The sequence below is a fragment of the Myotis yumanensis genome, unplaced genomic scaffold (assembly GCF_028538775.1).
Source record: "Myotis yumanensis isolate MYYU_CA2020_CCGP unplaced genomic scaffold, mMyoYum1.0.hap1 SCAF_1, whole genome shotgun sequence".
NCBI classification, from domain to species: domain Eukaryota; kingdom Metazoa; phylum Chordata; class Mammalia; order Chiroptera; family Vespertilionidae; genus Myotis; species Myotis yumanensis.
This window is the reverse complement of record NW_027223752.1, coordinates 62,496,068-62,548,457: the sequence shown is the minus strand read 5'-3', so window position 1 is coordinate 62,548,457 and position 52,390 is coordinate 62,496,068. Positions and strand designations below refer to the sequence as shown.

The 52,390-nt window shown below is 44.4% G+C and overlaps 2 protein-coding genes and 1 pseudogene across 2 annotated transcripts; all 3 read right to left on the bottom strand.

Annotated features, from left to right (window-relative positions):
* Positions 1-1,099: 1,099 nt before the first annotated feature.
* On the bottom strand, positions 1,100-18,681 carry LOC139003091 (RNA polymerase-associated protein LEO1-like). The gene is made up of 9 exons (XM_070404547.1): positions 17,947-18,681; positions 17,203-17,348; positions 15,881-15,965; positions 14,119-14,213; positions 13,197-13,331; positions 4,717-4,852; positions 3,719-3,842; positions 2,706-2,803; positions 1,100-1,497 (listed from the first exon to the last, which is right to left on the bottom strand). The coding sequence occupies exons 1-9, from the start codon at positions 18,046-18,048 to the stop codon at positions 1,441-1,443; spliced, it is 978 nt and encodes a 325-aa protein (XP_070260648.1). The 5' UTR covers positions 18,049-18,681; the 3' UTR covers positions 1,100-1,440.
* Positions 18,682-23,960: 5,279 nt separating this feature from the next.
* Positions 23,961-24,220, bottom strand: LOC139003088 (large ribosomal subunit protein eL39-like; annotated as a pseudogene).
* A 980-nt stretch (positions 24,221-25,200) lies between these two features.
* LEO1 (LEO1 homolog, Paf1/RNA polymerase II complex component) lies at positions 25,201-50,082 on the bottom strand. The gene is made up of 12 exons (XM_070422755.1): positions 49,975-50,082; positions 45,649-46,401; positions 43,416-43,520; positions 41,562-41,656; positions 40,243-40,388; positions 39,401-39,485; positions 36,511-36,605; positions 35,541-35,675; positions 34,015-34,150; positions 31,852-32,038; positions 29,449-29,546; positions 25,201-25,446 (listed from the first exon to the last, which is right to left on the bottom strand). Exons 1-12 carry the CDS (start codon positions 50,030-50,032, stop codon positions 25,342-25,344), a joined length of 1,998 nt encoding a protein of 665 aa, XP_070278856.1. The 5' UTR covers positions 50,033-50,082; the 3' UTR covers positions 25,201-25,341.
* Between the last annotated feature and the right edge of the window lie 2,308 nt (positions 50,083-52,390).

Below are 52,390 nucleotides of genomic sequence, written 5' to 3'. Positions count from 1 at the left end.
CCAAGATGCACACACTGGAACATGTGGAGGCAGGCATAATGGAAGGAGTAGGGGAGGTGGGACGGGGGAGGACAGGGACAGTGGCCACAGACACAGCTCAGTGTCCATCTAAAAGTGTAAAAGGGAGGGAAATATATGAATCCAGGTTTTCTGCATGATGAGATAATGGGCCATTTTTCTTGGACCTTTTCTATTTAACAAACATTTTTAAAAATGTTTCTAATTAGTACTCAATTCTCAAAGGCAGAGAAATATACACATTAAAACATTAACTATTTACATGGTCAAGTCCAAGTACCCCTGAGTTGAGGAAACTGACTTCAGAGAAGTAACTTGCCCAAGATATTACCGATGGTTTGTTCATTCAGTAAATACTTATTAGGTACCTACTACCTTCCAGCTACACCAACCACAAAGTTAGAAGTTGAATCTGGTGTTTTGTTTCCCATGCTCTTCTATCTATAATAATAAAAGCGTAATATGTTCATTAGACTGGACATCCTTCCAGTTGCAGCTGTGAGGGTCAAGGCAAACCGCCGCAGCTGCACGGGCCCAGCCCTTTGCATGAATTTCATGCATCAGGCCTCTAGTTTCTCCATAAAATCACTAATACATCTGCTCAGTATTGTGGTTGTGCATAGAAAATCCTGACTCTTGTCTCAAAAATGCTGATTTTCCTTTACTTGGGAAGAAAAAGCTTTGGACAGCAGTCTTAAGTTCTTTAAGCCTCAGCTTCCACATCTGTAAAATGGGAATAACAGCCCTGTCCTTCAACTTGTTCTGAGGCTTAGAATTGTAGGGCCCATATAGCACCCAGTGTCCCTCCATGCTGTACCTACTCTTCCAAGGTCTCGGGGCTATGTGGTCAATGGAAAGTTAACACAGGACACAGAAGGGCCTGACCCAGCTGGCAGAACAGAGGACATCCGGGGAGTGGGGGGGGGGGGGGGGGGGGGCAGTACTGGAGCTAAACCCAAGCTTACGTCTGGGCCCCACCAGGGATGGGGTGAGGCAGAAGGGCAGGAAGACAAGAAAACCTAAGATCCAGAGCAAACACAAACTGGATTTTCTAAAGTCACAGACTTGCTTCTGAACATTTTATTCACAACTAGGATTATATAAAAATAACTCAGTTCATCAAACAAAACATTTCATCATTGTTTTAAAACAAACTGTTGAGCCCTAGCAGGTTTGGCTCAGTGGATAGAGTGTTGGCCTGCGGACTGAAGAGTCCCGGGTTCGATTCCGGTCAAGGGCACATGCCTGGGTTGTGGACTCGATCCCCAGTAGGGAGCGTGCAGGAGGCAGCCAATCAAGGATTCTCTCTTATCATTGATGTTTTCTATCTCTCCCTCTCCCTTCCTCTCTGAAATCAATAAAAAAAAAATGTAAAAAAAACACAACAACTGTTGAAAACAATACAGACAACGAGAGCAGGTTTTATGCATCTGTCATCTTCTTTCTCTTCCCCTGCTTTCCTACTTCTGTAGGGTTCACCTAGAAAATATGAGAGACAAGAGGTAAAATTCAGTACCAAACACGTTCCTGGCAATTTTGTCGAAAGTAGTCCGGAGCTGACTGAGGAGCCAGCCTTCACATGAGAACTCAACCCCCCACTGGTGACCTGTCTGGCAGGTCAGGCAATGGAAACCGCGCTTCCCCTGAATGGGGGTCAGAGCCAGAGGGGCACTCCTCGCTTCACCGACCAGGATTTCTACAATATTATACTTGAGATGCATTTGTCCGCTTCCTTATACTTTACTCTCTAAAATTCAGCACTTTAAAGCTCGCTGATTTTTTTTTAATATATTGATATTTTACAGAGAGGAAGGGAGAGGAATAGAGAGTTAGAAACATCGATGAGAGAGAAACATCTATCAGCTGCCTCCTGCACACCCCCTACTGGGGATGTGCCCGCAACCAAGGTACATGCCCTTGACCGGAATCGGACCTGGGACCCCTCAGTCCGCAGGCCGAAGCTTCATCCACTGAGCCAAACCAGTTTCGGCCCGCTGATTTTTTAAAGGACTACTGGTGTTTTCTGTGCTTTTAAAATTTGAAATATATATTTATATATGAATGAGTGAAAATGAATGCTTCACTTAGACAAGTGACCCACGTTCAGTTGAACATCCCTGTTACTGCGACATTTACTCCCATCTCGATCTCCAGAACACAGAGTGGAGCATGTTAAGTGTTCGGCAAACACTGAAGGAATGAACATGGCTTATGGGCACTAACATAGCGATTCACTTGTATAGTTGAGACGTAAAATATCTTTGCACTTAGGATCCTATACATGGAAAAGGAAATAATTAAAGGAAAAACATTTTAATAACATGGAAATGAAATAATGCTCCACTCCCATTATACCCAAATAAGAAAGACACCCAGTGACCACAGGGGACATGGTAGACCCCTTGCTCTCCCACACTGAACTGTTCTGAGCTCTCCAGACAAGACTTGGTGCCCAAGGGCCTGCGCCTTCCTCACGGGCCTCTGCGTCTCCGTGGCAGGCCCGCCCTGGCCGGCGTCCCCTCCAAGCCAACACTCTCCCTCACCAGGGCAACTCCCTCCCAGTCCTGGTACTGAGGCCCAGCCACGTGTGTGGGCACCTGTTGTGTGCCTAGGCTACAAGCTCCTCTTTAGAAGCTGGCTCCTGGGTACAGGGCAAACCCTTTCGAATGGAATGTGTTTGCTTTTACCTCATCACTGGTGAGTTGCTTTGCTCTCGGTAATCCTTGAGGCTTTTCTTCTTCTGATCCTTCATCACTGTCTGACGAATAGGTTCTGGCCTGTTCCTCTGAAAGCAAAGGAACTGGAGACATGAGACTGACCCTCCCAGATGAGATCCATTTACTCCTGAATTTTTCTTCTGAAAACTGTCACTGCCCACTGTGCGTTTTCCCTTGAGGAGCCAACAGTTTTTTTAAAGTTGTGATGAGAGGTATAAACAGGTGGGCAAAGGTAGGAAAGAACTCCGCGCCAACATGTGCTTGAGTTTCGCAAGGAGACCACAGCGTGTAAATAACGAGGGCCGGCAGTGGGAGCACCTGTGAGATGGGCCGAAGGGCCCGTGCCGCTGTGCTGCGGTAACGAAGCCACTGTGATAGCCATAACCTGCAGGTCCTCCTCCATCCAAATCCCTGTCAGCCTACTTTTGCCCACCCCTGTATGACTGTCAGAAATAACTTAGATTTGAGAAGGTCTGTTCTCAGAAAAATTGTCTAATCACTTTTAAATACCCACGAGGCTTACAGCACACATTTTTTAAAAACTGCCAAGTTTAAGTATTGGGTCCTTAATTATACAAGCAAGCAAACTGCCTATCACACATTTTCCTCCATAGGACAGAATTATTTAATTGATTTACTTTATTTTGCGTTAGCTGCCCAGCTTAGCTTTTCTATGGGAAAGTGGTCCTAATAACAACAAAAATAACCCACAGACACAGACAATAGGGTACTGAAGGCCTGGGATGGGGGCCAGGGGCGGGCTGGACGGGGTCAATGGGGGAAAAGGTGGACGTATGAAATATTTTCAATAATAAAGAATTATTAAAATAATAATAAGAGACCTCTGTACCGCTCTCTAAGTAACAGCAGGCTAGGGAATAAGAGCCCACCAGAGCAAAAGCAGGCACCGTGGCTCAGATGAAATGTTACCTCCACACCGACTCACCTCCGAGTTCCCCTGGGACTGGTTTTGAATTACTCACCTTCCTCCTCCTCGCTGTCACTGCTGGACTCTTGGCAGGGGGCACTCGGGCCCTGCCGGTTCTGCTTCCCCCGAAGACGGACTGTCCCTCGGCGAGTAGAAGCCCTCAAGCGTTGTTTCTCTTTCTGTAAAGAAGCCAATAAACCAGTGAACTTAAAAATGAACAACTTTTGTGCTCATTGGAACCTACTTTATGTGTTCCCCGTGACTTCAGAGTACAGATCTCTCCAAACCACACCTGTTACCACACACAGCGATCTCCTGTTCAGTTCTAAGGCGTGAAGGCCACACCAGGGTGAAGAGGCAGACGGCCCCTCACACCGTCCGTCCGATCAGAACCGGCACAGGCACAGCCTTGGGAGCCGCCACGTCCCCTGTGCTGCCAGTCAGAGCCCAGAGAGCAGCGACCAGCTGAGCCATGTCATCATGCCCAGCGATGCCTGAGGGAGGCCATTTCTGTTCCCAAGAGACAGACACCTGACTGGCCCAGCCTCCACCAAAGCACCACAGAGCCCAGATATTCCTGTCTGGGCCCCTCAGCTCCCGACGACAGGGTGAGAACGTGCAGGCAGGGGCCGGTCCCTGAGCCCCAAAGTAGAGCCTTCATCCCCTTCATCTGCCTGACATCCCACATGTTGGGGTTCACAAAGCAGGGCCAGTATCGAATGAGTCAGGAATGTCCTTTGACCTTCCTATATCACTTCTTATCTGGCTAACACAATTTTGTGATATCTCTCAAAGGCTACATTTTTTTTAAAAATTACGTTTTCATCTGAAACCTCACAGATTGGAGGGAGAGCACCCGAGTGTCTGGTTTGCTCTATCTCACCCATGGCTGTTGACATTACTGTGGTTAACCACACGTTTAGGAGGTTAAGCTGGCTCCCTGATAACCACAGGAGGTAAACTGCCTGTGGCAATAAGAAGTGGCGAATTAATATTCTGAAAAGCACAACTCTTAACACCCTCAAGTCCCAGGATAAAGTGCAGCCAACACACCTTAATCATCTCGGTGCGCTTGCACTCGGGATCACAGCCAGCTATTGGTAAGATCCTAATCTTCTGCGTCTTTGAGCATCTGTCAGCAAGTGGCAGGGTCATCTTCTTATGGGTGGCATAGTCCATAGAGTGAGGTCTGCAGGAAAGGAACAAAAATGCCTGTTTACTAAGAACATTGGAGGCAATCATAGTGCACAAACTGCTGTGGACAATGACCACCGGCCTTGAGCAGAGCAGGAGCAGGGCCCCGGCCCTGGTGCTCCTGCCCCCCCTCATTCTCTGGCTCCTGAGGACTGCCTCCCTCCACCCCAACCCCTGAAGAGCCGGATGGGGTGAAGTGGGAGTGGAGTGGAGGAGGAGAGGCCGTGGCAGGGTGAGGGCTTTTATAAAGAAAACCCCAACCACAATCCTAGAAGAGAAGGGAAGGGAAGCTCAGTTCTTCGAGGGAGGCACAAAGACCAGAAGGCACAGTTTCAGAACTAAAGATGAGTCCCTCCATCTGAGTAAAATCGGAAGGAAGGTCAAAACAAGGAGAAGGGTCACAGTGGTCTGGGGCCTCATGACTGCTCAGGGGGCCACGTGGGACAGGAGGCCCTGCACCCTGGCTAAAGGAGAGTGGGTTTAAGTGCATTAGGAGGGAGCCTGGAAGGAGAGCGTGGCTGTGAGAGAAGGGATGGGAGGAATGAAACTGTGATGGACAGTGAAGTACTGTCCCAGCGTGCAGCGTGGGCACGGTGGAAAACACACACAGAACCCTGTCCTTCAGGGTGCCACTCCAGAGGAGACCATTAGGGGGTTGGATCTGAGCCACAGTTAGTGTGCCAGGTCTGCACGACATGATTTTATGTATTATTTGACTTAACTGATACAATATCCCTGTGAGGTAGATGTTTCCATTTTATAGATGAGGAAACCAAACATTTGTGAGATCTAGACTCCTCTTCAAACTCACATGGTCAGACGCGAAACGCATGATCTAAGAGCCAGCCATCACAGTCTTTAAAACAGCACAGGGGGGAAACCAAGATGGCGGCATAGGTAAACACCGGAAATTGCTGCCTCGCACAACCACTTCAAAAATACAACTAAAAGACAAAACGGACATCATCCAGAACCACAGGAAGGCTGGCTGAGTGGAAATTCTACAACTAGAAGGAAAGAGAAAAGCACACGGAGACTCAGAGGAGGTGCGGAAGTAAAGTACAGAGGTACGGAGGCGCACGTGGAAAGGGCTGGCAACTGAGGACACGGTTGTCTTTTTCAATCGGGAGGGAATCATAAGCTCCCGACTGCTCTGAACTCCAGTTCCGGGCGAGTCTCTGGGGACCCAGACTCATACAGGGAGAAACTGGACTGTCTGGCAGCGGGCAGAACTCGAAGGCGGCTTTCTCTCAGAGGTGCTTGCATCGATTACCAGGGGACACTGAGAGGCGGGGCCTCTTAGGGAAGGACTGAGGATCAGCCATAGCTGTTTGCTCCACCCTGTTGATTCCCTGAGACCCCACCCCACCCAAGCTGTGCACAGCCTTTTGCATATGAATGGCCTGGCCCTTTGCAATCTAAAATTACTTAACAAACTGCAGCTGGGTCAGAGAGACCCAGAACATCCAAAAGAAGGCCCAAGGCCCCACAGCAGCTTGCATTGCTTCACAGCTGGGCCTCATCTGGGCACCTCCAAACCCCAAACAAAGAAGAGGAATCTGCAGATCTCTCCATAGCTCCTCCTGGGTAGCCTCAGGCAGAGGCTAAATTAGCACCTCCTTAGAGATCCAAGAGCCAGTGTACCCAGTGGTCAGAGTGGGACCATTCCAGATTACAACTCCTCAGATCCATAAGGGACACACTCAAGGGGCAGACTCAGTGAGCACCAAAGCCCCACTGAAGCAAGTCTTGCCCCAGAAGGGTGTCTCCAGCACAGAAGTTCTCCCACTGTAGACACAGCTGATTCTCACAGCCAATTGGCCTGGAGGTCAATTCCTCCCAGTGATACCTACAATAATCAAGGCTTAACTACAACAAGACTGTACACAAAGCCCACAAAGGGGTGCACCAAGAGTGTCCACCTCAGGTAATTGGGGAGGCTGAGCCACTGGGCCTTATAGGATACTTAGCACAGAAAGCCACTCTTTCAACACAGGGAAGCATAAAAAATGTGGAGACAAAGAAACAGGTCACAAATGACAGAAATGGAGGAAAGCAAACTACTGGATATAGAGTTCAAAACCACAGTTATAAGATTTTTCAAAAATTTTCTAGAAACTGCCGATAAATTTAGAGAGACCCTCAAGAAATCTAGTGAGACCCTCGAGGTTATGAAAAAGGACCAACTAGAAATTAAGCATACACTGACTGAATTAAAGAATATTATACAGAGTTCCAACAGCAGACTAGAGGATCGCAAGAATCAAGTCAAAGATTTGAAATACTAAGAAGCAAAAAACACCCAACCGGAAAAACAAAAAGAAAAAAGAACCCCAAAATATGAAGATAGTGTAAGGAGCCTCTGGGACAACTTCAAGTGTACCAACATCCGAATTATAGGGGTGCCAGAAGAAGAGAGAGAGCAAGATATTGAAAACCTATTTGAAGAAATAATGACAGAAAACTTCCCCTACCTGGTGAAAGAAATAGACTTACAAGTCCAGAAAGCTCAGAGAACCCCAAACAAAAAGAATCCAAAGAGACACATCATAATTAAAATGCCAAGAGCAAAAGACAAAGAGATAATCCTAAAAGCAGCAAGAGAAAAACAGTCAGTTAACCTACAAGGGAGTAACCCTATGACTGTCAGCTGATTTCTCAACAGAAACTATGCAGGCCAGAAGGGAGTGGCAAGAAATATTCAAAGTGATGAATAGCAAGAACATACAACCAAGATTACTTTACCCAGCAAAGCTATCATTCAGAATTGAAGGTCAGATAAAGAGCTTCACAGATAAGAAAAAGCTAAAGAAGTTCATCACCACCAAACCAGTATTATATGAAATGCTGAAAGGTATCCTTTAAGAAGAGGAAGGAGAAGAAAAAGGTAAAGATACAAATTATGAACAACAAATACACATCTATCAACAAGTGAATCTAAAAATCAAGTGAATAAATACTCTGGTAAACAGAATAAACTGGTGAATATAATAGAATCAGGGGCATAGAAAGGGAGTGGACTGATTATTCTCAGGGGGGAAAGGGGTGAGGGGGGTGCAGGAAGAGGCTGGATAAAAATCGTACACCTATGGATGAGGACAGTGGGGAGGGGTAAGAGCAGAGGGTCGGATGGGAACCGGGTGGAGGGGAGCTATGGGGGGGAAAAGAGGAACAACTGTAATAATCTGAACAATAAAGATTTAATTTAAAAAATAATAATAAAAAAAATAAAACAGAGCACAGGGTAAACTGATGAACAAAATAGGTCTGGAGGTATGACTCATGGAACAGACTGACATATTAACCAAAGAACTTATATGCATACTAGAGGCCCAGTGCACGAATTCGTGCACAGGTGGGGTCTGGCCAGCCCAGCCCCAATCGGCGGATTAGGGCCGGACCTGTCAGGAGGAGGAGATGGCAAGAGGTTGGCCGGCCAGCCTGCCCCCAAATGGGGCCAGGGGAGGGGCCATGGGAGGTTGGGCAGCCAGCCCCACCCCTGATTGGTGTGGGGGGGCTGATCAGGGTAGAGCTGGCTAGGGGGAGGGGCCGTGAGCTGATCAGGGTGGTGGGGGCTGATCGTGGGTGGGGCCAGCTGTGGGGAGGGGCTATGGGTGGTGGGCCGGCCGACCTCACCCCAGAATGGGGTAGGAGGGCCAATCGGGGGCCAGTGGCCTGGAGGAGGGGCTATGGGCAGTTGGCCAGCTGGCCCTGCCCCTGATCAGAGTGGGGGGACTGATCAGGGGTAGAGCTGGCTGGGGGGAGGGGCCATAGGTTGATCAGGGTGGTAGGGGCCCATCAGGAATGGGGTCGGCCAGGGGGAGGGGCTGCAGGAGGTTGATTGGCCAGCCCCACCCCCTATTGGTATGGGGGGGGGGGGGTAGGGGCACGGTCGGCCGGGGGAGGGGCTGCAGGCTAATTGAAGTGGTGGGAACCCAGTGGGGGTGGGGAGGTGGTCCAGGCGGGGCCAGCCAGGGTGAGGGGCCACAGGAGGTTGGCCTCCAGCCCCACCCCCCGATCGGGTCGATTTGCTGTCCATAGTGGGCGTCATAGCGACTGGTCATTCTGGTTGTTACGGTGTTATGGCCACTGGCTTTTTATATATATAGACTAGAGGCCCCGTGCACAAAAATTTGTGCACTCGGGGGTCCCTCAGCTCAGCCTGTGCCCTCTCGCAGTCTGGGACCCCTCTGGGGATGTCCACCTGCTGGCTTAGGCCTGCTCCCCAGGGGATTGTGCCTAAGCTGGCAGTGATACATCCCTTGGGGGATGTCCACTTGCCAGCAGGCCAAAACTGCAGTTGAACATCCACAGAGCTGCTGAGGAGGCAGGAGAGGCTCCCACCATCGCCAATGTGATGCCTTCAGCCTGGCTTGTGGCTGAGCAGAGCTCCCCCTGTGGGAGTGCACTGACTACCAGGGGGCAGCTCCTGCATTGAGCATCTGCCCCCTGGTGGTCAGTGTGTGTCATAGTGACCAGTCATTCCCAGTCGTTCTGCTGTTAGGGTCAATTTGCACATTACCGCCCTAACGGGTTTGGCTCAGTGGATAGAGCATCGGCCTGCGGACTGAAGGGTCCCAGGTTCAATTCTCGTCAAGGGCATGTACTCTGGTTGCGTACACATCCCCAGTAGGGGGTGTGCAGGAGGCAGCTGATCGAAGTTTCGCTCTCATCGATGTTTCTAACTCTCTATCCCTCTCCCTTCCTCTCTGTAAAAAATCAATAAGATATATTTGGGGAAAAAAATTGCATGTGCACATTACCCTTTTATTATATAGGATAGAAGCCTGGTGCACGGGTGGGAGCCAGCTGGTTTGCCCTGAAGGGTGTCCCAGATCAGGGTGGGCAGGGGACCCCCAGCTCCCTACGATCGCCCATGCCGCCCCTGCTCACGATCGCTGGCTCTGCCCATGCTCACGCCTAACACCTCTGGCCAAGGCATTAGGCCTGGGCAAGAGACCCCCAGCTCCCCACCATCGTCAACTCGGCCCCTGCTCCCTGCAATTGACCGCTCCGCCCTAATGCCTCTCGCCCAGGCATTAGGCCTGGGCAGGGGACCCACAGCTCTCCAAGGGACCTCCTGCTCCACCCCTTCCCAGGCCTAACGCCTGTGGTCAAGGCATTAGGCCTGGAGAGGGGACCCCAAGCTCCCACCATCAGCGACTGTGCCCCTGCTCCCCATGATCCTGGCACTGCTCCTGCCCAGGCCTAATGCCTCTGGCCAAGGCATTAGGCCCGGGCAGGGGACCCCCGCAGCTGCAGCCTCCCAAGATCATGGGCTCCACCCCTGCCCGGGCCTTACGCCTCTGGCCGAGGTGTTGGGCCCGGGCAGCGGGGACCCCCAGCTGCAGCTGCCCCTGTCCCGGCCTAACACCTCCTCTGGCCGAGGCGTTAGGCCTGGGCAGGGGACCCCCCCAGTTGCAGCTGCCTGCGATCGTGGGCTCCACCCCTGCCTGGGCCTTACTCCTCTGGCTGAGGCGTGAGGCCCGGGCAGTGGGGACTCCCAGCTGCAGCCACCCCTGCCCAGCCTAACGCCTCTGGCCGAGGCATTAGACCCAGGCAGGGGACCCCCCCAGCTGCATCCGCCCCCGATCGTGAGCTCCGCCCCTTCCCGGGCCTAACGCCTTTGGCCGAAGCATTAGGCCGGGGCAGCAGGGAGCCCAAGCTGCAGCCGCCACCCTATCGTGGGCTCCGCCCCTGCCCGGGCCTTATGCCTCTGGCCAAGGCGTTAGGCTGGGCAGGGGACCCCCCCAGCTGCAGCCGCCCCCCGATCGTGGGCTCCGCCCCTGCCCAGGCCTTACGCCTCTGGCTGAGGCGTGAGGCCCGGGCAGCGGGGACCCCAGCTGCAGCCGCCCCTCCCGGGCCTTTTGCCTCTGGCGGAGGCGTTAGGCCCAGGCAGAGGATCCCCCAAGCTGCAGCCGCCCCCCCACCCAGCTGCAACTGCTCCCTGATCGTGGGCTCCCGGCAGCAGCTGCAGCCACCCCAAGATCCCGGGCACCACCCCTGCCCAGCTCCCATTGCTGGCTCCACCCCTACTTCCTGCTATCACTGGCCAGTGCGGCAAAGGCCAGGATTCTCCGATCATGGCTGGAGGGCAGGGCAAAGGTGGCCCTGGGGGCCGCCTTTGCCCTGCCCCCCCCCTTGACTCCCCCCTGGGAGTGCCAGGGGGCTTCTTCTGTGCTTTCCATTTTGCCTCCCTGCATTGTGCTTACATATGCAAATTAACCGCCATCTTTGTTGACAGTTAACTGCCATCTTGACTGGTGATTAATTTGCATATCTCGCTAATTAGCCAATGGGAAGGGTAGCAGTTGTACACTAATTACTATGTTTCTCTTTTATTAGTGTAGACTAGAGGCCCGGTGCACAAAATTTGTGCACTCGGTGGGGGTGGGGGGGTGCGTCCCTCAGCCCGGCCTGTGCCCATTTGCAGTCCAGGACCCCTTGGTGGATATCTACCTGTTGACTTAGGCCCACTCCCTGGGGGATCAGGCTTAAGCTTGCAGTCAGACATCCTTCTGGTAGCCAGGGAGCCCTCGGGGGATGTCTGACTAAAGGCTTAGGCCCCCAAGGGATCGGGCCTAAACTGTTAGTTAGACATTCTTAGTGCTGCCATGGAGGTGGGAGAGGCTCCTGCCACCACCTCCGCATTGGCCAGCCATGAGCCAGCTTCTGGCTGAGTGGCACTACTCCTTGGTCTGACCTAAACCCTAGAGATTAGTACTTCATTTTACAACTTTTTCTCGGTTTATAGGCAGCAGCAAACTCAGACCACACAGTTGGGTGTGCGCCTGGGCCCTCCCGCCCTCTGATGCCATGGCGATCCTGGGCGCAGGCCAGCTGGCAACCCCGGCCCCAGTGGGGTCCGGGGTTGCCACCTGGCCTGCGCCCGGGCCCTCCCACCCTCCATCGCCATGGGGATCGCTCCTCGCAGGCCAGGCAGCAACCCTGGCCCCTGGGGTCAGGTTTGCTGCCTGGCTTTCCAATGGCAATCACCGGCTGGGGGGTGGGGAAAGGCGGCCTTTGCCCACCCCCTAGCTCTTGCCTGCTGCCTGGGTTGCCGATCACCATTCTTCAGTCCTTCCCCTTTTGCCTCCCATCATTGGGCATATGCAAATTAGCCGCCATCTTTGTTGGTTAACCGCCATCTTAGTTGGCAGTTGATTTGCATAAGGATATGCTGATTAGCCAATGGGAAGGGTAGCGGTCGTACGCTAATTACCATGTTTCTCTTTTATTAGTGTAGATGTGCATAGCCCATGGACACAGACAGCAGTGTGGTGAAGGCCTGGGGCAAGGTGGGAGCTGGTAGAGGGGGTAATAGGGGTGGGGTGGAATGGGGGACATCTGTAATACTGTCAATAATAATAAAATAAAACAAATTTTTAAAAAACCCAGAGCAGCCCTAGCCAGTTTGACTCAGTTGATAGAACGTCAGCTGGTGGACTAAAGGGTCTCAGATTCCATTCCATTTAAGGGCACGTACCTCAGTTGCAGGCCCGATCCCTGGCCTAGTCAGGGCATGTGCGAGAAGCAACCAATCAATGTGTTTCTCTCACATCGATGTTTCTCTCACTTTGTCTCTCCCCCTCACTTTCACTCTCTCTAAAAATAAATAAACAAACAAATAAAATAAACAGAGCAACAGATTTATCAAGTCTCTGCGCGACATGATTCTTACCATAAAATTCACCCATTTAAATATACAATTAAATAATTTTTTAATTTATGAAGTGGTGCAACAACCATCTGATTTACACTAAGCAATCTGATTTGAGAGCTTTTCCATGACCCCTAAGAAAAGCCTTGTGCATGCTGCTACAGTCTTTAAAGTGTCCTTCAGAGGGGAGCGGTGAGAAGGAGCCACCGTGCCGCGCCCAGGAAAGGGCCAAAGCACAAATGTGCAGCATTGAGCCTGCTTGGGGTCAGGCAGCAGCCTGTCACACCATCTAGCTCTTCCCTTCCCTCGACTGCATGCACACACCAACATACTCATGACCAGTTAGCTTCCCGGGTGAATTCCAGTAAAGGGAAAGGACACGCTGACCAGCAGAGCAGCACAGACAGGTCTTCAGGCCTCTGTAGGTGCACTGGTCAAGGTGAGTTCATACACTGGTCTTCTGGTTTACACACTGTCTCCTGGTGGTCTGAGAGCATGAGCTGGCTCCCCAAGAAACTGCACCTTGCAGCAAAGGTGAAAAATAGAACAGGAACCAGACCATGGTCCTTGGTGAACTGTACCTCGAAATTAGGGCTGAGTTGGGCTTTTTGCACAACCTCTCTCTTCCTTGTTGCTCTTTAATTGCAAATAATAACAATGCATCAGTCTGAATAGTTACCTGAAGGTGAGCTTGGATTTAAAGATGGCTTGTCCCTGCAGACCGGTATCCTCTCTCACAAACAGGTGGCTGTGGTTGCCCTGCAGTGGGGCTTTGTAGACATCAAACACTTCGCTGCCTAAGTGCAGGGACATGCTGCAAACCAGAAGCAGGCGATGTTAGGGCGGCTGGTCAACCAGTCCTCCAGCTCCCGTGCTACCCTGACCGCTTCACTTAAAACACAGTGGAACTGCAGGGCCCTGTCCTCATCCTGATTCCTCAGAACATACTGTAAATAACTAACCTACTTCCTTCCAAAGCAAACGGTGGTAAAACCCATCTCCTTTCAGCTCGAAATATAGTTGTTTTGTCATCTTCCCAATCTCTACCACTTCATTAGTAAATCAGTTTTTCAAAACACAGCAATGTATAATGTCTCATAGCTCACATATGGAGCTAACAGTAGGTAGACACCATGAATTCGATCACATCTGGGACCATTGCTAAAGTCTCCCATCAGCCCCAGCCAGTTTTGCTCAGTGGATAGAGGATCAGCCTGTGGACTGAAGGGTCCCGGGTTCGATTCCGGTCAAGAGCACATGCCTGGGTTGTAGGCTCAATTCCCAGTAGGAGGGGGCATGCAGGAGGCAACCGATCAATGATTCTCTCTCATCATTGATGTTTCTATCTCTCTCTCCCTTTCCCTTCCTGTCTGAAATCAATAAAAATATATTTTAAAAAATATATAATAATAATAAAGTCTCCCACCAGTGCAGCACCATGATCGCAACCAAACTTATTTTTCTCAGCTTTCCCAGAGGCCTAGAGTTTGTTCATGGTTTAATGAGAGATGACCCCAAAATAAGGTCCTACCCAGAAAACTTCACACTCATTGCAGGCTGCCCTCTGGGTGCTTTATCACTCTTCAGGCATTTGCGCTCACCTTCCATCTGACCACTTCACCATCCGAGTGTTGCTTTCTTTAATCTCATTTCCTTCTGTGTCTCGGCGTACCCTCCATCGCATAGTATTTTCTACCTGGCTCGGAACACAAAGGCATTAGGCACCCGGTGTGACAAGCTGCATGTTCTTTTCTTTTCTTTTTTTTGTTAATCTTTACCTGAGGATATTTTTCCATTGATTTTTAGAGAGAGTGGAAAGGAGGGGGAGAGACAGAGAGAAACATAGATGCGAGAGAGACACATCGATTGGCTGCCTCCTGCACGTGCCATGACCAGCGCTGTGATGGAGCCTGTAACTGAGATAGATACATGCCCTTGACCAGGAATCAATTGAGCCCACAACCCAGGCATGTGCCTTTGACCAGAATTGAACTTGGGATCCTTCAGTCTGCAGGCCAATGCTCTATCCACTGAGCCAAGCTGGCTAGGGCACTGCATATTTTTTATTCCTTGAGTGACTTATGATCATGTGCCAAGAATCCATAGGTAGTGATAGAATAGGCTTCCAAAAAAATAGCTGATTGGGCCACACTGCAACCCTCCTGCTACAAGTACCTAGAGATATTGGTTAAACTAACCACACATTTTGTTTAAATCTTTTCTGAGCCCCAGCTCATAGCAGTGGAAGCAGAAGCTAAATGCGATGCAGGAAGGAGTTCTTATCAGTGCATCAAGAGCTTCAAGGGAGACAGGGTGAGGCTTCGGGTCCACCTGAGTAGGCAGTTAGAACCGGCATATCTGCCTATTGCAGGGCCACCTGAAGGGCCTCGAATCCAATGAAAGAAGGACTAAAAAAGTGCCCCCTAGTCTAATAAGACAACAAAGCTCTGGCCCTGGCTGGTTTGGCTCAGTGGATAGAGCGTCAGCTTGCAGACTGAAGGGTCTTGATTTCGATTCTGGTCAAGAGCACATGCCTGCGTTGCGGGTTCGATCTCCAGTAGGGGGTATGCAGGAGGCAACCAATCAATGATTCTCATCATTGATGTTTCTATCTCCCTCTCCCTTCTTCTCTGAAATCAATAAAAATATATTTAAAAAGCAAACAAACAAACAAAAGCTCTGGACATTCCATTAAATAACATTTTAAAATAATAAACCATTAAATAATTAACAAATTAAAACTTGAGACTTGTGCTTTGTCCTATTTTTTAATTCAAGTTTACCCTCCCCTTATGGTAGGAAACTCCAAGTCACAAAAGTAGCAAAAAAGTGGATCCTGCTCACAGCCACTACTGGAGCCCCTGGCAGAAGCGCATGGGAAACCCCTGTGAGAGCAATGGTAGTGCCTGGCCATCCCGAGAGGAACTGCCTAATGACGAGGTCCCTTTTTGTGCACAGCCTGCATTCCCATAAAGGGCCTGAGATAGTTCCATTGTGGGAAGTTGCTATGATCTGTCCACTGTGAAATGTGCAGGCAGTTCCATGGCTCTCGCTACATTATCTTTATCCCAAAAGAGGTAGCCAACAATTTTCAAGAATTTTTGTCTTTTGTCAAAAAATTACAACTACAAATAAAAGATTAGAAAAGTGACAATTCTACAGGGATTAAAAAACGATGATGTACCTTCTCCCCTAAAAATATTCTGAAAAGGCATTTAATTCCTTGTTCTAAACTGTTATTTATTGATTGAATAATAAATATGGAAGATCATTTCATAAGCTTAAGTCTCAAGTTATTATCCCTGTATTTTACTTTATAAAAAGGAAAAACTTACCAAAAGAAAGGATTAAAGTGAACTTTACCTTTATTTTTAACCTGGTTCTCTCTTCCTCATCAAGCACTTTCTCGGCTGCAAATTCATCTTCATAATACTGAGGATCAAAAGGTCTAAAAATTGTTTTTAATGTCGATTAGCCATATTTAGTAATGAATATGATTAATACTGCAAATTATAGTCTTAACAACATGCACCAATGTGTTTTTAAAAATCCAGTAGGCGAATCACTTCATGTAAAAACTTCAAGGAAATATAAAAATTACTGTACTCTCTTGAAATTTGATTTAAAAATATATTACATGAAATAAAATCCAAACGCGACTAAATAATTCAGGCTTCTTCGCTTGATAAAATGTCTTCTAATTACAGGTGACACATGATCTATCTCTCGATATTTTCAAAGAAAAGTGTGATGTTGCCTGGCCAGCGTGGCTCAGTGGGTGATCTCCTAGGAACCAGAAGATCAAGGTTCGATTCCCAGTCGGGGTACATGCCTGGGTTGTGGGCTCAATCCCCAGTGTGGGGCATGCAAGAGGCAGCCGATCAGTGATTCTCTCTCATCATTGCTGTTTCTATCTTTCTTCCCTCTCCCTTCCTCCTTGAAATCAATAAAAATGTTTTTTAAAAAAGAAATGTCATGTTCAACTGCTTGCACTTGTGCGCCTTTGTGATTAATACCAATTAATACTCTTTTGTTGTCCCAAATCATTCTTTTCTAGATTCATGATGGCTTTCATATTGTACATTTGCAATTTCTCTAGCAAACTTCCTCACTCTCATTTTCTGATTTTTAAGCTTTACAGACTAATAAAAAATTCCTTTGTTGGCTGGGGCATCTGTTTATTTATAAGAAAAGTGCCTAACTATTGTAAGAATTATTAGCATTAAATCTCACTCACATCAGCCCTAACCAGTTTAGCTCAGTGGATAGAGCGTCAGCCTATGGACTGAAGGGTCCTGGGTTCGATTCTGGTCAAGGACACATGCCCGGGGTTGTGGGCTCGATCGCCAGTAGGGGGTGTGCAGGAGGCAGCCAATCGACGATTCTCTGTCATCATTGATGTTTCTATCTCCCTCTCCCTTCCTCTCTGAAATCAAGAAAAATATATATTTTTAAAAGGTTAAAAAAAACTCACTTACATTAGAAACTCCATGTTAACATAAAACTCACACACCATTAATCTATCATTTTTCTACCACAGAACATATAAACTTATTTTTTCATTAGATGAGAAATCTACCATCTTTGTGATTCGCCAACTTATGATAAATAAGAAAACACATTTACATTCTACATGTTTTCATTCAATATCTTGAGAAAAAGAAAACTTGAATCAGTTCTCTTACTTGGGTTCTATGCTGAGAAATTTGGGTAGCTTAACGAAGTGCAATTCCTTTCCTAAATCAGATCTGAAGAAGGGAGTTTCTACTTCTATCCTGGTGTCAGAAATCGGCTCTTCCTCCTGCAGGTCCCAAGGCAATCCCCGTGCATGCTAGAGAAGAACCAGGATGTGAGAGCTTGAAGTGACACTGGAAATAACCAGCTCGCCTCTCGCACCAGGCAGACGCAGGTTTGACCAGAAGTACAATTAGACACCAGTTTAGGGCTAAAGCAGTCAGCAACCCCTCCAGACCTTTCCCTAAAGTTTCATCCTCTCTTCTCCTACCCCCACCACAAAATTCACAAGAGTTAGTAGCCTGCGTTACCAGAAAAAAAAAAGTCTATTTTGCTGACATATCGAGTTTGCATAAGATATTTAACAACAGAAGTGTGAAATTACGCAATCCCTCAAAGCTAAGTAACTATTACAATTGGCACAGGTTTGAATAACTTTTAAATCAAAGGTTTTTAAATTTTGAGTCCTGACAGTCTAGCTTCTAAAGCTTGACATCAACCTCATTCTAAGCAGTTCCTTTTATGCCCCATAATATCCAGAAATTCTCATCATAGCTAAGAAAGTCACCCATTCATCAGATGTTTCAGGCTGCTGTTCTTCTCCCTGTGCTCTCTCCACATGAAAGTCAGGGCCTCTGGAAATTCTCCCTTCGCTTTGAGCAGTGGGACCAGTTGAGATTAGTGACCGTACTTACAACAGGCTGTCCTAGAACAGGTGGTTGACTGTCATCATCACTCTCGGAAGAAATATCATCTATGTTTCCAAACAGATCCATGGTTCCGCTAGAAGCTTCCATGTTGGAGAGAAATGCACAGTTGAAATTTCCCTGAAAAATTCCTCAGATGGTTCTTAGCCTATCACTTCAACATATTCCCAAGATTCATAAACCAAATCTCGACAAACCTAACCTCAAACGGGCTCCCTGAGCCTGGCCCTCAGAAGCCCGAGGAGAGTATCTATGGAGAAGGAAGGTGATAAATTTGGTGGAAAGCAAAGTTGTTGTGACGGTCAGCTTTCAAGATACTTCTCAATTCCTGCCTCTGATATCCTTGCCCTTGTGTGGTCCCCTCCAACATTGTGTCCTGGTTGGTCTGTGTGATCAATAGAATAAAACCTCACTTCCAAGGCTAAGCCATGAACTTATGGCTTTCATTTTTTTTTTTTTACTTTTTTTGGGGGTTAATCCTCACCTGAGGATATTTTTTTCCATTGATTTTTAGAGAAAGTAGAGGGATGATGGGAGGGGGAGAAAGAGAAACATCGACTGCTTTGCCTTCTGCACATGCCCCATCTGGGGCCAGGATCGAACCTGCAACCCAGGTATGTACCCCTGACCAGGAATCCTTGGGTTTGCAAGCTGATGCTCTAACTACTGAGCACGCCAGCCAGGGCAAACTTGTGGCTTTTCTGCCTCGATTTCTCTTTTGGGTCACTGACTTTAGAGAAAGCTAGCTGCCATGATGCAAAGGCACTCAAGCTGCTATGGAGAGGCTGTGGTGAGAAACTGAGACCTCCTGCCAAGAGCCGGGGGAGCTGGCTTAGAAACAGATCCTTCAGCCCCAGGTAAGCCATCAGATAATGCAGTCTCAGCATTATCCAATGTCTTTTTACAAATATATATTTTATTGATTTTTCATAGAGAGGAAGGGAAAGGGAGAGGAATAGAGTGTTTGAAACATCGATGAGAGGAACATCAATCAGCTGCCTCCTGCACATCCCCCACTGGGGATGTGCCCGCAACCAAGGTACATACCCTTGACCGGAATCGAACCTGGGACCCTTCAGTCCGCAGGCCGACGCTCTATCCACTGAGCCAAACCGGTCAGGGCTCCAATGTCTTGATTGCAGCCTCTTGAGAGACCCCAAGCCAGCACCACCCTACTTAGCCCGCCCTGACCCTCAGAAACTGTGAGGTATGTTAAATGCTTGTTATTTTTAGCTGGCCTCTCAAGGGAGGTAGCTGGAGAAGGTAAGGGGTGGTATGCAGGTCACATGAGATGTGTACCCCAACAATCCTATCTCCCTAAGTCTTTGGGTTCCCTTCACATAATTCCAGGGAAGCTTGGACATTTCAGCTTCATTAAATGGAGGTTACCATTGAGTTTGCTTTCCTTAACCAACCAAGCAGAGAGCCATGTCCTGTTGTATGTGCTAATACATCAAACTCAGAATATACAAGTGCACCCAGATCAGTAAATTTGGCCCAAACTAGTGTTCCAGTCTGTCCTTCATCTCATTATTAGACCCACTTCCACACATATTCCCCAGGCTCTGCCTGTATTTATTAGCAAAATATTGTAGTTCTTTTGGTGCATAAGCTATTTCTAGTCAGTTTGTGCTTTCTTTGCTAAGTGATGAGATCCTAGTGGTGGGTCACTGGTAAAAAGTGGGTCAGCTGGATGAGTCGAAAATGGAAACTGGCCCGGGTCATGTTATCACAGTGTTTGCAAACAGAATAGGACAGTTTCCTCAGGACAGGGAGGCTGTGACTGGAAATCGAGGTTTTGAGCTTCATCTGAGTCCAGATTTCCTCATGAATAGTTTCCTTCTCCACCAAATGCCCTGATACACAAAGACCTGACGAGGCTGTGAATTCAGTTGATGTGGTAATTCTGCAGTCACATGATTAAATGCTGTTCGATTTTCAGTGACCTTAGCCCTCCGACTGTAAATATGAGATTCCTTCAGGGCAGTCACGAAAGCGCACTGGTTGTCTGACCATGACTGGAGCTAAACATTTAAAAGACCTAAGGTGGTGCCTGGCCCATGTGGCTCCGTTGGTCGAGTGTCATCCTGCACACCGAAAGGTTGCCAGTTCAATTCCCTGCCAGGGCTTGTAGGAAGGCAACCAGTAGATGTTTCTCAAGTCTCTCTCTCTCTCTCTCTCTCTCTCTCTCTCTCTCTCTCTCCCCTCTCTCTAAGCATATCCTCAGGTGAGCATTAAAAAATAAATCAATTAATTAAAAAGACCTAAGCTTGTGATTTTGTTTCTGTACGTGCCCTGGGGCACTTAGAAGTATCCACCCCACCCTAGCTAGTGTGGCTCAGTTGGTTGAGAGTTGTCCCATGCACTGAGAAGTTGCGGGTTCGATTCCCAGGTCAGGACACATACCAGGGTGGCTGGCTTGATCCCCAGGGGGGCGACATGCAGGAGGCAGCCAATTGAGGTTTCTCTTTCATCATAGGTCTCCCCCCCTGCCCCCCGCACCCCCCTCTCCCTCCGTCTCTAAGCATGTCCTCTGGTGAGGATTAAAAATAAATAATAACTAAAAAAAAATAAAGAAGATCTAAGCTTGTGATCATTTCTGGGACACTTATAAGTTTCCTCCCACACAGCAGACTTACAGCCCTCACTGCCACACAAGGGGAGCAGCCGCCTGAGCCCCAACCAAGGGGGTAACCCGATGAGCAGCATCTGCTCCCCAGTGCTGAGGAGCCCAGTCCTGCGTGCAAACCCACACCAACCTCCAAAAAGCATCTCTGAGGATTTGTTTCCTCAGGCCCTAGCTGGGCAACAGGAAACATACCAGTTGCCTACCGAAGTTAACTTAAAAAATTATAATTAGGTTTCAAGTTGTTAATAACGTTACAAAAAGTATAAAAGGAGACGCTAAGGGCTCACAGAAGTAGCAAATTCAGAGAGCACCTTCCACCCGTCCCGGGAGGAGTGAAGAGGTGGGACTGCGAAACTGAGCTTGCGGGACGGAACCTTACCTCAGCAAGTGTCCAGCTGCCGCTGGGTCTCTGGGGGAGCGGGGCAGAGCTGGCCTCCAGGTGTCGCAACACTGCAGGCTGCAGAGAGCTGCTGTGGAAGGAACTGCCCTGTGGGGCCAAGGAGTGCTGCCCCCCAGAGACCTGCAAGGCAACAGGAAGCCCCCAGAAGGTCCCACCAACAAACAGGAAGAAGCAATCTTTTCTTTCCTGTCTAGGCTTCCAGCCAGTCTTTCTGTGGCGCCCCCTAACAGGGGGCTGCAGGCAAAGCTGGAATGTGATTGGCCCCAGCATCGCTAAGCGTGGAGAGAAAGAAAAAAGAAAACTGTTCCATGTTGCTTCTTGGAAAGATAGTCTACAGCAAAGGCAGTCAGTGCCTCAGCTCACAAAACCACCAGAACTATGAGACGCTCATAAAAATAGCCGTCTCCTAACAGTGGGGTGTCAAGAACAGGGCCGATCAGCCCTGGCCAGTTGCTCAGTGGTTAGAGCGTCAGCCCACAGACTGAAGGGTTGCGGGTTCGATTCCCAGTTAAGGGCACATACCTGGGTTGCAGTTTGATCCCTGGCCCTGGTTGGGGTACATGCAGGAGGCAACCAATCGATGTGTCTCTTTCACAACGATGTTTCTCTCTCTCTCTCTCTCTCTCTCTCTCTCTCTCTCTCTGTCTCTCTCCCCTTCCCCTCCCCCTTCCATTCTCTCTAAGAAGTCAAAGGAAAAAAATATCCTTGGGTGAGGATTGACAAAAAACAAAGGGCAGATGGGGGAGGCCTACCTTGGGATCATTCAATAAAGGTAGCCAGCAATTCCATATACCATCAATGATAAAATGTTCTTTCCCAAAACAAAACTTCTGTTGCTTTAACTTTTTACACTTGCTGCAATTACAGTTGAATGTTGTTTTAATAATATATGTGTAATATTCAAATTAGCACATACGATTTATCTTTAAATAAAAATTGCAAACACATTGAAGTTACTTTGGGAACTCTGGTGATACAATCAACCTCCCAACACCCAGGGATTCAGTCACATGTGTTTACTTAAAGAGTAGTTTCACAACAGTTCAGAATAATTCAAGCTCATTTTGGGTGCAGTTTCATGAAGGACTATGCATTTCTGGGTTTAAACAGTAAACAGCACAACGATAAAAGTGAAGAAATAGAACTTGACTTCAATTCTGCCATTCTATGTGATTAGTTTTTAATTGTGTTTAATTTTTTTTTCCCATTGCAGACACTGAAAACTTCTAGAATTAATCTGGGAGGAAAGGAAGAGTTGAAATTTCTGGCATTTATTGTGAAATGAGATTTTATGAATTGCTATCAGTGTATCCTTATATATAACTTTTCCTAATAATGAGTATCTGGTGCTTTATAAGACTTTTTTGAAATTAAAATTAATGAAGTATTCTTTGATAAATTATAAGTGAAAATTGACAAATCTACCTATATTGAAAATGAATATGCATTTAAAAATTTAATTGTGCCCAGCTGATGTGGCTCAGTGGTTGAGCGTCAACCTATGAACCAGTAGGTCACGGGTTTGATTCCTGGTCAGGGCACATGCCTGGGTTGCAGGCTCAATCCCCCTGGGTGGCGTGCAGGAGGCAGCCAATCAATGATTCTCTCTCCCTCTCCTTTCCTCTCTGAAATCAATAAAAATATATTTTAAAAAATTCAATTGTCACAAAATCACTGACAAATTTGTAACAGATAAGTCTTGAAACAGAAACTGTAATTTTATTATTCACTACTGTGACAGGCTATTGTGTAGGTACACATTTTCCCCATTTTAAAAAATCGTATTATAACTAAACAATATTAAAACATTAATTTTTTTCCTTAAAAACAAACAAAAAAAACTATGTTGCCTTGGAAGAGAGAGTCAGAATGAAGGCTCTTTAAAGCCACGAGAGGAGTTTCAACTTGATAGCCAAAAAACAGCAAAGGGACTGAAGGTTCCTGAGTTAGGAACGTGACCCGATAGTGACTCAGAACCTTTTTCTGATGTCACTTTTCTTCCTCTGTAACCAGGTAGGCTTCCCACAAGCACCACACCCAGACAGCACTAAACAGCAGTAGGAAGGAAGTGGGGTGCAGTCCAATCACAGGGGAAAGATTAGTGCATGTAGGAGAGCACTACAGAAAAGACACGTGTGGGGTGGATTTAAAACCTCTCTGCAAATTCTTTGCTATTCCTACCATCAAGAGGTGTCAAACTCCCACCCTGTGAATATGGGCTTGCATCACTGACTTACTTCAAATGACCAGAATGTGGTGGATTTTGATGGGGCTTTTTTTAAAAAAATATATTTTATTGATTTTAGAGAGGAAGGGAGAGGGAGAGAGAGATAGAAACATCAATGATGAGAATCATTGATTGGCTGCCTCCTGCACGCCCCCTCCTGAGGATCAAGCCCGCAACCCAGGCATGTGCCCTTGGCCAGAATTGAACCTGGGACCCTTCAGTTCTCAGGCCGACACTCTATCCATTGAGCCAAACCAGCTAGGGCTTTGATGGGACTTTGGATGTTAGTCATAAAAGCAGAAAGCAAGAAACGGTAATACAGCTTCCACCTGGCTCACCCCCTGGGGTACTCACCTTTGGAACTCAGCCACCATGTACTGCGACAGTAGGGCCAGGACCAGGATGCGACAAGTGAGATACTCACTTTGTGTGAGAAATCTAAGAGGTGCCAAAATCTCAGCGTTCAAGATAAGTAATATTGTAGTATTTCTCAAGTTCCATGCAAAACAAGACAAAAACAAAACACCATGAACAAAATACAGAATTTTAAAGAGAATCTAACCAGCTCTGCCCCTCTCACTTGCCTTACCCTAACCCCAGTCCTGTCACATCTGTCTTTTTTAAAGGCCTCACATATTTATTACTGAACCAACCTACTAGTGCAGAAACGTATTAACAAAGAGGAAAATCATTCTTCAATAATTTCCCAATAAAACACGCCCAACTGTACAGATAGTAATGATCTTTTCAGTGATGTGGTAAATTGTAAGCAATCCGGACACATAATAAACAGGTGAGCTACATCATGTGCAATCCCTTATAGACCCAGCTTGGTTCTTCCCCAATGACTCCTCTTGGAGTTGTACCTGATTTTATTGCCAGTTTCCATCGGAATCCATTGCGGAATAGGCCATTCTGCTTCTGTGTCTTGGCCAGGAACCGCTCAATCCTGAAAGTCCTGTCAGAAGACTTGGCAAGAGTCAACTGCACACACCACCATGGCATAGAAAGAACAGATCCTGTTTTTATGTAAAATGTTGATATTTTGTTCATCATGGGGTTTTTGACATTCGTTTCAATTTTTTAAAATGTTGCATTACATTATTAATCTTGATTACTGCAGTAGGTAGGGATCCCTCAAAATTCATATCCACCCAGAACCTCAGAATGTGACTCTGGCAATAGGGTCTTAGAGATGTAATTGGTTAAGATGAGGTCACACTAGATTAGGGTTGGCCCTAAACCCACTGACTGTTGTGCATCTGGGAGAGGGAGATCTGGAGATACAGAAACACAGAGCAGACACACAGGGAAATGTCATGTGAAGAAAGAGGCAGAGACTGGAACCAAGGGTAACTGGGAGTCCCCAGAAGCCAGGACAGGGCAAGGAACCTGATTTGGGACTTCTAGACTCCAGAACTGTGGGAGAATTCATTTCAGTGGTTTCAAGCTACCCAGCTGGTGGTACTATGTATTAGTTAGCCCTAGTAAACGAGTACAATTATAGACATTTTTGTGCCCCTTTAAACTCTGTACCCTAGAAGGATGCCTAACTAGCCCCATCTGGCCCTGCCCAAGAGGCTTCCTAGTGGGGGATGGGAGGGGGTGCATCAGAGCAGCAGGAATTCACTATAACCTAAGACTCAGAAATTAGATAAATAAATATAAATATGAAAAAGAAAACCGCCGAAACCGGTTTGGCTCGGTGGATGGAGCGTCGGCCTGCGGACTGAAAGGTCCCGGGTTCGATTCTGGTCAAGGGCATGTACCTGGGTTGCGGGCACATCCCCAGTGGGAGGTGTGCAGGAGGCAGCTGATCGATGTTTCTCTCTCATCGATGTTTCTAACTCTCTATCTCTCTACCTTCCTCTCTGTAAAAAATCAATAAAATATATTTAAAAAAAAAAAAAAAAAAAAAGAAAACCTAAGACTCAACGTTAATAAAATCAACTCACTTTGGGAAAAGTCAATTTCTTAAATAGAGACTTGTCTTTAAAAAACATTTTATTACAATTAAAATTACAGAAAAGCAAATCAATTCATTTCAATCAAAATAACTCATGTTTACATCATATTTATAAGACAAACTGTACAATAAAATATATAAATGTTTTCACATTTTGCACTTCAGTCATCATCTTCTTCCTCTTCATCACTGATCACGTACTTCTTATGCTTCTTATTTGCTTTATCATCATCATCTGCTTTTCTCTTTCCAGAAGGTTCACCTTCCTAAACAGACAAAAACATTTTCAATCTAAACGTCAATAGAGACTATTTCTACAAAGGTTTATCAAAGTAGCTCTGAGATGAATGACTCTATGAAAACTTAAAATCAAACAACTATTTTAAAAAGAACATTCACCAGATGAATAAAAACGGTGGTCAGGGTCGTAACCGGTTTCCAAATCTACAAGTGCTAGAAGGCATTCAAAACAACTACACCAAGTAATTACACGTAAACTGTGAAAACACAGACAGCTGAGGACTGGCCATGCCCCCTGCCTTTCCATTGCTTTCGTGTTTCCTCGTGGCTCTTTCCCTTTCCCAGTTTCTCCTTCTACCCATGTTTCTACCTTTGAAGTAATTTGGGTTTTCTAAAGTTTTTGCTGCTTATAAAAATAAGGGAGGGTAAGGAGCTGTATTCTTCTCCTCTTCTATAACTCACACCCTGTTGGGGAAGGGAAGGGAGCACCTTTTGTTCTGTGTTATCCACTCTACCTGCTATTTACTATAATACAGTGATGGCGAACCTATGACAACTCATTTTTTTGGTTGATTTTTCTTTGTTAAATGGCATTTTAATATATAAAATAAATATCAAAAATCTAAATCTTTGTTTTACTATGGTTGCAAATATCAAAAAATTTCTATATGTGACACGGCACCAGAGTTAAGTTAGGGTTTTTCAAAATGCTGACATGCCGAGCTCAAAAGGTTCGCCATCACTGCTATAAATACAACTTTACAAGGCAGCAAGCATGAGTCCCACCCAACAGATGAGGAAACTGACCCCAAAATGTGAAATGACTTGCTCCAGGCCTTATAAGTGGTAAAGGGTAGCCCGAAGATTCAGTAATCCAGTTCATTCTAATCTAGACTCAGGCCCTTTGCCCCACGTATCAAGGAATGCTCTGAGAGGTGGTAACGGTAGTTCTCTGGTATGGGACATTAAGACTGTAAACTCCCCTGTATCTCACAGGCATACCCAGGCTCATGGTATTAAGGAGGAGTTTCACCTACAAATGTTGGAGAGGGACCTAGATCAGGTATGACCCCTTCCTGACGCTCTCCCATTATAACCCACGGCCAGGACTTAAACTGGAGTAATACGAGGAGACAGTGGCAGGAGTTTGAGAGGTTCAGGCAGAAGTAAAATCTTTGTTGTCAGGAAAGAGGAAGGAAAGGGTAGAGGACGACCTAACAGAGAGTACTTGGGTGAGGAAGGTGGAGAGTAGTTCCTAAACCAGTGATGGTGAACCTATGCTACACGTGTCAGAGGTGACACGCGAACTCATTTTTTTTGGTTGATTTTTCTTTGTTAAATGGCATTTAAATATATAAAATAAATATAAAAAATATAAATCTGTTTTACTATGGTTGCACATATCAAAAAATTTCTATATGTGACATGGCACCAGAGTTAAGTTAGGGTTTTTCAAAATGCTGACACGCCGTGCTCAAAAGGTTCGCCATCACTGTCCTAAACAGACAGCTAAGAGGCACTCACAGAGTTATAGATTTATAATTGCCCAGCCTCGAAGAAGGCTACTTGATGGATCACAAGTTAAAATATCCTTTCTGAGAATACGAGGAATAAAGAGAAATCCCACAGCACTTCTCAATTTTTACTCACAGTCTCTGCTTGCCAAGAAATAAAATAGCATCTGCTCAAATAAGGATCCTCATTTGCCAACAATTCAACACACTGTAAACACATCATTAGGATGTTTCCTACATAATTTATTTGTTTTATATATGCTGCAGAGTGATTTAACAATTTCTGTCCAATTATCTTCCATAGCATGTCACTTCCAACAATGATTGAGAAATATTAAATGTTGTGATTAACAAATAATGCCAAGAATGAAATTCTGCTTCACATAAGAGCTTATAGAAGCTCAGTTCACAGAAGGCCCAAATGATCAAAATACATTAAAATCATTGATAACAGGAACATATGGTATTTCCTGGGTGACAGAACAATCTTTTGAATAACCTTCCCACTGGAAATAACAATGATGGAAAAGTATAAACAAATCAATGAGATGGCAAGAAAATAAAGCGTAATCAGAGGCCAAAAATGAAGTGAAAGCAGGAACCCACAGAGGTAAGTAGAGCGCTAACGCTGTCCTCCTTGAAGACATTTACCAAGCTCTGTGAACCTGAGTTGCTCTGCCTCGCAGGGTGCTGAGGACTAGAGACAAAGGCCAAGTGGAGCAGACTACCAGCAGGCCCCAAAGCACTACATCTTTAGTGTAATGTGAACCAGAAACAAGCCCAGGCCCATTTCTTTGGGGCAGGGGGCAGCAAACTTTTTTGGAAGAGGCCAAATAATAAATGTCCTGGCCTTTGTACAACGTACGGTTTCTGCTGCAACTACTCAACTCTGCCACGGTAACAGGAAAACATCTACAAATGACACACAAATAAGCATGGGTAGGTTCCAATCAACCAGCCATATTAGGTAAGTGGGACGTAATTTCCCAGCCCCTGACTTAATGAATGAAAGAAAGTTTTCTAATCTCAAGCATCAAAATGAATTAGCATGGTATTAAAAAGAATTCTAGGAAAATTCAGAAATCATTCTTTCAGGTCATCTAAAAAGACCTTATTCCCAGAATATAATTTAAAGTGGGCCCAGGTAGCTGCTATCCAAGGCACGTGGCAGAGGAAAATATAAATCAATTCTGGAGGAATCCATCAATCTAGGCCTTTAAAATTTCTTAGTTCCTATACCTTTTAATGTTTTTTTTTTATTGATTTTTTTTTTTTAAGAGAGAAGGGAAGGGAGAGAGATAGAGAGATAGAAACATCAATGAGAGCATCAATCAGCTACCTCCTGCACGCCCCGCACTGGGGATCGAGCCCACAATCCAGACATGTGCCCTGACCAGGAAACAAACCAGCGACCTCCTGATTCCTGCCTGGATGCTCAACCACTGAGTAACACCAGCTGGGCAGTACCTGTACCCTTATAATTTGAAAAGGATACTGTTAAGAATATAAGTTAAGCCCTAACTGGTTTGGCTCAGTGGATAGAGGGTTGGCCTGCAGATTCAAGGATCCCAGGTTCAATTCCAGTCAAGGGCATGTACCTTGGTTGCAGGCACATACCCAGTGGGGAGTGTGCAGAAGGCAGCTGATCGATGTTTCTCTCTCATCAATGTTTCTAACTCTCTATCTCTATCCCTTCCTCTCTGTAAAAAATCAATAAAATATGTTAAAAAAAAAAAAAAAAAAGAATATAAGTTAAGTCCTGGCCAGTGTGGCTCAGTTGGTGGGAGCATCATGCCATACCCTGAAAGGTCATGGGTTCAATTCTTGGTCAGGGCGTGTGCAGGAGAGAGCCAATCGATGTTTCTCTCTCTCTGCCCTCCCACCACCTTCCTCTCTCTCTAAGAATCAATGAACATGTCCTTGGTGAGGATTAAAAAAAAATAAACAAATAAAGGTTATATTAAAAAAAAGAATATAAAAGTTACTTTGAAATGATTTTTTTTCAATAAATGTAAATGTATTGAATTACTCAATATTATTCCAAGCAGTATTTCATTTAAACAAAAAGAAATCAGTTTTTTCTACCATCAGAATTATTTCCGTAACTTAAAAAAATATATTGAAAAGAAAAAGGGAAAAATAAATACACCCTCTGATCTCCCCACACTAAATGATTTCTAGTTCTCTAGTTGAGCCCTAGTATCTCAGGGCCATGTGTCTTCTCCTAGGCCTTTCCATCCACCAGGTATGCCACCCTGACCGGTATGCCCTACAAGCGAACACTTTCCTTAACACCCAGTGAAAGGTCTCCTCTGAGCAGCCTTCCAACACCCATCCAAACAGGTGTCAGGCCCTCCCCTGGGACATCCTTGTCCTGTGACTGCACTGGTCTCACGGAGCTTCAGTGAAGTGTGGGGACATCTGCGTGCTCCTGGGCTGTGAGCTTGTCTTCATTCCAGGAGCTGACTTGTAGGCACAGAGGAAACCCCTAAAATTGAATAAATTTGGTTTTACCTCATCACTGTTGAGTTTCTTTGCTTTGAGTAATCTTTGGGCCTTATCTTCTTCCGATCCTTCATCGCTGTCTGACGAATAGATTCTGGCTCGTTCCTCTGAAAGCAAAGGAATAAGGTGCATGAGTGATTTTCAAAGACAGCTGTCTATTCATTCCTGGATTTTTCTTCTGATGAGTATCTTTAATTCCTTCTGCACATTTTCTCAGAGGAAGCAAATAATTTAAAATGTTCTGATTTGAAGATAGATGTAAGTTTAGATATGTTGTAATGAAGCACTTACCCTTTCAAAATACAAGAATGGTTCACATGACCACTTTCAATATTAAAGAGGCTGTGTGCTAGGTGACTAACGAAATAGACACCACTACTCTTCCAAATAAGCTATAAAGCCCAAGTCATTCTTTCATGGAGGGTAATTAAATAATTCCAAAATGTGCTTTGAAGATAGAAGAGGTGGTTTCCTGTTCCTGTAAAGATCTTTTGTAGCCAGGTAGACATTTTGAAAGGAGGTGTAGATGAGAGGTAATCTCTGATGTCCCGGCACAGGTGGACCTCGGGTGGGGTAACAGCAGCCTACTTCAGACCAATCCTCTCACCTCAGAACCCAAAGCCTTCTTCCCCTTCTCCCCACTTCCTACTTATCTGACTATTGGATAGAACTGCACGCTAATGAGCTGGTCTGATAGGCTTTAAATCTCTGGAACGGCGGAACAACCAGAACAACCAGTGGCTATGACACACACCGTGGCAGCCAACCAGCCTGATCCGGCCCCGATCGGCCTCCAACACCTCAATCGGGGGCGGGGCCGACCAGCCAACCTCCCGCATCCCTTTCCCCCTGCAGGGCCAGCTGGACCCCACCCGTGCACGAATTCGTGCACAGGGCCTCTAGTATTATATAATTCTCTCTCTAAAAGCAACCTCAATTTTTTGTGTTTATTTTGGTTTTATGTGGTTATTTCCACAACTGATCTTTTCTGTGGGAAATTAGCATTAACAAAAAAATAAAAGGTCCCTGTACTACAGTTCAGAACTAAATCACAGATAGGAAGGAAGGAGCAAAGCGCACCAGAACAAACACAATCACTGCAAGGAAAGGAGGGGTTTTATAGGACAGTCATAGAAGGGGAGATCTAGCTGTTCTTAAAATGTATCACTCAACAGGGACAGATGAGGATGCGTGGTCACCCACGGTACCTCTTACATTGCACAGTCACTCCCGAAGCTCTAACAGCTAATTTGGAGAATTAATGCCTCATTTTACAGATGTGGTACCCACTATTCAGACGTGAAGTCACTTGCTCAAAGCTGAGTAGTAAAAACAAGAACAGCCATTTTAGGCAATATTTATTTAGTACTTGTGATGTGCCAGGCACTGGGAGAAGTACTTTATATGTAGCATATCCTTCAATTCTCAAAACAACCTCGTGGTGTAAGTACTACTATTAATAGGTTGTGTTTTCATAATTAGGTAACAGAAGGGAGGTATTATAACTTCCCAGAAGTCATCCAACTAAAAAGTGGCAGAACGAGATTAGAGCAAGCAGGATCCGGAGTCCAGGCCAAGTCTCTGACCTTCAGGTTCAGTCTGCTCTTCAGCAGGTCATCTTCCTTCGGCTGTGGGGACACCTGAGTGCAGTGTTGTGACGGAGGCACATGCCTCCGGAGTCACATGACCCGGTTCAAGAGCTCTTCACTTACCAACTACGTTCTGAGGATCAAACAGGGTGCATGTAAAGTGGCTGGGTGTTTGCCTGGGATTCAGCAGGTGCAGAATAGATGTTGACCATTTAAAATTATTGGTATTTGTGAAAGAAGAAAATATGCAAAAAGAGAACTTTGAAAGGAATCACTATGAATTTCCTGAAAAATTTAACTTCTTGATTCCCAATTAGTAATTTAAAGAAAGGGCCGGTGTGGCTCAGTGGTTGAGTGTCAACCTATGAACCAGGAGGTCAGGGTTCAATTCCCAGTCAGGGCACATGCCTGGGTGGTGGGCTCGAACCCCAGTGGGGGATGTGCAGGAGGCAGCCGATCAATGATTCTCTCTCATTGATGTTTGTATCTCTCTCTCCCTCTCCCTTTCTCTCTGAAATCAATGAAAATATATTAAAAAAATAAAAAGTTGAGAAAAGTTCCAAATAGAATTGGCAAACTTTCAAACCAGGCAAACTTTCAAACCAGAAAAGCAGAAGCTGAGGGAACAAAAGTCTGCAAGTGGGAGCCACAGCAGTTTCTACTCTGTCAGGCTCGCCTGAAAGAATTCTGCACTGAGTATTTCATTAAACCTTGATGTATATCAACCCTCCAAAAGAAAATGTCCAGTGAGTGGATATTCAGAGCATGCCCAATGCAAAGATAAATTTCTGAACCCTGAAATGAAGTTTCTGCACAAACTCACCTCGAATGCCCCCTTTGTATCGGTTCTTAATGGCAGCCAAGCTGATGGACTCCTCGCCTTCCTCTTCCTCATCATATCGATCAGGTTCTAGGTAACTAGCACTCAGGCCCCGCTGGTGCTGCTTCTCTCGCATTCGGCGCTGCTGAGACTCCCTACGAATAGAAGCCCTTAAACGTTCTTCTTCTTTCTGTAAAGAAGCAAATAAACCACTGAACTTAAAAAAATGAGCTACTTTAGTGCCCACTTGAAACTACCTTTACGATAAAGAACGTGAAATGCCTAGCTCAGGATAACACCTGTTCCCTATGTCTTCACAGTACAGATCTCTCCAAGCCACGCCTGTTACCTCACACAGCGATCTCCTGTTCAGTTCTAAGGCGTGAAGGCCACACCAGGGTGAAGAGGCAGACAGCCCCTCACACAGTCCGTCCAATCAGAACTGGCACAGGCACAGCCTTGGGAGCCGCCACGTCCCCTGTGCTGCCAGTCAGAGCCCAGAGAGCAGCGACCAGCTGAGCCATGTCATCATGCTCAGCGATGCCAGAGGGAGGCCGTTTCTGTTCCCAAGAGACAGACACCTGACTGGCCCAGCCTCCACCAAAGCACCACAGAGCCCAGATATTCCTGTCTGGGCCCCTCAGCTCCCGACGACAGGGTGAGAATGTGCAGGCAGGGGAGGGTCCCTGAGCCCCAAAGTAGAGCCTTCATCCCCTTCATCTGCCGGGCATCCCACATGTTGGGGTTCATAAGACAGAGGCAGGTATGAGAGGTCAGGGATGGTCTGGCATTTCTCTGAATTCCTCATTTAACTGTCATGTATTATTGCATACAACTCTAATTCTGTTGCTATACTTTCTATGTAGCAAACTGTTTCATTAAGTAGAACGTGGTTGTACTGTCAGCAGGCCCTGGCCCATGCTCAATGGTTAGAGCGTTGGCCTGCAGACAGAAGTGTCCTGGATTCAATTTCCTACCAAGGGCTTATACTTTGGTTGCGAGTTCAATCCCTGGCCCCAGTCAGCCATTGTTTGGCAAATGCTCAGGACATGAATCCAGGGGGCACATGTGGGAGGCAACCAGTTGATGTGTCTCTCTCACATTGATGTTTCTCTGTCCCTCTCTTCCTCTCTCCCCCCACTCCTTCCCTTTCACTCTCTCAAAAAAATCAATGGAAAAAATATCCTCAGGTGACGATTAACAACAAAACAAATCCAAAAAAACAACAATCACTGTCAGCAAGACAGGGATTAAGAACAAGCTAGCTGAGTGCCTTGTGCATGTCCAGGGAAGCTGGGGACATAGATGAGGGCTTGGGGGACTGATTTCTCAAAGCGATCCAGAAGGGTCCCTGCAGGTCCCTCCAGCTCCCTTGATGAGAAAAGGTGGGGAAATGGAGCAAGAAGTCAGACTTCAAAGCCAATGCCCCTGCATTCCACTGGGTTAGGCACTGTTACTGAATCTGGTTTAGTTAACTACCTCCATGAACAAAATACAAGGAGTAAAAAGCTGAGACTCAGGGCCACACCTTCAGCAGAGCCTGACAGTGAGATACTAAGACAGACACCGAGGCAACCAGAGCCTCAGTGTGCCCTGCTGCAGAGGAATGAAATCCCATGAAGCAGGCAGGGCAATGGCTGGGACCTAGCAGGGGTCAGGGGAGACTGTATCGCGGCCTCCAGCTTCTCAAAGCAAGTGCTGCGCAAAGGCCCATGGTGTCAATACAAACACACACCACCCACCGTTGAATCTGTGCCTAAGTGACAGCTATGTTAGCTTTGAAAACCTATCAGGTGGAATGTTACAAATGGCCCTTAAAAACCACATCTACTCTGCCCGATTCTCCTTTAGGCACTTTCTGTCCTACTTTTATTCTGTTTTAGACTAAATCTCTAACACTTCCACGGATTTTTGTCATGGACCAGGCACAGATGATTTAAACATGCTTGAAAGTGTCTGCAGAAGTTCAGATCCTTTCAGACACCGGGTGTGTTTTATGACTGCCATTCACTCATTGTTTGGCAAATGCCTAAGCCACGAATCCAGCTCCCTGCTCATGCCAGCTGGAAGGAACAGAGGTGGGTCAACAAGAGGTGATTAATAAACATTTTGGGAAATGCTATTTTCAATATATCAAAAATCCCAGAATAAGCTTAGCAAACATACCTTAATCATCTCTGTGCGCTGGCACTCAGGATCTCGACCAGCCATCGGTAAGATTCTGATCTTCTGTGTCTTTGAACATCTATCCGCAAGTGACAGGGTCATCTTTCTGTGCGTGGCACTGTCTGTAGAGTGAGGTCTGCAGGAAATAAGCAAAAATGTCTCAATAGTTACCATATACATTTGTGAGCCAGTCATACCAACATCACAAAAACAAAAGGCCAGCGACCATTTCTCAGTCCCTAGAAAAAAACAGGCAGGGACCCTAAACTGGATACAGTGGGTGGCAGATTTTTATCTTTCTTCATTCAACAGCTCACTGAAATACTCTTATCTCACGAGCAAAGTCAAAAATGAAGAGCTGGGATAAAAAGTCTTTACAAAGATCGACCCCCCACCCCCACCCCACAGCAGTGTGTGCACAGGCTCAGGGAGCACTGAATACTAAGTGCCAGGCACGGTGGTTGTGTTTTACATGTTGTATGAATTCACCATCGCAGCTGCTCTATGAGAAATTATTGCATTTTATATATTAGAAAACTGAAGCTAAGCAAGGTTGAGAAAGTTGTATAAGGTCACACAAGTGGAAACAGGACTCAAATACAAGTTTATCTAATTCCAACGCTTATACTCTTGACCATTACAATTCTCAAAAAGCTAAGTCATAACCAAGATTATTGTGCCTCACCCTAGCCAGTTTGGCTCAGTGGATTGAGTGTCGGCCTGCGGACTGAAGGGTCCCAGGTTTGATTCCAGAAAAGGGCACATACCAGGGTTGTGGGCTCGATCCCCAGTCGGGGGCGTGCAGGAGGCAGCCGAACAATGATTCTCTCTCATCACTGATGTTTCTCTCTCTCTCTCTCTCTCTCTCTCTCTCCCTCTCCCTTCCTCTCTGAAATCAATAAAAAAATATTTTTTTTAAAAAAGATTATTGTGCCCTTTAAACATAAGCATTACCCAAGGAGGATGATCTGCTTAAAATCAAGGAAACAAAAAGGAAATATTTCGTTGTAGTGTCTACAGTCTAGAGAAGGGGAAAGCCCTCAGCAGCTGACCTCAGTGTTCTGGGCTGCTCGGGGGAAACATCCCTGAAGTGGCACTGGGTGCATCAGCTAAAGGAACAGGATGTCCCAGCCTTCACACCCACCAACGCATCGCCTTTCCTGACTGCATGCACAGTAACAACCTCTACTCATCAGTCTCCCAGATCTTTACTAAAAAGAAGAGACACAATGACTAGTAAGCATTGTAGGCCTCTTGGCAGTTATAGTAACCACTTGAACTAAAAAGCTGGCATTCTGGTTTACATAACAGTCTCTTGTAAGTTTGGTTAGCATGACCGGGTTCCCTGTGAAACAGCGACTGTTGGTGCACTAGACAAAACAGCCTTAGAACCCAGAGAGCTGACAACCAGATCTTGCTCTCTGAAAAACTCCACTGTGAGATTATGTCAATTAGAACAACATTTGAACAACATCTATATTTCACTGCTTTACTGTAACAAATAGTCCATTGATAAGAATAGTTACCTGAACGTGAGTTTGGTTTTAAAGACGGCTTGTCCCTGCAGACCAGTACCTTGTCTTATAAAAAGATGGTTGTGATCGCCTTGCAGTGGAGCTTTGTAAACATCAAACACCTCATTGCCCAGGTGCAGAGACATGCTGAAAAGAAGGAACCCTTCACATATTAAAAGCCATACAGCTTTCATCCTACCATTTTACTTCCCTTAAAATGTGATTCAACTACTGCTTTCTCTCCTTACACAGAACCCAGAAGAAAAGAGTAAAGCCAGGACATGAAAACAACCTACCTCAAAGTAAAACAGGCTGTGACATTTACTCAGCCTCTACTACCTTCCCAGTGAAAGGTCGTTTTTCCAAACTTCCCACTTACAGCAAGCAGGTGCAATGGGGGGTGGGGGTGGGGGGAAGAGCTGGTGTACCTTTTCCAAACTACTTTGCTGTACCCAAAGAGGAGGATCACATTTTCGGCCACCAGCTTGTATGACCCTCAACTACCTACCTCTATTCAATGCCAGGGACTAAGCAATGGAAATCCTATATAATAAAAGGCTAATATGCAAATCGACTGAACGGCAGAACAACTGGGTCACTATGATGTGCACTGACCACCAGGAGGCAGAAGCTCAATGCAGGAGCTGCCCCCTGGTGGTCAGTGCGCTCCTACAGGGGGAGCGCCGCTCAGCCAGAAGCCGGGCTCATGGCTGGCGAGTGCAGCAGTGGTGGCGGGAGCCTCTCCCACCTCTGCAGCAGCACTAGATGTCGACTGCCGGCTTAGGCCCGCTCCTCTGAGGACTCCCGGACTGCGAGAGGGCGCAGCCCAGGCTGAGGGACCCCACCCCAAGTGCACGAATTTCGTGCACCGGGCCTCTAGTTCTTTAATAAGAGGTGGCCCACAAATAGGTCTTATTCCAAAACTTGGTTTCTCCTGGCCACACTCTGGGTATTTCAACACTCTTCAGGCATTTGCGCTCACCTTCCATCTGTCCACTTGACTATCCGAGCATTGCTTTCTTTAATTTCATTTCCTTCTTCATCCCGTCGTATCCTCCATCGTATAGTATTTTCTACCTGTTTTAAAATACAAGTGCCTTAGAACACTGTCGTTTGTGCTTTTTTCCTCAAGAAACACATAACTGTAGAATAAGCATGCATAGCTAGTGACATAAAACATTAAAGCCCTCTTCTTTTTTTTTTTTAATAACCTACAGATGTTGAATAAATTAACAACAACAAAATATGCTTAAGTGGATTTCTGAGTTCCTAGTGCTGGAGTCACAGTGGGAACCGAGTGCCTGAGCGTCTGAGCAGACGCTAAAGCTGTGGTAGCCCTGGGAGGTGTGAAGACACAGTAAGAGCTACCAGGACAGGAGATAAGGCTTGAAGCCATGTGAGGCAGCAATTTAGAATTGCAAATCCCTACATAAAGCAGGATCTCTTACAGGCTAAAACCCTGTAAATGTGGGACCAAAGCATTACACCTACTGGCCTAGGGAGATAAGGAGGCTTCCTGCTTATGGGTAAGAAAAAGGAAGCACCCTATGAAAATTAAAACCCCAGCATTGAGCAGATTTAGAGTCTAACTTTATCTTAACTACCTGGAGGGGGAATACCAGGCAGTTCTGAAAAACATTCAAGAGTTTCCTAAAATGAAAACCACTGTTAGTGCAATTAAAAACCCAGCAGGACACCTGGGAAAATGCAATACACGAAATGCATGTCGTTTGTCACTGCTGCACCCTGGGAACCCACTACAGTGATGGTGAAGACTAAGAAAAGGGTACACTCCAGGATAAAGAGAATGTGAGATAAGACGGCAGCAAGGAGAAGCCAACACTGAAAACTGACAGCTGTACGCCCACACATGCTTGCCTAGGCCTATTCCCCTCCATCAACCCTAAAAGCAGCTGCTCCCATTTCCACTTAGAATTCCTGGGTCTCCATTCTGTTAGGTGTGACTATCTTTGCAACTGGCTTCTAGCCGTTCCCTTCTAGATTTCCCCCTTTCCTTCTGTGAAAATAATAACAATAAGTGCCTCCAAGAATGGTCAGCCTAGTCTCAAGAATATCACTCAGAAAACAAAGGGTCCAGGGTTATTTTCCACCACACGCCGAAGTTTTAAAAGACAGTAGTCTGTTATACACCAACATTTTGTACTCTAAGCTTTGGTGCTTATACTAGGGTCTGGTATACATGACCTGAAAATATAATAGATATATTGATGCATTCGCTGATGCATCATGATATAAAGACAAAAATGCAAAAATCAATAAAAAGCAAACAAGGAACTACCACATTAATTTATATAAATGATGAGAAAAATGAAAAGCAGAATAATGCCAGAGGCACTAAAACAGGCATGAAAAACAGATATACATGTTCCAAGGAAAAATATTAACAGATGGGAGTTGGGAAGAGGCAAGGAAAAGGACAGCAAAGAACAAAAAACACTCTAAGCACTACAGTTAAGCACTATAACTATTAATTATGTGACCTAGAACAAGTTATTAGTCCCTGTTTACCTCCATTTTCTTATTTAATTTGCATTTCCATTAAGAGGGAGGAGTGGTGAAATTTCACTGAAAAGCTTTGGAAGCCCATGTATGTTGGATAGAAACTATTCTACATCCAAGTTCCTTAGATACTTGTGAATCTATCAGTCTTGAAGGGATGGAATTGTTCTAAAAATTCAGCCCCTTATTCTAAGGGGTTTCTTTACATTCTAACACCATGCACAATACCCACTGAAAAAGAGTATTTACAGGAAACCCTTCAGATTTAAGAATTTAAAATGCATAGCTCCTGTTTTAGTATGAGTGCAACTGCTTCTTGTTCTTTGGTACAACTCAGCTCTGCAGCATCTGCTTTATCTACATCCCCCTGATTAAAGGAAGATTACAGGCCCTCCTTGGATAGAGGTAACAAGACAGTACAAGGTATCAAAGAGAAGCATTACCAGGAACTTAGTACAATAAAAATCTCTCCTAAGAGCAATCAGAAGAATACAAAGAAAGTCATAAGGGGAAGTGTTAGGTATGAGTAACAAATTCTCCTTTAGTATATGATTTGTTTATCCACAGATCAAAGAGCCTGAAGAATTTCCTCTTTATTTTTAAATTAATTTCAGAGAGAGGAAGGGAGAGGGAGAGAAAGAAATATCAATGATGAGAATCATCGATTGGCTGCCTCCTGTCCGCCTCCTACTAGAGATCAAGCCTACAACCAGGACATGTGCCCTGACCGGGAATCAAACTGTAACCTCCTGGTTCAGGGGTTGATGCTCAACCATTGAGCCACACCAGCAGGGCTGAAGAATAATTTCCTCTTGCAGGAAGTTGCTGCAATTTAACCCACAGTACATATAGAAAGAGTTGTTTTAAAACACCAAACTATAGTACTATGTATTATGAAGGAAGTAGCTAATAATTATTTAAAAGCATCAAAAAAGTGTAACAGCGAGAAAAGTGACACATTTATAGAGAAAAAGCTATATATTTTCTTCCTAAAAAATAATTTGAGCCCTAGCTGGTTTGGCTCAATGGATAGAACATCTGCCTACGGACTGAAGGGTCCCGGGTTCGATTCCAGTCAAGGGCACATGCCTCGATCCCCAGTAGGGGGTGTGCAGGAGGCAGCCAATCAATGATTCTCTCTCATCATTGATGTTTCTATCTCTTTCTCCCTCTCCCTTCCTCTCTGAAATCAATAAAAATATATTTTTTTAAATCTGAAAAAGGAATACAACTCATTTATTGATAAAACAGGAAATATAAAAATCATTTTCAAAAGCTCAAGTCTCAAGTTAGTGTCTCCAGGTTTTACTTTAATTAAAGAAAAAAAAAAAGGAGTAAGCATAGAATGGTACCTTTAGTTTTAACCTGGTTCGACCTTCTTCATCCAGCATTTCCTCATCTTCAAATTCATCTTCATAATATTGAGGATCAAAAGGCCTATAAATTGTTTTTTAAATAAACTATTAATCATACTTTGTAAAGAATATTATCACTGTTTTATAATAACATACCTAACATACCACTATACTAAAAAATCCTAATATAATTAAAATTCATAATGATCAAATATCTTCATGTTCAACTTCTAGGAAGTACTCAAATTATTTCACTTTCTTGAAATTTGGTGTGGATACACGTTGCTGGAAATAAAGTGCAAGCAAGGCTAAATATTCAAAATATTCTTCATTCTTATATAAGTCTTCAAGGAATATGTTGTACCTGCTCTAGTTTTCCATATCATTTTGCTTGGGGCGAAAAGCTTAAATTGCATAAGAACTTGCATGTCATTAATAAATAATACCCATGAACACTAATTAACTGTCAAAAACCATTAGGTTTTCTACATCTGCAATGGCTGCTACAGTGGACATTTGCCATTTCTCTAGCAAATTTCACTACTTTCAATTTCAGCATTTATAGAGCAATACCAGCCAAAAACACCCAAAGCTTATGTTATCTATTAATTACTAAGTATCAAACTGCTCAAAACAATTATGAGCATTAAAAGTCTCCTTTATTGATATTATAGTCTATACATTTTTCTGTCACAGAATATGCTTGATTTATTTCTTCAGAGATCTATATAACCAGTTTTCCATTTTGTGATTAGTCAACTCATGTAAAATAAGAAAAATATCAACATTCCACATATTTCTATCCAACATCTAGAAATACTTTTAACTGATCCCCTTACCTGGGCTCTACACTGAGAAAGTTGGGCAGCTTAACAAAATACAAGTCGTTTCCTAAATCAGTGTTTACTTTGGGTATTTCTACTTCTATTCTGGTCTCAGGAATTGGTTCCTCCTCCTGTTGATCCTGAGGCAATCCATTTTCATCCTAGTTAAAAGAAAAAAAAAAAAAAGCATAGAATTTTAGAGTTTTACGGGATCCTAGAAAGGGTCTAGCTCAATTTCCACATTTTAATTATTTAGTAGGCAAGAAGCCTACTGAGACATCAATGTTAGGGCTAAAGCAACCCTCAATCCCCATTCCTACCCACTCAGCCCCCCAAAAACCTCATGGGAAACAAGATCAGTTTAGAAGCATCAATGTAAGAAAATATGTTTTGTAATTAATCTTCTACATACTCACCAACAGAAGTGTGAAATTAATCAACACTTCAATATGAAGTCACTCTATTAATTAAGATCAGAGATTATCAACACAGCACACATACACTTCTTGGCATGGACAAGAAAAACATTTAAATCAATGGTTCTCAAATCGCAGGTCCTTGCAGTATAGTCTCTCACAACGTGGCACCAACCTCATGCTGGGCAGTTCTTTCTTTCTTTTCTTTTACCCAGTTTCCCCTAATGGTAACATCTGGCAAATCTACAGCACAATATCACAACCAGGAGAATGACCCTGATAGAGTCAGATCACTTCCATACCACCAAGACCCACATTGCCCTTTTATAGACACACCCGCTTCGTTCTTGCCCTCATCCCTCCTTAATCTCAAACAACCATTAATTTCTTCTCCATTTCTATAACTTTTGTTATTTCAAGAATGTTACATAAGTGGAATCACACAGTATGTAACCTTTTTTCTTTTCATTCAGCATATTTCCCTGGAACTTCATCCAACCTTTTGCAAGTATTAACAATTCAATCTTTTTTATTGCCGAGTAGTATCCCAGTGTATGGATGTGCCAGGACAGTTACTTCTACTCACACTTAAAACCAAGAGTTCCCTAGCTGGCTGGCATGGTTCAGTGATTGAGCGTCGACCTATGAACCAGGAAGTCAGGGTTCAATTCCTAGTCAGAATACATGCCCGGGTTTTGGGCTCGATCCCCAGTGTGGGGCGTGCAGGAGGCAGGCAATCAATGATTCTCTCTCATCACTGATGTTTCTATCTTTCAAGAAAGTCATCTGTTCATTGTATTTTCATACCATAATTCAGTTATCAACTTCGTCTTCTTGGTGTAAGAGAGACCCTTAGCCTCAGAAACTTTTTACTTCGCCTTAAATAAAGGCCCAGTGCACACTGGTAATTTTACTTACAATAGGCTGTCCTGGAGTAGGTGGTTTATCTTCTCCATCACTCCCTGAAGATATATCATCTGCACCTCCAAAGAGATCCATCGTTCCACTGTTATCTTCAATAAAGGAGGGAAATGTGCAGTATTAATATCCATAACAAAGATTCCTCAAAGCTATCACTTCAACATATTCCCAAGGTGTCTGACCACACCAGGAACCCCCCCCCCCCCCCCACCGCCCCTCCCCAGCACTACTCTGAGCCTGGCTTTCAAAGATCTGACCAAAGTGTCTGTGGAGAGGGAAGGAGGCAACTCCAGTGAAAGGCACTTCTTTGACCCTTCATTTATGGCATCCTGTTCTACTTCCTTTAAACCCAGGAGCCCAGATATCCTCCTACAGTCTATATCAGCCGTGGGCAAACTACGGCCCGCAGGCCGGATCCGGCCCGTTTGAAATGAATAAAACTAAAAAAAAAAAAAAGACCGTACCCTTTTATGTAATGATGTTTACTTTGAATTTATATTAGTTCACACAAACACTCCATCCATGCTTTTGTTCCGGCCCTCTGGTCCAGTTTAAGAACCCATTGTGGCCCTTGAGTCAAAAAGTTTGCCCACCCCTGGATATACTCAAATTTGGGGCTTAAACAGCCCATTCCAGCCTATTCTCTCCATAGTCTCTCAAATTTTAAAATTATAGGTCCATGTCTACCCTTCTCACAAGCAGAACTCCACCTAGATATAGGGAAAACAACAGTAATAATCTATATAATAAAAATCACCAAAACTACAACCTAACCACCAACACTCTCATGTCTCTTCTTGATTCATTTTCTCCTTAGTTCTTATCACTATCCAACACACTATATATTTAATTACTCAGTCTCCCTACCCTACCATGACCCCACCAGATTGTGAGCTCTACAAGAGAGAGGTCTTTATCTGTTTTGATCATTGCTATATTCCCAATGCCCAGAACAGTACTGAAACACAGGAGATTCTCAATAAATGTGAACAAAATGAAAGAATGAATATCTAATTCTACCAACAACCCTATAAGATGGTTTCCCTTTTACAGATCAGAAAACTGAAGTGTACTAATTAATTTGAACAAAATCATGTATTTGGAAAGTAGAGCTATGAAGACTCTAACTTGGATCATCTAATTTCAAAATTTATGCATATGACCAGTAGTTAGTTATAGATCCAAAGAGCACGCTGTTCTTGTTCTGTCCACCTCTCCTTTTCTCTCTAATTGACGCTCTAAATATTTGCTTTAGTTATGTTACTTATAATCATTTATATAAGCTATTTAACATTAATGCATAATTACCATTCAGCAGAATAATAGTTGTGTGTACTCAAAATTGTTTGCTATAGCTTTTATACTAACATCTTTACTGCATAATAATTTGCCATTTGAAACACAGTCACCCATAGAGATGAATGGGTAGATCTTTTATCCTTACAACAATTCTACCTTATCTAATACTGGGTTTTCATGAACTCTTCATCTAATCCATAGCTCAAAGAACCAGGTTCTTCATTTGATATTAACCTGTTAAGAACTTAAGAACAAGCTGTCCTGGAACTGTCATTCAAACTTTAGAATGAACACTGCTGCCTCCACCTGAACCAGAGCCTCAGCCCCTAACAACAGATTCACTCTAATTAGAAATCAAGAAATAGGTTCTTCAAGTGATACAGCATAAACAGTTTCTCATATCTGTACAATTTCCCTGTGTACACTAAGTGTATGTACATTCTTTCTGTGGGTCTTGCAGTCTGGGGTAAACACCCAGGGTTGGGCGTGTACTATAGTTAAATGCAAAAAGAGGAATGGAAATCAACATATTAAAAAAAGTAATTGAAGTACCTTTTGGTACCTCTGTGTCACTATCCGCTTCTGAATCAGATGCAATTGCATTCTTGCGTTTCATTCGCAAAACTTCATCTTCACTATCACTGCCTCGTGCAGATTCTGTAAGAGTAAAATTAGAGGTTCTGCATAAGCACAGTCATATTTCATAGATTTGAATTTTGTGTTTTAAAAGCAACATTGAGGATAAACATTGTACGGGTGCATCCATACAACAGAAAGCTACTCAGTATTGACTAAGAAGGTGCTTTTGATGCATGAAACAATTTGGATGAATCTCAAATGCACTATGCTAATTGCAAGAAGCCTAAGTCAAAGAAAGAAGTCTATATACCATATGATTCCATTTAAATGATAGCATTCTCAAAAAGACAAAACTTCAGTGACAAAACAGACCAGTAGCTGTCAGGGATCAGAGGTGAGGGAAGAATGTGTTTACAAAAGGGATAATATGAAGAAGTCTTTTAGGGTGACAAAACTGTACTGTATCTTGACTCTGGTGGTGGTAGTTATACAAATCTATACATGCATTAACATTGAAAGAACTGTATATACATACACAAAAATCAACTTACTGTAGTTAATTAAAAAATAAAGGTGATAAACATTGGTTTCTGTAAGTAGAAAAACTTGGTAGCATGAGAAAAGCAGTACTGAAACTTAAGATTAAATTTATCTGTAACTCATTACAGAAAAAAAAAGGTAAAAATACTGCAATGGAAGAGACGAACACATAACTTATCTGGATGGTATAATTGTTTACCTAATTTTAAACTTTGAGAAAATCAACTGAACCACTGTAGAAGCTAGTTAATTAAGCAGAATGACCAGCCAGCTACAAGATTCCCTACTATGACTCTAGTCTTAGGTTAGTCTACTATTATTTGAGAAGTAGAACATGAGTCTCAATGATTCTGATAATAATAAAAATAACTCTGCCTAGAACTAGTTACTACAGTCTATATAAGCCTATATCCATCTCTGGAAATCTTCTGGCCTCTTTTTCTAAACAATGCCAAAATGTGTTCTTGAAAACTATCCTGTGAGGTATGTATTACAGGAGACAAAAACCGCCTCCCCTGATATTTAAGCTAAGGAAATAGGACTAATATGTAGTTATAATCAATCACCTACATAAATGACGCAATCCAGATAAGACTTCTGGAAGACTTTTAACCTAATCAAGGTGAATTTTTAGTAATACAAAAAATAAATAAGATCGCTACATTTAAAAAATATTCTATATGAAGAATGTGTTAACCTGAGCAGAATAGTGTAAACAACTATTATAAAAGGGGGTCCAGAGCCAAAGGCCATCTGTATGTTTCCAGTATTCTTTAGGGAATGAGTGTTTGACATAAGCACATCTCCCTAGGGTCAGAATGCCTGCTTCAAGCTATCATAATTCAAGGAGATCATCTAGCTGTTTTTCCATTTTCTGGATGTTATGTTCCCCAGGCAACCTGCTGATTATTATAGACTGGCATCCAATGTAGATTTTCCCCAAGGGAAGAATACAATAAGAGAAATCACTGAGCCTCTTGAAACAATTTTGCAATTTAATTTTCTTGTGAATTTAATTAGTTTGAGTAAACTTGGAACCTGGTTACCTCTGGATGATCAAATTTTGGATTTAAAAACCTGAGCCAGAACATGTTGTTCACACCTCAATACAGCTACGCTTTGGGGACATTTCAATAGTATTGTTTTTTTCCCAACAAGCAAATCCATTCTCACCTGAGGCAGGCTCTTCAGTTACCCAAAGAAATGGAACAACCTCTATTCATTTTATAACTACCCTCACACTATACATCCTTCTCTAAGACTATCCTCTTTAAATTTTTTTCTTCCTGATATAGCATCAATTAACAAACGGGAGGGGGATAGAAATAATGCAAAGATTAGGAAAATTTTTAAAAAGCAAAATGTATAAGATTAGAAAAGGCTGAAATGAAAGGACAGGAGAGAAAAAAATAGGGTACTAAAGTGGACACTGCGAAAAGAATAAATGGGATGCCCCTGTATCGAGATGCTTCTACTAACCCAGTGGTTGGCAAACTGCGGCCCCTTGAGTGTGGCTCTTCCACAAGATACCACGTGCGGGCGCGCACGTGCAGTGCGATTGAAACTTCATGGCCACACCCAAGGGGCCAAAGAGTCACATGTGGCTTGCGAGCCGCAGTTTGCCGACCACTGTACTAACCCATTTTGACTCTCATAAATGAATTACCTGACTTATGGTCCTGTTCTTCTTCATCATCTGAATGCCTGCGTTCTTCGTCTGAAGCCTGTGGCCTTTCATCATCAGAATTTTGCATTTTCTCCTCATCAGACATCTGTGGCCGTTCATCATCATCGGAATTCTGTTTCTCATCATCATTATCAGAAGCTGCTGGTTGTTCATCATCAGAATTAACCTTCTCCTCCTCAGACAGTTGTCTCTCATCATCTGAAAGCTGAGGCCTGTCCTCATCATCTGTGTTCTGCATTTTCTCATCATCGTCAGAATTCTGCAACTTATCTTCATCAGATCCTTGTGCCCTCTCCTCATCATCAGAATTTTGTATCTTTTCATCATCCGACTGGTCGCTTTTATCTTCTCTGTCCCATTTTTCATCATCTGAATGTGCTTTTTCAGAACCTTCTGCTTCTGAGTGATGGCTCCCTCCATCTGATCCATGACCTTCATCCTCATCATCATTATGGGCTTCCGATCCACTATGCTGATCGACATCTGAAGGGTCGTTGTCTTCATGGTCAGAATGCTCAGAAGGTTCTGACCTATTGTCTGACCTTTCAGAGTGATTATCACTCCCACTCTGATGAGAAGCTCCCTCATCTTCACTGTCATCTCCAAACAGTTCTTTATTACTTGGTTTTCCTGAATCACCTCTTTCATCCTGATCACTTTCGCTTCCAGATGCATTACTGCCAGATGCTGCATTCTCTTGATCAGAATCCGAGTCTGATCCAGAATCAGAATCTATGGAATCATATAAACACTGGGTGATGTCAGCAAAAAGAAAGGCAGAGTAAGGAACATCAAAAGCCCATCATGACATAAAAGCAATGAAAACACTTGTTAAAAACTGTTAGTATCAATTTTCTTGGTACTCTGGAAACTAACCAAAAGTTGCAGCAACCAGGAGAATCCTTAACAAAAAAACCCAGCTGGCCCTAGCTGGGTTTGCTCAGTGGTAGAGCACTGGCCCGTAGACTGAAGGATCCTGGGTTTGATTCCAGCCCAGGGCAGTATCTCAGTTGAAGGCTTGATCCCTGGCTCTAGTCAGGGCGCATGTGGCCAATCGATGTTTCTCTCTCTGTGTCTCTCCCTCTCCCTTCCACTCTCTCTAAAAATCAATGGAAAAAATATCTTTGGGTGAGGTTAACAAGAGAAAAACCAGCTGAATTTTTAGAGAGAAAACAGAACATCGTGGCATTTTACACCTGCTACTCCCCCCCCCCGCCTCCCGCAACCCCCCACCACTCTCTGCCAGCTACTCCCCAGCTCACTTTAAGGTAACAGCCTGAATTTCTGGCACACACACCACTACTGGAAGGAGCAGAAGTGACCTCATTCAAAGAGAATCATGGTAGCTAGTTTTGATGCCTAGCAAATCACTGAAGGACTGGCTCAAAGGGCTTGACTTTATCTCACCTAACATGGAACTTTCTCAGTGTTGAGGCAGCTACTTGGGAGTGTTTGTTAAAAACAAACCAAAAAGCTTTGGAGGAAAGGTTGGGGAATGACATAATATGGGGAGTAAGAGCTTTTAAAAGTTCCCACATATTCCTAGCGATCAGAAAGAACATATGGTTAGGGCTGTGCACATGCTCAGGAAAGAACTGAGGAAGCCCTAAGCTCTCACTGCTGGCTGGCCTCAGGCTCCACACAAGCAGAAAGTAAAGGCAAGGACAGGCTGTAAATTGCCTGTTTGAATGTTGACAGCATGCCCCAACATATACGGAGAGCTGATCTGTAAAGACTAGGAGGTTTCTTTTTTAGGGGCCGGGGGGGACGGGGGGGGGTAATTCTAGGCATTTAAGGAAATCTCTGTCCAATCACTAGCTGACCACCAAGCTAATGGGACACAGATTTCATTAGCCACACACAACGAAGACTGTAGACAACCCAATTTGAAAATGAACAAAAAACTTGAATAGACTTTGCAAAATTAGTTCAAAAGACTAAACAATAATTACTGTGACAAATAGCAACAACAAATCCTAGGGAGGTGGAGGAATGTGTTTTCATGAGTTGTCACATCATATAATATTCAAAGAGCCTAATTATCAACAAAAAATTATAAAGTATGCAAAGAGACAAAAAAGTATGCGGCCCATACATACAAAAAAAAAAAAAAAAGGCTACAAACTGTCTCTGAAGAAGCCCAGACAATGAAAATGATATCTTGCCAAATAAAAAGTATCAATAAAACCCAGCCGGTAAGGCTCAGTGGTTGAGTGTCGAACTATGAACTAGGAGGGTACGGTTCGATTCCCAGTCAGGGTACATGCCCAGGTTGTGGGCTCAGTCCCCAGTGGGGGGCTGTGAGAGGCAGCTGATCAATGATTCTCTCTCATCACTGATGTTTCTATTTCTCTGCTTTCTTTCTGAAATCATTAAAAATATAAAACCAAAAAAAAATCAATAAAAAGACAGATATTATTTTAAAAATAATACAGAGCCCTAACCGGTTTGGCTCTGTGGATAGAGCGTCAGCCGATCAAGGGCATGTATCTTGGTTGTAGGCACATCCCCAGTAGGGTGTGTGCAGGAGGCAGCTGATCGATGTTTCTCTCTCATCGATGTTTCTAACTCTCTATTCCTCTCCCTTCCTCTCTGTAAAAAGTCAATAAAATATATTTAAAAAAATAAAAAACAATACAGAAATTCTGGAGTTGAAAAGTACCATAACTGAAATGAAAATTTCATAATGGGCTACATAGCAATGTGAGCAGGAAGAAGGAAAAATCAGCAAATTTGAAGACAAGTTCATTAAGATTATCCCGTGTAAGGAACAGAAAAAGAAAGAAAAATGAAGAAAAATAAATCTAAAAGACTTGTGGGATACCATCAAATGTACCAACATATACACAATGGGAGTCCCAGAAAAAGAGAAAGATCAGAAGGAATATTTGAAGAAATAATGACCGAAAGCTTCCCAAATTTGATAGAAAAAAAAAACAAAAAACCATCAACCTACATATCCAAAAAGCTCAATGAATGCCAAACAGCATAAAGTTAAAGAGAACACCTAGACACATCATTTTCAAACTGTGACGACAAAGACAAAGAAAGCATCCCGAAAGCCGAAAAAGTGAAGCAATTTGTCCCATTCAAGGGGTTCTCAATAAGAAAAACAGCTTTTTCTCACCAGAAAGCATGGAAACTAGGAAGCAGATTCAAAGTGCTGAAAGAAAAAGACTGTCAACCAAGAATAATATATCCAGCAAAACTGTGCTTCAAAAATGGAGGACATATGAGCAACAAAAGAAAAAATACCTTGGACTTCCTCAAAATAAAAAACTTCTGTGCAAGGAAGGACATTATCAAGAAAGTGAAAAATCTGCCCTACCAAAGAGAGTGGCATATATAGAGCTCTATATATAGGTAATATATAAGACTATATTTCCAAACTCATCTTCCTGACGAGAACCTCCTGGAAGATTTCTAAAAATGTGAATAAACTGATGGAGTTCGAGGGGAAAACACACACACACACCACCACCACAATAATGCACTTTGCTTAGAAAAAATGTAGATAACGTTACTTTGAGCTTGGAGGGTTGCAAGAATTCTGCACTTGGTCTTGAGCCCCTCCCTTCTCATTTCAAATACAGTAACTCCTATTCGTATTGCAAACTCAAATATCCACCAGAAATACTGCCATGCGTCATAAACATTCATTCATTCATTCATTCATTCATTCATTCATTCATCTTATCAACAAATCCTCCATCTCTCCTCTCCAAACACACACCGCACATGCCCCACCAGAGACCCAAGAAATCCTGGTTTCTGCACCGGCTCTCCGAGGACACCCACTACCCCGGTATCCCGCCCAGCCCCTCGCCCAGACATCTCAAGCTCCCCCGCACATCACGGTCTGTCTGGGTTCGTTCAAGAGGGCACCATCGGTCCCCACGTCCATTCGCCCACCCATTCCTCCTGCTCCTGAACACCTAATCTCCACGCGTTCACAAACAGCCCTTCCTCTGCGCGGACCTGCGCCAGACAGGTCAGAGCAGGACCCCAAGGCTCCGTGCCTGCACCCCTGCCCCGCGCCCCTCTCGCTCCACGCACTCCCGGGATCTCGAGGCGCACACTCTACGTTCCCCCCCCCCGCGACTCCCGCCCGCTGGGGGAAGGCTGGCACCGCGGAGGGAGGCTGGCACCGCCCGGAGCGCAGGGGGCGCTAGGGCAGGAGCGGAGGAAGTGCGACCAATGGCACGTAGCGTCGGGGCGCTCGCACACCCGGAACAGCACTGCGGTCGGGATCGGGCCGCAGAGGGCCCGCCACGCGCCCCTCCCGCGAAGCCCAGTCGACCCCACCTTTACGCTCCGCATCGCTGTCGGCGTCGCTCCCGAAGAGGTCCTCCATATCCGCCATGGCCGCGGCACATCTGCCGTTGCCTCGGCTGCGGACTGCGCCGCGGTTTCTTTACGGCACTGAACCAGCGGAATGCGACAGTGTCGCAAAGACTCGCTACCAGGCTCCTTCCCTTCTGTGACCTAGTTTTCCCCGAACACCAGGAACCGAAGGGGGTGGACTCTAACACGTTCACAGAGCGGACAAAACCCGCCCATTCTTCAATAGCGGTTCTTATTGGCGGGGACTGGGTGTCGGTGGAATGGGCGGTGCTGGGCAGAGGGGCCTCCGACTGTGGTAAACCTGCCAGGACTCAGGCTTTACGTTCCTTTGTTTCAGATTGACAAGTGGTTCTCAAATTGTTGAGAACTCCAAAGCGCTTTTTGTGTGTGTGGGTTCTATCTTTGGCTATTTACCGTATTAGTAATCAAAGCATAAATTTTTAAAATTCAGGTTAATATAAGTAACATTTTTAAAGTTTACATGACTAAATTTTTTTTAAAAAAAATAGAAGAGTGATTGTTTCACAGTTTTTAAAATATCTTTACTGTTTGGTTTAAGTCAGCTGAATTCTCATACCTGCTTTCATATCCAGTCTGTTAAAAGAACACGGCTGAATTCTCATACCTGCTTTTACATTCTACCTGTTTGGGTCGGCCGCATAGGAAGAAAACCTGGCTTCATGCAGGTATGTATGTAATGGGGAAAGGGAGGACCTTTCAGAGGCCCTTCCTACCAAAGGGTCTTCCTGCGACCACTTGCAGCTTCAGAGCAGTGTTATCTCAAAAATTAAATATTTCCATCCGCCTGGCCGGTGTAGTTCAATTGGTTGAGCATCCTCCTTCACACCAAAAGGTCACCGGTTCAATTCCCGGTCAAGGCATATACCCAGGTTGCGAGTGTGATCCCGGGTTGGGGTGTGTACAGGAGGCAACTGATCGACGTTTCTCTCTTACATGGATGTTTCTTCCTCTCTATCTAAAATCAATAAAAATGTATTTTTTAAAAATTTCCATCCTAATCCAATATGCACATTATGTAAAAAAAAAAAAAAATTGAAATAAATATTTCACAAAAACATTACTTCCTTACTTCTAAGGTGCAGTCTATTATTCTTATTCTCCTTTGTTTTATCCCATTTCAGCTTTATGTTAGTTTTATTTTTAATGCTGATAGGCAGTGCACCCACTAAATTGATATCATGATTTACTAAATGATTGCAAACTGCACTAGAACACTATTCAAGAGGGTGCCATTGGCTTGTTTATTTTGCCAAGAAAAAAAAATTAATTTTGCTAGGAAATGTGGCTACAATTGTACATTGGAAAATCAGACAGTAATAGAGTTTTCATAATAGGTTAGTGCTAGGTAAATCCTTTTGCCTTACAGAAGCTCAAAATTCCCTTGCTCACATTAAAGAACTGGGTCTCTCTCTTTCTCTCTCTCTCTCTCGTGTTTTTGTTGTTGTTGTTTGTTTTTGTTAGTATTCACCCAAGGATATGTTTTCTATTGGTTTTTAAAAAGAGTGAAAGGGAGGGGGAGAGACAGAGAAGAACATGGATGTGAAAAAGACACACCGATTGGTTGCCTCCTGCACACGTCTGGACCGGGGCTGGGCATCAACTCTGCAACCAAGGTAGTGCCCTTGATTAGAATCGAACTCAGACCTTCAGTCTGAGGCCCATGCTCCAACCACTGATCCAAACTGGCTAGGGCCTCTTTTACAAAGCTTAAAATTTTGTTTTTAAAAATGTACATCCTGTGTTAAATTATTACCTAATTAGGTCAGTATGAGGGTTTTGACCTTGGACAAGAAACATGCATTTTTAGTTTGGAGATTATGAGATATATTTTGTTGCAAAAAATTGTGCCTGACAAGGTTCAAATGGGAAAGACGTGGGACTGAGTTTGTTATCATCAATCCTAGAGCTGTTGTGTATAAAGTGGATGATGTAAGAGTAGGTAGATGGGATCACTTTAAAACTTTCTGGAATACTGGAATATTTTCTTGAGATTCAGTTTCATTTTCATTTAAAGTACTATCCTTGAAAAGTGTATTGATTAAATTTTAAATTGAATTACAGTGAAGCATGTTGAATCACCGTACCCCTATCATGCATAGCAGAATTAATGTGTTTCCCCAAATGGATAATTCAAAGCAAATAACTTCTGGTTGTTTTTGTTTGTTTGTTTGTTTCTACTATACCTTATGCTGATCATTTCTCTTCTATTCATTGTCTTTCTTTAGATGGGAGGTAATACATCAATTAGATTTCAGCTCAATTAATAATCATTTCCAGTGTGGCTTGCCTGAGATTACACCCAGGTCACTTTCATTGATGTTTAGAGTGTTAATAATACTTTTTCATTTACTACCAG

What these genes read in the sequence shown, in the direction of transcription:
- LOC139003091 (XM_070404547.1), bottom strand. Translation starts at nt 18,048, where the DNA reads ATGGAAGCTTCTAGCGGAACCATGGATCTGTTTGGAAACATAGATGAT. An exon ending in GAACCAGGTTAAAAATAAAG is followed by an intron (nt 14,214 to 15,880) that starts GTAAAGTTCACT and finishes GTTCCGAGCCAG; the next exon opens with GTAGAAAATACTATGCGATG. An exon ending in AGCAACTCACCAGTGATGAG is followed by an intron (nt 1,498 to 2,705) that starts GTAAAAGCAAAC and finishes CATATTTTCTAG; the next exon opens with GTGAACCCTACAGAAGTAGG.
- LEO1 (XM_070422755.1), bottom strand. Translation starts at nt 50,032, where the DNA reads ATGGCGGATATGGAGGACCTCTTCGGGAGCGACGCCGACAGCGATGCG. An exon ending in AGAACAGGACCATAAGTCAG is followed by an intron (nt 43,521 to 45,648) that starts GTAATTCATTTA and finishes TTACTCTTACAG; the next exon opens with AATCTGCACGAGGCAGTGAT. An exon ending in TTTCTCAGTGTAGAGCCCAG is followed by an intron (nt 39,486 to 40,242) that starts GTAAGGGGATCA and finishes AACAATTTATAG; the next exon opens with GCCTTTTGATCCTCAATATT.